Here is a 72,089-nt window from a genome sequence, read left to right on the forward strand (position 1 = left end):
CACATGGCAATATCCAACAGGAAGTTCTAAACAGTTTTCCAAAATGGTCTTAGTATATGAGTTGTGACCGTACAGGGAGCCAGTCATTGTAGCCTGGGAAGAAGAAGTCACAGTTCCGTTTGTTTTGTGCCCAGGGAAGAAGAAGTCACAGTTCCGTTTGTTTTGTGCCCATTTAAGATTCGTGAAATTTCAAAATCAAGGTAAGTAGAAAGCAAAACAAACAAAAAATGAAAAGCAAAATGAAAGAAGAAAACCACCAGCTTCCCAGAACACATGCAGCATGTGATTGCCCAGATGAAGGGAAACACTTGTGAACGAGGATGAAGACACAGTTTTCTATCTTCAGAAAAACACAAGAAGGGTCAGGCCCTATGAGAAGAGATGTCCCCATCGAGTTTTCCCTTTCTAGGGGCCCAGGGAGAAAGGGCTGGAGTCTAGATTTCTTAGGCTAACAAGAGATTGTGAAGGAGCAAAAGATACTACCAGTTCACTGCCCTGATCGGCCTCTGAGAGTAACATAATAGTTTTCAATCTTAACTGAATATCAGAATTATCTGAGAAGCATTTAAAAATCTTAATGTCAGGGCACACCCCAGACCAATTAAGTTAATGTTAAGAACCTCCCAACAAAGGCTTAAAAAAAACCCTGAGTGATTCCATGGGCTGCCAAGGCTGACAGTCCCTGATCTTGAATGTTCTTGTTGACTTCGAATGTCCTAGATTATTGGCAGATTTTGATAATCTGCTTGATGGTTGTCACCCTTTGCTGGTTGCTCAGTCAATAAAGAATCTACCTGCGATGCAGGAGACCACCTGCAGTTAAGGAGGCCTGGATTTGGTCCCTGGGTCAGGAAGATCCCTGGAAGAGGAACTGGCAGCCCACTCCAGTATTCTTGCCTGAGAAATCCCATGGACAGAGGAGCCTGGGGGCTACAGCCCATGGGCTTGCAAAGAGTCGGACACCACTTAGCAACTAAACCACTAAACCCCTCTCATTTTCTGTCTTTGATACTCTATATCCTTATTTACATGCAGTGATTTTAAACTGCAAGGCAACTGGAGGCAAGTAATTAACTTATACTTTAAAAAAAAGCATAAATAAAATTGTGAAAATATTTCCCAGGCCTCCCACATCCTAACTTAAGTCATAAATGCATTTGCAAAATAAAACTTTAGTCCTGAAAAATCCAGCAAGCCAAATGTTTCTTCTCCCATTCTCCCATTTTCAATCAGTTCCTTGATCTTATCTCTAGCCTTAAAAAAAAAAAAAAAGAAGAAGAAGAAGAAGAGAAACCTTTTTGCAACAGCTGCCATCTCTTAAAATTTTTTTTTGGTACATGTGATAATGTGGTAATTCTGATTTTTTTTTTTTAAGAAAAAATTACACCAGATAGGTCTTAGATAATTTTTCCCACTTCATCACCATTCCCTTGTTCTATTTTTTTTAAGTTTTTTTAGAAGTGCCTCTTCCAATCAAAGGAGGGCCATTTATTTCAAGATCTATAAATAGCTGTGGGTCTTTAAGATTCTTCTAGCACACTGTATTCCTCTGCTCTCTGCGATGTTCATTTTCTTCCCAGTTTTTTATACCTCCACAGCCTGAAAAATATTTTCCTGTGGGGAAAGTTACGACAAATACAGTAAAACAAAAGCAAGCATGCCATGTGCCCAGAGGGGACTTAATCATTAATGAGCGCGTGGAAGAACAGCAAAGGGCCTGTCTAGTCCAGGTATGGATTTCAGTACCAGGAGCCGCCTCACATTCCTAAACATATATGTCACAACTCTGGAGAAATACCTGGAAAACTGTGCTATTAGACACTTTGCCAGTGGCTACTATGATAAACCAATAGACAGACTGACTATCCAATCTCTGCTTTTATCTCTGCTCTGAATTTCTAATGAATCTTGGGGAGAACCTGCTTGGATTCAGAACCAAAGGAAAAGAACTGAGATTATTTGGTGACTTAGGGACTTTGTTTATTGCCACTTGAGACAATTATTTAAAAATGTTTTATCTCAGTGCATTCATCTTATTTCTGCATTCATGGTTTTGTCTTGCTCCTATCTTTCAAACCATGAATCCTTCAGTAGGATACACTTTATCCATGTTTCTAAGTTGTCAATCACCTCATCTTTTGTGTGTGTGTATTGAAAATTTCACAGAACATTTTCATCAATTTGTGAAAGATTGGCAAGTTTTATGATAATCTTCCTTTCTATTCATCCATAAATGTTGTATAACTCTGTTTATTTTGGTACTCTATACTGTCTTTCAACAAAGTCTTATCAGAAATTTTTACACAAAAATCATATTTTAGACATTATGTATTTTTAGACTTTAAATAGCAATTTCTAAAATTATAGTTTTGAATTATTTATTGCTGTACAATAAAAATATAATTTATTATGTATCTGATATATCTTGCAACTTTTCTAACTCTTCCTATTATTTTAATTTCCTGTAGTAGTTTTTCTTATGCATTCGAGACATTCTTAGAAGTTCAATGGCTATATAAAAGAGTATGCTCTTTTTAAAGTTTAATTTGTATACACAACAGTAATATTTGGGGCAACCACCTAACCTTTAGGAGTAGCTAATGAATGAGCAAAATGTTTTGTTTCAGGATTTAAATTGTGTGTCTAACAGAAAATGAACTTGCAGGAATCACACTCAAATCTTTAGCTAACCTAGCTGTCTCTCCTCATAAGTCCATGGTTTGATGGTCCATGGAAAAGGCCCTAGATTTTGGAGAGTCTTGTGTTTCAGTCTCTTCTCTGCTTTTTCTAAAGGTGTATTACTTTTTCAAAGAGGAGTGAGAGTGCATTGTTTAGAAATTGAATTCTCATTTTGGATAGCATGGTGAGGTTGGTTATGTATCTGATTGCACTCATTGTTGACCTGCCCCATGATGAGCATTCTTAAGGACACTAATTAGTTTGGAGAGAACACGGATAAGAACAGATGCAAGATTCATCAGGCACCTCTCAGCCAGACGGTTCCAATATGCTGCTCTGTCACGAACCCTGTGTTTCCATACCAGAATTCCTTAATGGCATTTCTCCTCCAGTTTTCTGAGTTCCCAATTCTGAGGAAAATGGATCAAGGAGTCAGGACAAAGGGAAATAAGTATTATAAATCTCCTTTGAGAGTTAAAGCTTAACAAGTGATAGAGACTTTGCTGGTTGGAAGGAATCCACTGATATTGAGTTAAAAGCTGGAGTAGGAGAAGTTGGCACAGGGAGTTAAAAGTTGAGGAGAACATTTCTGGGAGCCTAGTCATTGACAGTCTACTCTTTTCCCCTTGTAGCTCTTGCCATGCTTGTAAGTGGGTGACCCCGCACCTGTCTGCTACTAGTGGTGAGTCATTTTTGCAAATAAAATAAATATTAATCAACTTATGGTATGCTTTCTACAAATCCTATGAGTGATGTTCCAAGAAGTAATAAGTTTTGCAAACAAATGAAGTCCTTAAATTGGCAGTTTTGACATGTGATTCTGTGTTGTGTCATTAATCTTGTTGGGAGATCTGAATGCGACACTATTGGAATACTACCTTATAATGTTTGCTGGTATTTATATGGAATGTAAATATTGCCATAAGCCACAGTTCTTCAGAATGACATTAAACTTAAAATTTCTTATTTTTCTTGTTTATTTTTATAAATCAAACTTTCATATTACCATAATAATGATTAAGGAGTATAAAGAGGTTTAGAAGTATTATATTTTAAGGAAAACATAATGCAGGAGACCTGGGTTCGATCCCTGGGCTGGGAACATCCCCTAGAGAAGGAAAAGGCTACCCACTCCAGTATTCTGACCTGGAGAATTCCATGGACTGTATATTCCATGGGGTCACAAAGAATAGGACATGACTGAGCTACTTTCACTTATGATTTCAGAAATTCCAGAGAATTCCCTGAATTCTAATTTCTTGGTGCCTTCAACTTTATCTTATAAATTTCTCTAAGATTCTGGTGCCCTATCTATGCCCTGACATCCTCTTTGGATTGGACTGATGTACCAGCCTTGTGATGGCTTCTCTTCAGTTCAATCTCTATACTGAAGCCAGAGAGACCTCAGAGAAACACCAATGTGTTCATTCATCCCCTCACATAGGATGTTATAATGGCTGCCCACATTAAAAAGGTACTTATTAGTGATCTGAGAAATGAAAGTTGAAACCGTAATTAGAGATCAGTACATACCTCTCGTCATGGCACAAAATGATAATTCCTGGCTCCATGAGGCAAGGACAGTATTTATCTGTGCTCAACATCTTATTTATGAGTCTAGCTCAGTGCCACTCTGTAGATGGATGAATGGGTAGATGATAGATGAATGAGAATGAGACATACCAGAGCTTCATGCTGTGTATTACACAGTGTCACCCTGACACGTGGCCAAACAGAAGGTCCTTTGAGTATTGCCCAAAGTGGCTTTTTTTCTCCAAGGCTGACAGTCAAGGTCCCTTAATTTATCCACAATGCCTTCTCCTGTCAGAGCAGAGAAATGGATTCTTCTGAGCTCAAGTTTTCCCATCTTGACCACAGGGAGGATATACAATAGGCCTAGTATTTCCTAACTTCTGAAAATTTATCAAACTGTATCACATTATATAAAAATCCATTCAAATATAGCCTAACATTAGCAATGCCCTTCCTCCTGTTTTGCAGAATTACAGTGACAAATGAGATAGTACACGTAAAAGTGCTTCCTAAAGCACAAGGCATTGTGCAGAACTAGTATTCAGCATAATTAAGTCAATGTGCCTCCACTTTCCAGTCATAGCCATGTCCACCTGTGGGATTCACATACCACAGGGCCTGGGCTCAGCCTTGAGCCAAGTTGGAGAGATCCTCTCTCCGTCTGGAAACTCCTTCTTTTCCGATTCTCTCTAACCTGCGTTGCATACCTAATAGTCTAGAACCTAACGCCCTTAATCAACATCCTCATTTTCTCTGGGCAAAAATGGATTGTAGAATGAAACTCACCATGTTTTAAATTTTGGCTTTGGGGCTTAGAATTTCCTTAACCCTTGATCAGTTTCTTAACATTTCTGAACCTCAGTTTCTGCATCTGTAAAATGGGAATAATAATCTTTCCTAACAAGGGTGTTGTTGAGAATTGAATAAAGCTGTGGGTTCAAAATAACATTCTTACTCTTTGGTTCATAATGAGTGTAAGATGTATATTGTTCCACTCCATTTCCCTCTGAGTGATCCCAACTAATTGAAAAGCTTATCTTCACTAATGGGCTTCCCAGGTAGCTCAGGGGTAAAGAATCCGCCTGTCCTGTAGGAGGCATGGGTTCAATCCCTGGATTGGGAAGATCCCTTGCAGAAGGAAATGGCAACCCACTACAGTATTCTTGTCTGGGAAATCCCATAGACAGAGGAAACTGGTGGGCTACAGTCCATGGGGTCACAAAAGAATTGGGAACAACTTAGAGACTGAACAACAATAACAATCTTCGCTTAATAAAAGAGGGCAAAAATGCAGGGTTTGGTAAAACGAAAGGTGGAAATATCAGGTTGGGTAAGATAGTTTTCAATCTCTTAATAAAGTAAAGGGTGAGAGATCTGGTCACACAGAAGCCCTCCAGCCTCTCTCAGGGTCGCGGAGCCTTTTGGATAAGAGAAGGGTTGGAATATACAAAAGCTGACCTTGTGACCAAAGACTTTTGTCTGCAAGTATGTTCTAGAAGCAAGATGGTTTTCTAGATCACAAAATCATAGCCAGCTGAAACTTCCCCATCCTGAGTTTGAGTGGACCTCTTTAACACATTCTGGGAGCCATGCCAGCAACAACTGAATTCCAGTTGGCAACACCCAAAGCACGTTTTCCTTAAACCTGGACTTTAAGTCTAAGGAATTATTATTTTGGACCTAGACTTGCAATAAGATGGCCTTATCATTGGCTTGTTGTTGTTATTCAGTCACTCAGTCGTGTTTGACTCTTTGTGACCACATAAACTGCATCCCTGTCCTTTACTATCTCCCAGAGTTTGCTCAAGCTCATGTCCATTGAGTCAATGATGCCATCCAACCATCTCATCCTCTGTTGCTCCCTTGTCCTCCTTCCCTCAATCTTTCCCAGTATCTCGGTCTTCTAGTGAGTCAGCTCTTCACACCAGGTAGCTAAAGTAATGCAGCTTCAGCTTCAGCATCAGTCCTTCCAATGAATATTTAGGGTTGACTTTCTTTCAGATTGACTGGTTTGATCTCCTTGCTGTTCAAGGGACTCTCAAGAGTCTTTTCCAGCCCCACAGTTTTAAAGTATAATTTCTTTGGCACTCAGTTGTCTTTATGGGCCAACTCTCACATCCATAGATGACTACTGGAAAAACCATAGCTTTGACTGTGTGGACCTTTGTTGACGAAGTGATGTCTCCGATTCTTAATACACTGTCTAGGTTTGTCATAGCGTTTCTTCCGAGGAGCAAGTGTCTTTTAATTCCATGGCTGCAGTCACCATTGAAGTGGTTTTGGAGCCCAGGAAGACAGTCTGTTACTATTTCCATTGTTTCCCCACCTATTTGCCATGAAGTGATGGGATCAGATGCCATGATCTTAATTTTTTGAATGTTAAGTTTTAAGCCAGTTTTTTGCACACAATCATTGGCTTGTAGTGAGAGTTCATTTAAGACCACCCCTTATTGGACCTCCTCTATTTACCTACACACTGAGGCACCAAGTAGGTTGGGTCTGCACAGAGGACCCTCCCCAGTCTTGTACTCTGCTGATCGGTAGTGTAAACCATTGCTCCTGGCAACTTATACCTCAGGATCAGGGAATGTTTCCTTTGGTTTTGAATCAAAATAATTCCTGCTGCATTTCAAATATGTTTTCTGAGGTTTTTGTTTGGTTTTTTAAACAGAGAAGGAGCAGCTTTTCACTGGTGCAGCTCCCAGAACCACCCTTCCTCTGTTTCTGATTTCTTGCCGCCCACTCACACTGAGCTTCCCAGCCTCAGCTCTGTGACCACCAGAGTGCTGGCTATCAGCACAATGGATGTCATGTCATCCCTGAAATAATTTTATTCTGTGTTCTTGCTCTGCTACTTTCACACAAACAAAAGTTTGGTGCACAATATATGAATTTGCCTATTTCCACTCTGACTCAATACCTGAGTTGAACCTGAAGGGACTGTACTCAGACACAGAAGGCTCTTAGATAGAACAACCTCATGTCAGGGATTCCCTAGCATAGTACCAACTTCAGATATTAAATTCTACTTCCAAATCAGGAGTTGTAAATTTCTATTGTGAAAACAGTCACTTCAGGAGAGATTAAGAGCAGGAAAATGATTGTGAAATTGACCTGTCAGATATATAAGTGATGAGGAGAGTCCATGTGTAGTAGTCACGGCAAAAATCATTCAACGTAGGAAGAAAGCATGCATTTTAGCAAGTCTTTTTTCACTATGGGAAGCCACAGTATGTGCATTTTAAAATGAGTGTGGTTTTACTGCCCTCCAGTGTCTCAGAGTATTAAGAACTTACTGAACCTACTGAAAAATGCCTTCTCACCCCTGGCGATAGATTTTATAGTCAGAGAAAACAAAAAATATTAGAACTCAGTGGAAAAACCATTAGAGGTAATCCAGTGAACATCAGCAGGCTTTATATGGGTGGAAAACTGGAGGCAGAGAGGAAGGGCAGGCTCAACCTGCCAAAATCAAAGATAGCATATCAAGGACTACTCATCTCATTCATTCATTCACTTGTGTGAATGTGTTCACTTTCTCATATAATACTGGAAAAAATACATTACATCTTTGTTCCCTACATTTTATCATTTTCTCTGAGGTCCCTGAGGGCAGAACATTCCTTCTTTCTGACTCCAGAGCCAGAGTACTTAATTTAAACTTTGTCCCTCAACTCCTTTATATCCCTTAGGAGAGAAGAAAGACTGGGTCCATGTCACTCACAATTCTCTTCCAAGAACTTTACAGACTTTGGCACATGTAAGGTATTAAATTGGTATTCTATGAAGCAATCAGCCAGTTAGTGAATGGAAAGATAATTTGTTGCAACATTAATTATGGTCTTTTTATTGTTGCTCTCATCGCTATAGGTATGCAGACATTTTGTTGAAAGAGCAAAATTTAGCAGGGATACAATCACAAAACAATTCTCCCCTAATTACTACCTCCCTTGTATACTTGCTTGGTGGACTAGTTTGTTTGTTTGTTTTTTTTTCTCATACATTACTTAAATCTAGGGTGGGTCTTATGACTTTTGTGGTGAGTTTCAAATATAAAAACAACTTCTGGTCACTTAAATTTTTTTTTTATTTTGGTAAAAGTCACATAATATAAAACATACTATTTTAACCATATTTAACTGTACAGTTCAGTGGCACCAAGTACATTCACATTGATGTGCAATTCTCACCATCATCCATCTTCCTAATCTTTCACTTTCTGAAGCTGAAACTCTGTCCCCAAATCCCCGTTCTCCCTCCCTACTCCTCCACCCCCAGTCCTTGGCATCTATCAGTGTACTTTCTGACTGTATGAACTGACTATTCTAGCTACCTCATATAAGTGGAAGCAAACAGTATCTGTCTGTATCTACTGTATATTGGAGTGCATTTTTATGGTTAACTTAATATATGTCCTACCCCATAGACAAAGGAGCCAGGTGGGCTACAGTCCATGAGGTTGCAAAGAGTCGGACACGACCGAATGACTAAGCACACACACAAAAACAGATTGTACCTTTTCCCCTTTGTGCGATACAGTAGGGTCTCATTAGTTACCTGTTTTATGCATAGTAGTGTATATATGTCAATCCCAGTCTCCCAAATTATCCTTCCCCTTTTTTCTCATTGGTGTCCATACATTTGTTCTCTATATCTGTGTCTGTTTCTGTTTTGCAAATAGGTTCATCTGTACTATTTTTTCCTAGATTTCACATGTATGTGTTAATATACAGTATTCGTATTTCTCTTCTGACTTACTTCCTTCTGCATGACAGTGACTAAGTTCATACACATCTCTGCAAATGGCAATTTCATTCTTTTTTATGACTGAGTAGCATTCCATTTTATCTATGTACCACGTCTTCTTTATCTATTCATCTGCTGATGCACATTTGGGTTGCTTCCATGCCCTGGCTATTGTAAATAGTGTTGGGGTGAACACTGGAGTACATGTATCTTTTGGAAATACGGTTTTCTCTGGATATTTGCCCAGGAGTGGGATTGTTGGGTCACATGGTAGATCTACTCTTAGTGTTTTGTGTTTTTTTTTTTTTTTAAGGAACTTTTATACTGTTCTCCATAGTGGCTGTATTAATTTACATTTCTACCAATAATGTTAAAGGGTCCCCTTTTCTCTACAGTCTCTCCAGTGGTTATTGTTTGCAGATTTTTTGATGATGGCCATCCTGACCAGTATGAGTCTGTATCTCATGGTAGTTTTGATATACATTTCTCTAATAATTAGTGATGTTGATCATCTTTTCATGTGCCTCTTAGCCATCTGTATGTCCTCTTTGGAGAGATGTTTATTTAGATCTTTTGCCCATTTTTTGAATCAGGTTTTCTTTTTTTCCCTTCTGAGTGTTATCTTTTCATTTTGTTCATGGTTTACTTTGTTGTGCAAAAGCTTTTAAGTTTATTTAGTACCATTTGTTTATTTATTTATGTTTTATTCTAAACAATACCTCAAAACACAAAAGATCTTGCTTTCACTTTAAAACACAGTGATTTAATTTTCCAATCACTTGAAGATGGACTTTTGCACTGTTTTAGTCCTCACCTTAGACATGGGGAGAGAATAATGATGAGATGTCACTTATGCTATCCAACTGACAAAGATAAAGCAGATAGTAGTGAATTTCTGCTTCTCAAAATATCAGGCTAACATATTTCAGGCCAAGAAACTCTGGGAGATAGTGAAGGAGAGGGAAGCCTGGCATGCTGCAGTCCATGGGGTCGCAAAGAGTCAGACACGACTGAGTGACTGAACAAAAAGTTTTCCCACATTTAAAAAGCCTAAAAAAAATTATTTGAACAAAAATCTGCTGATGATATTAGAAAAGAGTTACAAAAACAAAACTTGAGAGATTGAAGATTTCTAAGAGATAGGAAGCCCAGAGCAATGAAGCTAACATTTGCAAAGGCTCCTTCCCTGAAACAATTAGAAATTGAAAAGCTGTGACAAAGACTGAAAATGCAGCAGTTGAGAATCTGAGCAGAGATTTTTATCTGTGTCATAGGATTAGGGAAAATTGGAATTCAGGACTTGCAGAAGAGAGTAATATCCCAGAATTTCAGTCTTTCTTCCTTCCCCCTAAGGACCTCATAATGGGTTAGGGTAACCTCCACAAAGAATAAAGCTCAATCTGTACCTGCATTAAGATGATTTGCCCCCAGGCTAGCTGCATGCCAGAAATAAGGGTAAATCCTCTCTGGAGAAGAGGACATTATCCACAGCCTCAAATGGTCTCTGCTGCTGCTGCTAAGTCACTTCAGTCGTGTCCAACTCTGTGTGATCCCATAGACGGCAGCCCACCAGGATACCCCGTTCCTGGGATTCTCCAGGCAAGAACACTGGAGTGGGTTGCCATTTCCTTCTCCAATGCATGAAAGTGAAAGTGAAAGTGAAGTCACTCAGTCGTGTCCGACTCTTAGCGACCCCATGGACTGCAGCCTACCAGGCTCCTCCGTGCATGGGATTTTCCAGGCAAGAGTACTGGAGTGGGGTGCCATTGCCTTCTCCACAAGTAGTCTCTACAGTTGTTTAAACACAAGCCTCATACTCAGTCAGAATTAACCAGACATAACAGAGTATATCTGGAGAAAGAAATGGCAACCCACTCCAGTGTTCTTGCCTGGAAAGTCCCAAGGACAGGGGAGCCTGGTTGGCTGCTGTCTATGGGGTTGCACAGAGTCAGACATGACTGAAGCAACTTAGCAGCAGCAGCAGCAGCAACAGAGTATATCACCCCATATAAAATCAGTTAGACAATAGAAACAGACTCATGGGAGATTCAGATATTAGAGTTATCAGACAGACTTAAATAGGACCATGATTCATGTGTTCAAAGAGTTAAAAAAAAAAAACAAAAAAACAAATGGAGTCTTAGAGTAGAAAACTATAAAACAGAAAGATTAAAATAAAAATTCAAGAACTAAAAAGTAATAATTGAAATAAAGCTTTGATATAGTTAAGGAGAGTTAATAAATCAGAACATAGATAAGAAGAACATACCAAGACTGAAGCACAGAGAGACAAAATAATACCAAATATAAAAAAGAGCATAGGAAACATACATATACTGCAAGTCCCAGAAATTGGGATGGTAAATAGTGGACCAGAAACAATATTTGAAGAGTTAATGGCTGAGAATTTTTGAAACTGATGAAAGAAATCAAGCCACACATTCCAGAAACTTTGCAAACCCAAATCAATATAGATTTATAGTGAATGAAATCAGAACAGAGATTAACTTTGGAGGGATAATAGTGATTGAAGAATGAGAGGTAAAACGTGGTTAAATATAAACAAAGTTTTCGTTAAACAGTCATCGTAATAGTGTCTTGTGAGATTTAAATATATAAGTATATAGATGTTTTCCTATATGTATATATATATATTAAAATATTTTAATATACAAAACATTATATAATTATAATACATGCATATTAAATAAAACAACAACAATATTCAATACATGTCCACGCATGCTAAATTGCTCAGTCATGTCTGACTCTCTGACCCCATAGACAGTAGCTCTCCAGGCTCCTCTGTCCATGGAATTCTCCAGGCAAGAACACTGGAGTGGCCATTTCCTACTCCAGTTCAACAGTCAGGACAGAGTTAAAGTATTGCAGTTAAACTAGAGGTTAAATATTCTAAGGTCTTTATATTGTCAAAGAAGTATAAAAAAACAAGTCTATATAAGAAAATACTAAGCTATGTTTCAATATTTAGGATGATATATGAAAGAATAACAAAAGAATGGCTAACAAGAAAATGTAGGAGAAAAATAAAATAGTAAAAAGAATTATCTGAAAGAGAAACTAAGACAAAAGAGAAAAAAAGATTGTATAATTGATGAAATAAATACAAAACACATAGATAGTAAATTTAAATCCAGATATGTCAACTGTCACATTAAATGTGAATGAAACTAATTATGTCAATTAAGGACAAAGATTGTCAGGCTAGGTAAAATTTTTTTCAGAAACTCTTTGTCACTTACATAAGACACACTTTAAGGATAAAGAAGAATTAAAAGTAAAAAGATGAAAAAAGACTATATAAAGAGTATTGTTATGGTCTGAGTGTTTAATTGGTAGGTTGAAATCCTAACTTCTTAAGGTGATGGTAAAAGGAGGAAGGAGACTTTGGAAGGTGACTAGCTCAGGAGAGTGGAGCCCTCATGAATGAGATTGTTAGTTGCTCAGTAGCTCAATCGTGTCGGACTCTTTGTGACTCCATGGTCTGTCCATGGAATTCTCCAGGTAAGAATACTGGAGGGTGTTGCCATTCCCATCTCCAGGGTATCTTCCCAACCCAGGGATTGAACCTGGGTCTCCTGCATTGCAGGTGGATTCTTTACCATCTGAGCCACCAGGGAAGCCCATAGGACAAAAAGCACTACTAAGGAAAGATTTATCATAGTGGTAAAAGTTTCGGTGAATGAGATTAATGTCCTCATAAGTGAGGCTCCAGAGAAATCCCTCACCCCTTCAACCATGTGAGGACACAGTGAGAAGTCAGTGACCTAGAAGAGGGCTCTTGTTCAATCCTGCTGGCACCCCAATCTCAAACTTCAACCTCCAGAACTGTGAGCAGTGAATTTCTACTGCTTTTAAGCCACCCATTCTATGATATTTTGTTATAGCACCTTGAAGGGACTAAGGCAAATGCACAAAAGAAATATTTCTATACTAATACCAGTCAAGTTAGATTTTAGGGCAAAAAGTACTACTAAAGATCAAGAGATTTATTATAGTGATAAAAGTTTCAATTAACTAGGAAGATTGTGATGGCTAATGTTATGTATCACCTTGACTAGGTACAGTACCCAAATATTCAAACATTATTATAGATGTTTCTGTGAAAGTATTTTTTAGATGAGAGTAACCATTAAATCAGTAGATTCTGAGTGAAGCAGATTACCCCTAATCATATGAGTGGGTGTTCTCCTGTCAACTGAGGACCTTAATAGAAGACTGACTTCAGAAAATCAGAAGATGCCAGCAGATAGCCTTTGATCTCTTCCTAGGTCTCCAACTGTCAGCCTACCCTGCAGATTTTGGAACTGCCAGCCTCTACAGTCATTACCTATCATATCTATAGATAGATGGATATAATAGATAGATGAGCAAATATAGATATGCATATAAAACTGCTTATTAAGTTTGTACCTTAATTAAGCCACAAGATATCCCTTTACAACCTTGTAAGACTGGCAGTTAGGATATTCCCATTCAGATCAGATCAGATCAGTCGCTCAGTCATGTCCGACTCTTTGCGACCCCATGAATCGCAGCACGCCAGGCCTCCCTGTCCATCACCAACTCCCAGAGTTCACTGAGACTCACATCCATCAAGTCAGTGATGCCATCCAGCCATCTCATCCTCTGTCGTCCCCTTCTCCTCTTGTCCCCAATCCCTTCCAGCATCACAGTCTTTTCCAATGAGTCAACTCTTTGTATGAGGTGGCCAAAGTACTGGAGTTTCAGCTTTAGCATCATTCCTTCCAAAGAAATCCCAGGGCTGATCTCCTTCAGAATGGACTGGTTGGATCTCCTTGCAGTCCAAGGGACTCTCAAGAGTCTTCTCCAATACCACAGTTCAAAAGCATCAATTCTTCGGCGCTCAGCTTTCTTCACAGTCCAACTCTCACATCCATACATGACCACTGGAAAAACCATAGCCTTGACTAGACAGACCTTTGTTGGCACAGTAATGTCTCTGCTTTTCAATATGCTATCTAGGTTGGTCATAACTTTCCTTCCAAGAAGTAAGTGTCTTTTAATTTCATGGCTGCAGTCACCATCTGCAGTGATTTTGGAGCCCCCAAAAATAAAGTCTGACACTGTTTCCACTGTTTCCCCATCTATTTACCATGAAGTGATGGGACCGGATGCCATGATCTTCGTTTTCTGAATGTTGAGCTTTAAGCCAACTTTTCACTCTCCTCTTTCACTTTCATCAAGAGGCTTTTGAGTTCCTCTTCACTTTCTGCCATAAGGGTGGTGTCATCTGCATATCTGAGCTTATTGATATTTCTCCTGGCAATCTTGATTCCAGTTTGTGTTTCTTCCAGCCCAGCATTTCTCATGATGTACTCTGCATATAAGTTAAATAAGCTGGGTGACAGTATACAGCCTTGACGTACTCCTTTTCCTATTTGGAACCAGTCTGTTGGTCCATGTCCAGTTCTAACTGTTGCTTCCTGACCTGCATACAAATTTCTCAAGAGGCAGATCAGGTGGTCTGATATTCCCATTCATAGGCCCCCAAACAGGACTAAATGGTTGCATAATTTGCTGAAGGACACACATCTACTGATTATTAGGATCAGATCAGAATCCACGTCTTTCTGACACCAAGCACATTTTCTCTTCCCATTGGTTTGTCCCCTCTTTTCAACAATCTTAGTAATTTAGTCTGGCATGTTCCTTCGTTTTGTAGATGGAGATGATGTACTTAATTTTCCAGCCTGATAGACTCATGGCACAGCATGTGTGGCAGGGCCAGAGCGGGGCTGTCTCTCCACACAGGCTGTCCTGCCAACTCCCTGCCCTTGCTCGCAGATCTCTTTGCCAAGTGCACATCTAATGCTTTCAGGGCACTATTGCTCTTCAAGTGACAGATCTTAATGCTCCTAATCGTCACCCATTATATCATCATTACTTTTTCTGTGGAATTAAAATTCTTTTCATAAAAGGGCAAAAAAGTTCATCTGCCTTACAGCATATCCCAGACTTCTCTGTTGGAATAGTTGGTTCTTTAAAATTTCCAGCTCTGGCTCCGGAGTGACTTTCATTATCTTTCCCTGTGGCAGTTTGTGGGAAGGAGTTACAGTCACACAGTAACTTCTGCTGTCAGTGTCTTCCTTTTAAAATGAAAATTGAGACTTCCCTGGAGATCCATTGGTTGACTCTGTGCTTCCAATGCAGGGGGTGAGGGTTTGAGACCCAGTCGGGGAACTAAGATCCCACATACCACTCAGGGGGGTTAAAAAAATATTAGTAAAAATTTTAAAAATAAAACTGCTAAACAGTGAGTCATAGAGGGCAAGGGCAATATCTTATTATCCTCTGTGTGCCTGGTACCCTGCCTGACACATCATAGGTGATCATTACATACTTGTCAAATAAGTTAGTGGGCCTTTGCCATTCCTTTTTTTGAAGCATATTTGAATTCTCTGCCTTCAGATCTATGGGGTGGCCATTAAGCTTAAGAAACTTATAGCACAATAGATTTTAAAAGACGTATATAGGAATTTTATGTCCCGTCTTACAGGTGAAGAAATTGTGGCATGAGGCACTGAGATGCTGAAGCCAAGAGCTACACAGCAGAACCACAACAAAGGCGATGCCCATCAGAGGTAATCCAATACCTTTCGTTTCTATCTCCTTCCACCTGGACACCTCCCTGGTTCCATGTCTTTTCATTTTTTCTGATGTTACGATTGCAGAAGTTCTTCCTCTCTTAAACCAGTGTAGAAGTTACTATCAGCACAAGGTCAGTGAGTTATAAGCCCTTCTTCATCAACATCAGAGCAGGGACCCAAGATGAGCCCTGTGAAATTCCTTCCTGTCTAAGCTTCCAAGGCAGCATCTTTGACCCACAGGCCAAAAAGAAGTGACTTGCGTCACATTCTGTGGCTGTTGTTTGCTGGCCTGTGAGTTTCTCCGTTAGGTGGCCAGAGGCTCCTGGAGAGGCAGTAAGCAGTCACCAGGGGGACAGTTCAGACTCTGGAGTCACAGCCCAGGGGGCCTTGGCTATATGCTCAGTTCAGTAAACACGGACTGCCAGGCACCGTGCTGCCACTGGGAGCTGTTACGGTAACAAGACAAGCATGGGCCCTGCTTCATGGAACTTTCAGGGTTACATCTAGAAGAAGACAGGCATTCAATGAATGAATAAAAACCTGGCTAGTATTTATGAGTGCTTATTACATGCCAGACACTGTACAGTTTCACACATTATTTGACGGTGAGTCAGTAGGTGGTAGAACTAAAGATTAGAGCCACACTCATTTCTGTCTGACTCTAAAGCCCAGATTGATGAAGAGAGAATATATACCAAGTAAAATGTCTAGCACTTAGTCAGCATCGTGGAAGAATGGAAGAAATCTGGACTTGAGTCAGGAGGCTCGAGTCCTGGATCTGACCCCTCTGTGACAATGGGCTGCGAAGGTGAGGCCACCGCAAGGGAGAGGAAGCTCCCAGAGGCGGGGCCAGGCAGGTTCACTACCTTGCCTTTAACATCTGGCGCAAAGAAGGTAGTGGAATTCAATTACACTGGCCTGATTGAAAACATCCTGGGATGCTGCCACATGGCTGACCCTTGAAAACATTCTGCTAACTAAAATAAAGCAGGCAATAAGGACAGATATCATATGATTCCATTCAGATGAGGTCCTTAGAACAGTCACATTCATCAAGAAAGTATGGGATTCTGTAAGACGTTATGGAAAGACCACAACCAACTTTTCAGCCAACCCAATAAAATAGTGATTACTGGGGAGTGAGGAGAGGGGAGAATAAGGAGTTATTCTTTAATGGTTGTGGAGTTTCTGTTTAGGTGATTAAAAAATTCTGGACATAGTGGTGATGGTAGCACATTGTGAATGTCATTAATGCCAGTGAGTCATTCCCTTTAAAAATGGTTTAACCTGGTAAGTTTTATGTTCTGTATGTTTGAGCAAACTCCGGGGGTTGGTGATGGACAGGGAAGCCTGGTGTGATACGGTCCATGGGGTCGCAAAGAGTCGGACACGACTGAGCGACTGAAATGAGTGAAACTGATATTTACCACAATAAAATGCAATATTTTTTAATTAAAAAAGTAGATATCCTTGGAAACCAAGCACTGTCACAAGACCTTAGAAACTGAAGAGGACAGACCTGAAGGATATAAATGGAGAAATCATTTGATGATATGCTTTGGCTGATTACTTATTGATACTGAATATCAGCACTAACATAATACTTTCCCAAGTACTCTGTGTACTTTACTACCACGAGAATGGAAGCTACTGTTTATCTTTTGCACAGAAGAGGAGAGCTTAGGTGCTGTCCTGTCAGCTCCACATGGGGAGAGTCTGGCCTTGAACTCAGGTCCCACAGGTAAACATCACAGCAGGCTCCTCCTCTCCAGGAAAGCAGCCTCCATCCAAGTAGACTTGATTGGGGTGGACTAATAGCTATCATTTAAAAGGAAAATATGTTTATATATATTTATTGAACTATAACTGCTTTACCATTTTATGTTAGTTTCTGCTGTATGATGAAGTAGAGTGAGTCAGCTGTGCCTGCTAAGTCGCTTCAGTCGTGTCTGACTCAGTGTGACCCTGTGGTCTGTAGCCCACCAGGCTCCTCTGTCCATGGGATTCTCCAGGCAAGAATGCTGGAGTGGGTTTCCATGCCCCCCTCCAGGGGGTCTCCCTGACCCAGGGATCGATCACCTATGTATATACACACATATATCCCCTCCCCCTGAACCTCCTGCAGCCCCCTCATCCAGCCATCTGGATCATCACAGAGCAGCAGGCTGAGCGTCCAGTTCTTTTAGCAGGTTCCCGCTAGCTCTCTATTTCTGACATGGTAGTGTATATATGTCAGTCCCGATCTCCCATTCGCCCTACCCTCCCCTTACCACCCTGTATCCACATGTTTGTTCTCTACATCTGCATTTCTGCCCTGGAAATATGTCCATCTGTACCATTTTTCTAGATTCCACATGTATATTAATTTATTAACTTATGACTTTTTTTTTTCTCTTTTTGACTTACTTTGCTCCGTGTGACAGACTCTGAGTCCATCCACATCTCTACAAATGACCCAACTCCCTTCCTTTTAGTGGTTGAGAAATATTCCACTGGGTATTTAGGTTCTTTCCATGTCTTGACTATTGTAAGTAGTATTGCAGTGGACATTGGGGTACATGTGTCCCTTTGAATTATGGTTTTCTCAGGGTATATGCTTAGTAATGGGATTGCTAGGTCATATGGCAGTTCTATTTTTAGTTTTTCTGGGAACTTCCATACTGTTCTCCGCAGTGGCTGTACCAATTTACTTTCATTCCCACCAATGGTGCAAGAGAGTTCCCTTTCTCCACACCCTCTCCAGTATTTACTGTTTGTAGATTTTTTGATGATGGTCACTCTGACCAGTGCAAAGTAATACCTCATTATAGTTTTGATTTTCATTTCTCTACTAATTAGTGATGTTGAGCATCTTTTCCATGTGTCCCTTGGCCATCTGTATGTCTTTTTTGGAGAAATGTCTATTTGATCTTCTGCCCATTTGAAGATGAACTTTGATGAGATTCTAAGTTCTCCTGGACCCAAAGACTGAAAAGGACAGAAAAGCTCTAACCAAATCCATATGATCTCCGGGCTAATCAGATCTTCTACTAACAAAAAACTCTGTACAAATAGTGGTGCACACAAAATGCGATTTCTTTTGTGCTAAGGAGGAAGTCTAGCTTTTCTCTGATGTTCTCCAGTGGTCTAGTCCTAAGCTGTATCTTCTCCATCCCAGGAGAATGGGTGAGCGTGTGAGGCTAGGCCCTGTCTTGGATAGCTGTCAGTCCTTATAATGCCCCTGGAGCTCTGACAAGGCTGAACAAGATCATCTGTTCATTGCCCCAAGACAGCGCTTCTCCAGATACTGCCATGTACCCCCATGGGGCAAATTTTCCCCTGGTTGGGAACCACCACCATAAGGAAGGACCTCTATGGGGGAGAGATTAATTCATTCAGGTGCTTAGCCCTCCTTGCTGTGCTGGTCTTTTCTCCTACCTCTGCTGGCCCAGTGTGCTGCTGATCCTGTAATTCAGAATTGGTTCATGCTGAATTAAAGAAGGGAACAATGCTGATCCCAGACTCCCACCACCTATCCCTTTACCCTGTGGGATCTGCAAGACTTTTGCAGTGTGTTATTCAGTGATATCGGAGAAGGCAATGGCACCCCACTCCAGTACTCTTGCCTGGAAAATCCCATGGACGGAGGAGCCTGGTAGGCTGCAGTCCATGGGGTCGCTGAGAGTCGGACATGACTGATTGACTTCACTTTCACTTTCCACTTTCATGCATTGGAGAAGGAAATGGCAACCCACTCCAGTGTTCTTGCCTGGAGAATCCCAGGGACGGAGAAGCCTGGTGGGCTGCAGTCCATGGGGTCGCACAGAGTCGGACACGACTGAAGCGACTTAGCAGCAGCAGCAGCATTCAGTGATATAAATGAATGAAGAAATTAAATGTTACAAGTGGTTGGTGAGGGCCCTGATCCCAGATCAGCCAATAAAGGGGATCTTGTGGTCCCTGCCCTTAGATAATCTACCAGTGGTGTCCCCCTGAGAAACATCTCAGGGAAGGGACTTGGCAGCTGTCTCTTGGTGCAGCTGGCCACACGCTGGAATGCCTCAGCTGCTGTAAATGGACTTTGCAAACTCCCACACCGGGGATATTCCAGTCTGTCCTTGGAGTGTGTATGAGAGTCACCTTAACTTGTCAAAAAGCCACCCTGCCTCCCTCCTTGAGGCCAAAACAGTGGAGCTATTAGCAGGGGATCACAACAAAGACACAAGCGGGAACAAGACCATGCACAGCCCATCGTGAGCTTTCAGTAAATGCTGGTTGGGACTTCTCTTCTGGCTGTTTCAAAGGAGGTAGCATGTTCTCTACCAGGTAAGAGAGGATTTACTCCTTGTTAGTCACAGTCTCATAAAATAAAGGTTAGCAATTTCTGAACAAATTCAATTTTAGAGTAACCTTTCCTCTCTACTAGTTTTGTTCATGTAAGAACATTTAGACTCTTACTTTTTAAATGAATGATAAATGTAATATTTATTATAGAAAAAGTAACTGCAAAGAAGTGCAATGGCACAGAAAATAATTCACAGTAGTCCTACTGCCAAAGAGAGTGCAGCAAACAATTTTGACATTTTTATCATACATTCTGTCAAGGTTTTTTTTCCTTTGCATGATTTTTATTTTTAGAAGTAACATGTTGTATTACAGCCCCATCAAAGAAGAAGTGATACATTTCCACTGAGAAAATTGAAGAGAGAGTTTAGTAAAGTTACTGTTAATAAGAGAGTTGCTGCTGCTAAGTCGCTTCAGTCGTGTCCGACTCTGTGCGACCCCACGGACTGCAGCCCACCAGGCTTCTCCGTCCCTGGGATTCTCCAGGCAAGAACACTGGAGTGGGTTGCCATTTCCTTCTCCAATGCATGAAAGTGGAAAGTGAAAGTGAAGTCAATCAGTCATGTCCGACTCTCAGCGACCCCATGGACTGCAGCCTACCAGGCTCCTCCGTCCATGGGATTTTCCGGGCAAGAGTACTGGAGTGGGGTGCCATTGCCTTCTCCCAATAAGAGAGTAGATGGGGTCAAAAAAGGAAAGGAAGGAACAAGGTAAGGAGACCTCAAGAGATGGTACAGCAACTTCCCTGGAGACTAACAACAGGGAAGCACCATTCCCACTCCCAGCCTTTAAAGGGGAGGAGGAGAATCGGTGGTCACTCCAAGACAGAGAGTGAGTTGGAAGGTTGCATGGGGGAGAACCCCTTGAGAAGAAGAGAGATGATGAGGCATCAGAGGAAGGGAGAAAATACCTTGTCCTCTAACCTCTGAGTCCCTGCCAGTGGCCCCAGACACCAGCCAGTATGGCTGCCCACTGGTGCAGTCAGCCTTCCCGAGTACAGGGCAGGGTGGGCAAGGATACTGGGCAGACAGCCATCCAGGCCAAACAGGAGCATGTTCCTGGAACTAATATTCACTCCACCAAGACATGACCATTGGTTTAAGTGTGGTCAGGATCCTTCAGACATTTTTCTAGGTAGTTACCTATATAACTTGTGTGTTCTCAGTCACGTCATTCATGTCCGACTCTTTGCAGCCCCATGGTCTGTAGCCTGCCAGGCTCCTCTGTCCATAGGATTCTCCAGGGAAGAATACTGGAGTGGATTGCCATGCCCTCCCAATGTGGTCCATAAGAAGCCTGTTTCCTAGTATCCAGCTTCTTGTTCTCAACTTCTGGGGCCATGGCAAGACTGTGGGTCCCTTTTCTATTAAGTTCAGGTGTGCCAGTGCAGTTTCCTTCAGGTAAGGTATACAAACTGAAATCCCATGTGTTACTTGCAGGGAAAAGCTTTAAGAACCAATGAAATCTTCCCCATTTCTCTCTTATCTTCTGCCACTGGGACTAGGAATGTTTTAGACAAGTGATGTCCAATAAAAATGTAATACAAGCTGCTCTGAAATTTGTTCTAAAATGTTCTAGAAGTCACATTAAAAAATTAATAGATAAAATTAATTTTGATAATATGTTATTTGTCAAATATATTCAAACTATTATCTTATGCAGTTGAGATTAAATATTGTTGAGATACTTTACATTTTTTATACAAAACCTTTGAAACCCAGTGTACATTTATATTCACAGCGTGTAACAGTACTGATCAGGTACATTCCAAAGGCTCAATAGCCACTCTTAATAGCCTTGCTGCTGCTGCTGCTGCTGCTAAGTCACTTCAGTCATGTCCGATTCTGTGTGACCCCATAGACGGCAGCCCACCAGGCTCCCCCGTCCCTGGGATTCTCCAGGCAAGAACACTGGAGTGGGTTGCCATTTCCTTCTCCAATGCATGAAAGTGAAAAGTGAAAGTGAAGTCGCTCAAGTCATGTCCGACCCTCAGCGACCGCATGGAGCCTACCAGGCTTCTCCATCCATGGGATTTTCCAGGCAGGAATACTGGGGTGGGGTGCCATTGCCTTCTCCCTTAATAGCCTTACTAGATAGCAGCTACCATATGGGATGGGCTCTCTTGGTGGTTCGCCAAGAGATGGGTGGTAGAGCACCCGCCTGCCAATGCAGGAGATAAGGGTTCCATCCCTGGGTCAGGAAGATCCCCTGGAGAAGGGAATGGCTACCCACTCCAGTATTCTTGCTTGGAGAATCCCCATGGGCAGAGGAGCCTGGTGGGCCACAGTCCACGGGCTTGCAAAAGAGTCGGACACGGCTGAGCAACTGAAAACAACAACATTCATATGGGACAGCACAGTCCTACCTGAATCTCAGGATGACACATAGCTGAGTCAGTAGCCAAAGTATGATAAGCATACAGTGTGACTGAGAAGTAAACCTTTTTTGTTTACTTAAGGCATCAGTATTTTTGTGTTGTTTGCCCGTAGAGCATCACCTGGTCTATCCAGACACACACACATATCCTATCAATAACTCAGGTAATCAGTTTCCTATGGATGGGCATACACGTGGTTTCCAGTTTTTCACTCCCATAAAAATGTGTTGATAAACATCCATATGTGTATTTCTGATGCTCATATGCAGGTTTTTCTCTGGAGTAATTACCTAAGAATAAAATCATATGTATACTTTTTGTTTTAACAAGTGTGTCTAAAAAGTTGTCTGGATGGACCATACAAATTTTCACTTTAATCAGTGGTATCTGAAAGTAACTGCTTTTCTGTATTCTTACTGGTATTTAATATCATCAAATTTTTCATTTAAAAGGTTTTTTTGTATTTACATTTTGATATTATACTTGACAAAACAGCCTGTTCTTTTAATATCATAAATATTTTAATCTAATTAAAGTTTGTATTAACCTTGATTTTAAATGACTGCATAAAAACACGATATGGATATGCCAGATTTATCTAACCATCTCCTGAGTCTTTTTGGCATTTGGATTATTTATAACTCAGATTATATATATACCATAATGAATATTTTTACACATTCAACTTTTTCCACAGTTCAATTATTTTTCCTTAGGATAAATTCTAAAAGTGTAAGTATTGGATCAAAGGCCCATAAATTTTGTGTTTTTCACGTCCCCTCTTTCCTTTTCTACTTACTTTACCATATTGTATTAGTTTCTGCTGTACAACACAGTGAATCAGCGATGTGTATTCTTTATCCCCTCCTTCCTGAATCTCCTTCCGACTCCCACATCCCGACCCTTCAGAGCGCCTTTCTGAAGACCCCGTGCTGTGCAGTGGCTTCCCACCAGCTATGTCACATGCAGTAGCGGATAACTGTCAGTCCCACTCTCCCAGTTCATCTCACTCTCCCTCTCCCCACCCATGCTCACATGTCCGTTCCCTATGTCTGCATCTCTGTTCTTGCAAATGGGTTCATCTGCACCGTTTTTCTAGATTTCATACATATGTGTTAGTATACAATATTTTTCTCTTTCTAATTTCACTCGGTATGACAGGCTCTAGGTCCATCCACATCACTATAAATGACCCAATTTCATTCCTTTAATTGTTTTAGCAGATTTTTTCCCCAGAAGAATTGTATCAGTTACACTCCTTTGGGAAATGTCAGATTTTCATAAACCATATACTGGGTATATATTTATATATGCAGATGCCTTCGAGTGCAGTATTGGACTTGGTGCTCACGAGGGTGAGCAAAGGCGAAATGACTTGTCCCAGGTCATGTGGTAGGTAAGGGGCAATGCTGACCCTTGAACCCAGCTTTGGACCACAAGTTTATGCTTTTTTTTTAAATATAATTTTATTTATTTCCTTATTTATTTTGGTTGTGCTGGGTCTTCATTGCTGCGCAGGCTTTTCTCTAGTTGCAGTGAGCAGGGGCTACTCTCTACTTGCATAACAAGGGCTTCTCATTGTGGTGGCTTCCCTTGTTTGGGCTTCCCTGGTGGCTCAGATGGTAAAGAATCTGCCTGCAAAATCTGCCTGCAACAAGGGAGACCCAGGTTCGAGCCTGGGTTGGGAAGATCCCCTGGAAAAGGGAATGGTTACCCACTCTGGTATTCTTGTCTGGAGAGTTCCATGGACAGAGGAGCCTGACGAGCTACAGTCAGTCCTTGGGATCACAAAGAGTTGGACATGACTGAGCAACTTTCACTTTTACTTTCTCTTGTTGCAAACCATGGGCTCTAGGGTGCACGAGCTTCAGTAGTTGGGGCCCGTGGGCTCGGTAGTTGCGGCTTCCAGGCTCAGTAGTTGTAGCGAATGATCTTAGTTGCTCCACAAGATGTGGGATCGTCCCAGACCAGGGATCAATCCCGTGTCTCTTGCATTGGCAGATGAATTCTTAACCACTGAGTCACCAGGGAAGCCCAAGTTTAGGCTTTTTGTTTGTTTTGTTTAATGCTTCATCTGTCTCCTTTATCCTGGTGTTGAAAATAGCCTTTTCTTTGATCACTACAGCCACAACTCTTGACCCCAATTAATTAATTAAGATCTTCAAGTAGAGCTGTGTAGTATTAACAATGGCTTCTTTCTGTAGGAAAAAATCTCTTCCATGTTTAAAAAAAGGCATGTCAAGCTATAACTTCAAGATGCCAGGAGAGGGCACTGCTGGCCCATAATCTGCTTCAGAAATAAACAGACCAGCTCTCCAGAGGAGACTGTTTTTGAGATGGTTTCCCTAGGAGAGAGAGAGACCTTCTGCTGGAGGAATATTAAGCTGTTGTTTGGCATACAGAGCTGTTTTCCAAGGAGACTCATCAGGGTTCTTTATTCAGGTGATTTAGCCACACAAACAAACCACCTTGTTTCAAAATGAAAGGGGAGTCATGAGAAGGCATTGAACTCTTTTAAAGTGGAAACCATCACAGATATTTCTTAGTATAGTTCTCACCACTGGAGACAACAATGAAATGCACACGGGGACATTCTCAGTCACTCGGTCATGTCTGACTCTTTGCAGTCCCATGGACTGTAGCCCACCAGGTTCCTCTGTCCATGGGATGATACATGAATACTGGAACAGGTTGCCGTTTCTTTCTCCAGGGGATCTTCCCGACCCAGGGATTGAGCCCTCGTCTTGTGTCTCCTACAGTTGGCGGGCAGATTCTTTACCAGCTGAACCATCCAGGAAGTGCATGCACATGGGGAAATAGGGCCGAATGCAAGTGTGTCAGAAAAGATCAGAAACCGTCTCTGGACATTTTCCCATTTTGTTTCTTGGACAACTGTTGGTGTTCTGTAAATGTTAGCTGAGAGCAGAAGGTTCCTGCTCTCTGAGGATACACAGAGATGTCCCTTCCCTGCTATGATCAGAGCTCCTTTCTTGCCTGGGCCATGGCCATAATATTCTTGATTGGTTTTCTTTCCCCCATTGCCACGTCCCCAGTTCCACTCTGGCCCCACAGTGCAGCCTGAACAGACTTTGTAACGAAGAGTTGGATACCATTACTCCTCTCTTGAAAACCCCCTTGACATTCCCCACCATCTCTCAAATCAGAGTCTTTGCATATCTTACCCTACTTTCAAAATCAAGCCTTTGCCCACTTTCCCAGCCCCGTTTCATGCCAGTCTTCCCGCTCCCCTCCTACTACTGTGTTCCACACACACAGAATTTCTTGCCTTCTCCCCAACGTGCTTTGCCTTTTAACTCTCCTTTCATTGAAATTACATGTCTGTTGAGGAGTTCATGCTGGTTTTGGTCCAAATTCTAACCTCCATGCTTTGCACCTTCTATTCCCTCTGACCTGGGAATTCTTCACCATTGTTTTCTCAGCCTATCAAATTCCTGCTCATTCTTCAAAATCCAGGTAACAAGTCACCTCTTCCTGATGACTTCTCCAAATCTCCAGATACAGTCACTATTCTGTTGGTACTCCCATGGGTCACTGTGGGTCTACCGTGTGCTGCTGTTTCTTATTTTGTCTGTTGGTACCTCTGTACAGAGAGCTCTTATAAGAAAGGGACCATATCTCGTTCTTCATTTTATCTAAGTTTAGCTAAGCTTATATAGCCTGGCATGTAATAGACTCTCAATCAACTATTATTATTTTCATTTGCATTTGGATAGATAGGCTTTCCAGAAACTTGGGTAATCTGGCAACATACCACATGTATCATTCTAAAATTTTTTGGAGGTTCTAAGCTCTCATATTCATAATTTTGCAGTTCACACTTGAGAATATTTGTTTATGCTTACTTTTATTTCTTTCTTCTGAATGATTTTATTTGGAAAGAGAATATCTGAGGTTAGATTTTGGACCAAGACCAGCATGAATTTCTTAACAGAGATGTAATTTCAATGAAAGGAGAGTTTCTAGTGGGTAAGAAGGGAAACTGGCTCCAAGTATTTGACAGAAGGAAACAGAAGAATTAAAGTGGAGAGGGAAGCAAGGATCCTGAGAGCTGGTTTGTCACACTGTAGGGAGGGAGAGACAGGTGATAACAGGAGTGAGTGAGGAAGGAGAGAGGGGTGAGTGTGAGCATTTATTTCTCCTCCTACAAGTTCTATTTCTGCTCCCAATGGCAGGAATTAACATTGGTGAAAGACAATTGCCAAGTTTCTACCAACTCCCCACATTCTTTCAGATGGTAATGAGTTCTGAATGATCATTACATCTTGAAATGTATAAAGTCACTAAAAGGAACATTATTCACTCAGAAATTTATGGAGCTTGTCACTTCACAATGTAGGTATTTTAATGAGTCTTGAAACTCTTCATACTGGTCCTGTACACACACAGAAAGTTTTAACAGCCTATATAAGCACATGTCTGCACGCGCACGCACACACAGACATGGAGCTTCAAACACCCACTCTCCCACGTGGGGCATGACTCCATTTTCCTATTGATGGATAGAACTTTAGGTTGAGATGAACCATCTGTCTACCAAATGGCATTTCTAGTGCTTCAATCACATCTCCAATAATCACTTCTCCTAAACACATTAGTGGGAAATGATGTAAAAAATAATTAAGTGTAACTATCCATTCCATTAGAAATTGATGATATCTATGTTTTATAAATTAGAGACATGTAGGAGAAAATGATTATTCTCACAACTCATTGCGACAGGAAGATCTCTTCATTGTTGCATAAAATTTATCCTAGTAGGAGGAATGAATATTTGAATACTTGGTGGTTCAAAGGAGAGAAGACGCTAAATGAAAGAGCTACTTGAAAAAATGGAGTGATAAGGGCAAGTAGGAAAAAAGGGTTTATGCCAGTAAAACTTGCTTCTCACCTTAGGAAAATTAAATACAGTGTAGAATTGATTAGCATAGTTTCTGTGACCCATGAAAATCAGGTAGATTTTTGGTTGTCAAAATGTAGCTTCTGGCTTAGCCAGACACAACATTACTCAAGTTTCCATTAACCCACCTATGAAAAGCCCCTCTCATCCTAAAGTAAGTAGATAGAATCTTTGTTCATCACTGTCCACATGGTTTAAAACACAACAAAGAAAAGCGAGTAATCTCTTTCAGTTGCCTGGATATTTCTTTTTGAGAAGAGAAAATATTGCTCCTTCATTTATTTAGTGCACTATTCATACAAACACACACAGTTTTCAGCAACTTTTATACTATTCATGGACATAAATTCTGAGAAAACAACTAAAGGAAATGTGTGGGATGAGGGGGAGTGTGTATGGTGTGTACAAGCATGTTTTCCTCAAGAGGTTTCTTTTTTTTGGCTTTTGTTTTTGTTTTCTTGATCATAAGTAAAATAATTCAGACATACATGAAAGAGATGTTCTGGTAATAAGGCATATTCAAAGAAGTAGCTTGTCACATTCTCTACTCATTCAGAATGTAAGAATGTTCTGAATTGAGTCAAGCCCATGACTCATAGGAAGGCTAGTAGATGCCTTCTTGGGCTAAATAAGGACACTGACTGAGTGCCTCATGGAAACAAGCAATTGGGCTGGTAGCTCTGCATATCATTTTGCTCTTTGGCTATAAAATAAAGAAAAGTTGACTAGTGTTCAAAGGGACCATAGTTGGATAACACATATAGCAACATTTAGCTCTGGAAGGAAAGTTATGACACACCTAGACAGCATATTAAAAAGCAGAGACATCACTTTGCTGACAAAGGTCCATCTAGTCAAAGCTATGGTTTTTTCAGGAGTCATGTACAGATGTGAGAGTTGGATCATAAAGAAGGCTGAGCACTGAAGAATTGTGGTGCTGGAGAAAACTCTTGAGAGTCCCTTGGACTGCCAGAAGATCAAGCCAGTCAGTCCCAAAGGAAATCAACCCCAATTATTCATTGGAAAGACGATGCTGAAGCTCCAATAGTTTGGCCATCTGATGGGAAGAGCTGACTTGCTGGAAAAGACACTGATTCTGGGAAAGATTGAAGGCAAAAGGAGAAGGGGGCAACTGAGGATGAGATGGTTAGATGGCATCACTGACTCAATGGACATGAGTTCGAGCAAACTCCAGGAGACAGTGAAGGACAGGAAAGCCTGACATGCTACAGTCCATGGTGTGGCAAAGAGTTGGACACAACTTAGTGACTGAACAGTAACGAAAGCTCACTATTCAAGCCCATGAAAGAAAAAAAAATACTATGGGGTTTATGAAAATAGTCTCTAGGATTGGTAAGAGGTATATTATTCTGAAGGGCTTCCCTGGTAGCTCAGCTGGTAAAGAATCCACCTGTGATGCAGGAGACCCCAGTTCAATTCTTGGGTCAGGAAGATACACTGGAGAAGTGATAGGCTACCCATTCCAGTATTCTTGGGCTTCCCTCTTGGTTCAGCTGGTAAAGAATCTGCCTGCAATGTGTGAGACCTGGGTTCAATCTCTTGGTTGGAAAGATCCCCTGGAGAAGGGAAAGGCTACCTACTCCAGTATTCTGGCCTGGAGAAATCCATGGATTATACAGTCCATGGGGTTGCAAAGAGTCAGACACAACTGAGTTTTGGGGCTTCCTTGGTGGCTCAGCTGGTAAAGAATCTGCCGGCAATAAAGGAGACCTAGAGTCAATCCCTGGTCATGAAGATCCTCTGGAGAAGGGAAGGGCTATCCACTCCAGTATTCTGGCCTGGAGAATTCCATGGACTGTATAGTCCAAGGGGTCGCAGAGTCGAACATGACTGAGCAACTTTCATTAGATATTATTCTGAAGATACAGAATAACAGCAAATCTTTGAAGGTAAGTTACTACAGGAATCAGACAAAAATGTTTAGAAAAAACATATTTGACTACCTAATAAGATGCCAGGAGATATGGCCTCTGTGAAACAGAAGCAGAAATCCTCAAGGATGGGAAAAGCTAAAATGAAAATATAGCATAAACAAAATAAGGATTTCAGGGAAGACAGAGAAAATAAAAGAGGCAAAGATTTCAAGTACACTAAAGATGCAGAATAAATCTACACTGGAGACAATAATAATCAGAAATTGCAAAAAATTAAATTTAGTGATGGAGAGAACAAACTTTAAAATATATTTGATAGAGGAATGGAAGATGGAAGAGGTAATATACAGAGAAAAAAGAAACTAGATACTCTACTTAACAATTACAAGAATTTCTGAGGAAAAACCCAGAATAATTGGTATTGAATTGATCAAGAACATAACTGAAGAAAATCAAGAATCAAGAAAATTAAAAAATCAAGAACATAATTGAAGAAAATTCTGCAGAGATTTTTTTAGGGAGGTATTTTTAATAGCAAGATATTGTTGGGGGTCAGGGGTCATATCTTACTACATTTCCACATAGAATCAATGAAAATGACATATACCTAAATATTATATAAATCTGAAATTAAGCACTCATTGTATTTATAAATAAAATGAAAATAATTCCATAAGCATCCTTTCAGATAATCCACATATGAGCTACAAAGAAACATACATCTGGCTGGCCCCAAACTATTCTTCTGTTTTTCTGATACTAAATAAAAAAGGATAAGAGAACAAAAATTTTGAGAGGAAAACAGTGAGCTCTGGTAATTCATATGTGAAAGCAATAGGAAAATACTCTCAGATACACCGATGCTAAGTGGCAGCAGTGGGTAAAGAATCTGGTTGCTCAGTGGGTAAAGAATCCACCTGTGATGCAGGAGACACAGAACACATGCGTTCAATCCCTGGGTCAGGAAGATCATCTGGAGAAGGAAATGGCAACCCATTCCAGTATCCTTGCCTGAAAAATCCCACGGACAAAGGAGCCTGGCAGGCTACAGTCCAAAGTGTGAGCTATCTCGTTTAAAAAAAAACAAGGTTGGAGACAGAGCTTCAGTTGGTGAAAAAGACTCTCATAAACCAAAAAATTAGGATGATATGTATAAAAGTACTGGAATTTCTGTTGTCATTTGAAGTTTCTTTTCTAAGGAAATATTTTTATATATACATTTTATTGTCCAAAGATATCAATTGAAGCATTATTTCTTTAAGCAAAAGTGGTAAACAGGCTAAATGTTTAACATCACTGAAATACCCAAATGATGGGTCATTATTCATTCATTAAAAGTGATATTTAGGAAGAATTTTAAGGATGTGAGAAAATATTTATGATATAAAGTTTAATGAAGAAAACGTGGTAGAATTTTGTACAGAACAACCTTTACGATCTAAAAAGCACCAAAGAAAATAGATTAGATAAAAATGTAATGAACAGCAGCTGTGGATTCCCCTCAGGAAGGGAATTAGGATTGAATGTTATACTCATGAGCAGTCTCTAAATTTTCTCGGAAAACCTCGAATGTCAGGATGGGAAAGACAGAATAACAAAATTTTAGAACTTGAAATGCCTTTAGTGATTGTCTACTGTTGTAATTCCCAACCATGAAACCAGTTTAGAACTCCTCAAGCAATTTTTAGTGCTTCAAATAATAACAAAATACATTTACTATACATTAGTTGGTGCCAGTCACAATTTCTTTACATAGACTCTCTCCAGCTTTAAAAAGTGTTATATATTTATTTACTCATCAGAAGGTCAAGAAACTTTATCTCAGGTCTTCTAACAGCTGGTCTAATAGCCTTTCTAATTCCCCAAACTTTGCATGAACTGGAATGTTCTCATAGGGCTCATAAGTGAGACACCTAGTTTTGCTGGAGTAGATCATAACGGTACCAGAGAGGAGACTATGTGGAATATTTTTGCAGGAGAGTTGTCATGCAAAGCATTTGGAGTCTAACAGCATTGGCTTTTACATATGACTCAACAACTTAAAAGCTGGATGGTTTTAGATAAGTCAATTAACCTTTCTGGATCTCTGTATCCTCATAGACATGTTTTAAGGATTTAATTAGAGGACACATATGGAGCACCAGGCACATTTCCTGGCATATAGACCTCGCTTATATCTATTGATTCTCTCCACCCCTTCACAGAATCTTCTCAACATCCATTCTGATGATCCATTTGACACGCTGACCTCTTCCTCTGAAATGGGAAGCACTCTATGTCCCATTTTCAAACATAATGGAACCATTTTCGTTCCCTGTAACTTGTTCCCAGTGCCCTCTTTTATTCCACTTTCTAATTGAACCCTGAGTACTGCAAGTTCCTCTCGGCAAGAGCTTAAAGTGGCTTCCTGCCTCCTTGCAAATCTGCGTCTGATTCGACCTGTTCTCTTTGCCTCTCCCAGTGGCAGTGCTAGCCCCCTTGGAGACCTCCAGCAAGGCTGGCTAAACCACGGGGAGCAGGCAGCACGCAGCTGCCTTAACTGCAGGACTGGCATCTTTATTCAGACCCCAGGGCACTGGCAAAGGAGGATGGTTGAGTTTGAGTCATACCTGGCCCCAGACTATTCCTTCACCCCGTCCTCCTCTCATTTTCTCTGTGACTGGCATAGACCACCCTGCCCTCCCTCCTGGAACATTCTTACATCCCTTTGTAGCTCTCCAGATGGTAGCCATCCATTAGCCTTCCATTTCAATCCCACTCCCCCAGGAACTGCATGCTCACTAGTCCAGCCTGCTTCATTCCCTACCTCCTGCCAACAGCTGGGGCTCTAGGTTACTCCTCCTACTCAGTTGTGTTTGGGAATGAAGACTCAAACACAGAATGGACCTGAATGGATTTGACAGAATGAATTTGAATCTTGGCTCTTTGTCTTATTAGCTGTGTGATCTTGAGAAAGTGGCCAATCTTTTCTAAGGAAGAGTTTCCTCATCTGTAACATGCATTCGTGTGTGTTAAGTCACTTCAGTCATGTCCAACTCTTTGCAACTCTTTGGACAATAGCTTAGCGGGCTCCTCTGCCCGTGAGATTCTCCAGGTAAGAATACTGGAGTGGCTTGTCATGCCCTCCTCCAGAGGATCTTCCTGACTCAGGGATGGAATCTGTCTCTTATGTTGAGTCTCTTACCTCTCCTGCATTAGTAGGCGGGTTCTTTACCACTAGCGCCACCTGATAAGCCCCATTTGTAACCCAGGGATACTAATAATACAAGCCTCATAGAAGTGCTATGTAGACTGCATTAAAAAACACTTAGAAAAGTGCCTTGCAGATAAATAAGGATTTAATAAACATTTTTTAAAGTAACATACGTTTTTCCAAGTAAGCTTCTATATGACAAGATTGATCATCTATCCATCCATTCATCCATCTATCCTATACTTGGGACCCAGGGGAAAAGCAGGCCCAATCTGTGTCCTCAAGGAGCTGGCAGTCTTACCAGGGAGAAAGAAATGTGAGCACGTTTATTATGATAATGATATATCTGAAAGCTTAGGACTTGGCAACTTGGAGCCTGTTGTCTTCCCCATTGATGTGACAGCTGAGACAGAGCATCCTCATTTGGCTGCAGTGTGCTGTCTGCCCATTGCTACTGGCTGCTCATTGAAGCCTCTTGGTCCCCGAGAAAAAGCTGGAGGGACCAGCTATTCTGATTTCAGCGCCACAGTAACCTCTTCTTTTGCTGTATGGGAAATGGAGGAACTTTCAAACACAGCCTGCTGGAGCTTCTAGGACCTTGGCCAGGATTTTAATCCTTCCAAACCAATTACTCCAAGCTGAGGGTCAGTGGGCCAACTCTGGATTTGATCCTAGAGTCAGACAGCAAAGGTTGCCAGTCACCTGATACCCTCTCAACACCTTCCACCCAGTAGATCAGTCAAAAACATCCCCAACAAGGAATAAGTCCTATCTTTAGAAGATTTTTAGGGGAGTCATTTCACAGATGCCCCTGCCAATATGAGATTATTCAGAAAACCTCTGAATCATCATACAAAGATGTGAGAGGACACAAATATAGAAATAGTGCCCAATTAGCTCAGAGGATTACAAGAGCCTGTGATCCGGGCCTTAGTCAGGGCTGTGATTTCCACATAAGCCAGCTGGCCTTGTGTCTGATGCCTGCAGACCTAACGCCGAGAGGACAACATGTGGTCTTCAGGGAGCAGGGGAGAGTGTGGGCTGCTCTGCAGAGTCCCCATGACCCAGAATCAAAGGTTATATCCAGAATTAACTCTGTGCCTTTGCCCAGAATGTTCTTTCCAGTTGGCACCCCACCCGGCAAGATCCCTGCCTTTCTGGAAAAACATAGCTTATGTGTCCTCTCTTCTGTAAGGTTTTCCCTAATTCACCATCCATCACCTGATGCTTCCAGTTCTTGTTCAACAGACATTTATGACATTCTCTTTTTATTACAGTGTGCATGTGTTGCTGCATTTTATGAGGTGTGTACAAGTCTGTTAGACTTGAACTTCCCCAAAGCAGTGTCATGTCCTCCCTATCCCAGCGCTCATCAGGGAGTTGGAATTAGATGTAAACAGACAGGACCAGATGAGTAGATAAGAGATTTGATTTCCAACCACACTAGCTGGGAAGTCAGAGTTACCATCAGCAAAGAGCTCAGAAGAATGGAGCCTCTGATGGTCTCCAGGTGAGAGGAGCTGAAATGGGTGATTTCTGAGCCGAGATGGTAGATATCAATTGAATCCCTTATTGACTGTTTTCCCACAATGCTTAGCAACTCTTACCTCCTGGCCACCTGGTTTTGCTTTTTTACTAATTATTTTACTTCTCTCTACCATTAATCTCTCAAGTTTACATACATCTACTGGATCTGTAGGTGAAAATACTACAGTGGTCCACCATAGAGAGCCAATAGATGTAAATAACCCTCAAAGCAAGGGTAACAGTAAAATGTAGCAAACCAACCAGTTTGGAAAATTCCTAAAAATGTAACAATCAGCACCTGTGAGCTGGACTGGGCCGGCTCCAGCCCCGTTGTCAGGACCAATAACCCTGATCCCTGACAGGACCACCCCTCCAGGACTCCGCCCACCAAAGGGAAGGCATGGCAAGAGAATCCACTTGCCCAGGCCTAGAGACTGCAATCAAAACAGAGAAAAAGCAAAGAAAGTCTGGCCATCCGGAGAACTGCCACTGCCATCCAAGAGGCTGGAGACCACAGAGGCTACAGACAGGTCCGTCCTTTTCTTCACTTGCTAGACGTTGCATTGCCGGGAGTCGGGATGGTTTTGAAACGGAGATTGGTATTTACTGGGGAGCACTGTGGGGAACAACACCCGGGAGGAAGCTGCGGGACCAGCGAAAAGTTGAACTGTGATCTCGATGCAGTTTGGGCTGGTCCCCTGGGGAGCCCCCGTCCTGGGAGGGCCCTTCCCGCTGTTTTGCTCAGAGGCGCAGAGCCAGGCCTTTGTGTGCGCACCGCTCTGGTCTTGGGATGCAGGCTGTCTCAGAGCTTAAGTGTAGTGCCTGACTGGCAGCTCCCTCCACCAGGGGCAATGCCTGTGGAGGGACTAGGTGCTAAGCGTCCAGCATTCAGCACTCGTGGCAGCTGGGGTGGGAAGGGAATGCCTCGGTCCCGCCGGGGTCTGGTCTGCACTCCGGCCATCCCTTACCCCAGAGTGGGCCCCACAGCAGTATCCACTGGGAACCTGTTAGAAATGCACTGGGTTTTGAGGTCCCACCACAGACCTCCTGAGTCAGAAATTCAGCAGGTGGGGCCTAGCAGTTTGTTTTAACAAGCTCCCCAGGTGATTCTGATGCAACCTGAAATCTGAGAGTTTAACTACCTCACACCAGCAGTTCTCAAACTCTGGTCTCAGAACCCCCTCATCCTCTTAAAATTTACCCAGAGAGCTGTTGTTGACATGGGGAATATCACCATACATTTACCACACTAGAAGCTAAAACTGGGAGATATTTTAAATGTCTTTTGGCTTGTTAAAACAAAAATAAAAGCCTAGAATTTTATGAAGAAAAACTGTAGATTTTCAACACTAGAAAAATAATTAGTAAGAAAAGCAGCATTGTTTCATATTTTTGTGAAATTTTTTGATGACTGGCTTAGTCGAAGGCAGCTGGGTTCTCATATCTACTTTTATGTTCAATCTTTGTTAACATCACATGTCATGTAGCTTCTAGAAAATTATACCATACACCTGTACACTAGAAAGAGAATGAGAAGTAAAAAAGGCACGTAACTGCATATTATAAAAATAGCTTTGACCCTGTAGGCCTTAAAAGGGTTCCAGGGACCCACACTTTGAGAACTACTTCCCCTCACTGTCTCTCCTGCAGCAGGTCAGGCCTCCAGGTCAAATACTGCTAGGTTTTCATGTGTGGAGTAGTTTAGGATTGAGTCTTGGACCTTGTAAATATCACATTGAGGAGACTCTAGGTTACGTTACATCCTAGGAAGAGTGGTCTTTGAATTCACTTGGTTGGGCTCAACAGGCCAGCTCTGTCTCTGGGACAGCAGCATAATGCATTCCTATGGTCTGTTCTCTGTGTGTGTGGATCAGGGCTTAACCAGAGAGTTGGACAGCACTGAAACAGTATTTTGGAGAAGGCAATGGCACCCCACTCCAGTACTCTTGCCTGCAGAATCCCATGGACGGAGGAGCCTGGTAGGCTGCAGTCCATGGGGTCACTAAGAGTCAGACACGACTGAGCGACTTCACTTTCACTTTTCACTTTCATGCATTGGAGAAGGAAATGGCAACCCACTCCAGTGTTCTTGCCTGGAGAATCCCAGGGACAGGGGAGCCTGGTGGGCTGCCGTCTATGGGGTCGCACAGAGTCAGACATGACTGAAGCGACTTGGCAGCAGCAGCAGAAACAGTATTTGAGTCTCTCTCCTTTCTGGGTACCCCCTCACTTGTCAGCAGCTGTGTTTGTCTTGTGCTCAGTTCTCTGCTTTCCACTAAAGTTTTCACCACTGCTGTGCCCCCAACCCCTAACACGGAGTGCAGATTCCTGCTGACCCTCAGGCCAAAAATCCCTTTAAAGATCTCAGCCTCACGATGCTGTTCCTTTATTCTGAGTGTCATCTCTCCTCCAGAATCTGCCTGATTTTGTTCACTCACCAGTGCCTTTGGATCATTGTTGTTTGGTATTTCGTTAGGACAAGTGTTTCCCTTGTGGCTCAGCTGGTAAAGAATCTGCCTGCAGTGTGGGAGACCTGGGTTCAATCCCTGGGCTGGGAATATCCCCTGGAGAAGGGAAAGGCTACCCACTCCAGTATTCTGGCCTGGAGAATTCCATGGACTGTATAGTCCATGGGGTCGCAAAGAGTCAGACTCAACTGAGCGACTTTCATTTTCAGTTGTTATTAGCAGGAAGATAGCGTCATCAGGTGGAGAAGGAAATGGCAACCCACTCCAGTGTTCTTGCCTGGAGAATCCCAGGGACGGCGGAGCCTGGTAGGCTGCCGTCTATGGGGTCGCACAGAGTCGGACACGACTGAAGCGACTTAGCAGCAGCAGCAGCAGCGTCATCAGGAGCTGTCCCGTTACAGAGGAAAAGGAGGGCCATGGGACAGTGGAGGGGGCATTCTCAAACCTCCTCTTTCCCATGTCTTCATTCCCCTCTGGGGTCCTACCAAGAAGGTAGAAATCTAAATTTAGTTTCCAGGACCCTGTGAGTAGAATTGCTGTAAGTTAACACTTGGTACTAGGGCATGATTCTCTTTTTAGCTAGTTTCCTTCCTGTGGCAAAGGTCCAGGTGGACACAGGTCCACTTCCTCCAGCTCAATCAGCCAGTATCTGTTTCTCCCAGGATGCTCTTCTTTCTCCCGCTTGGCAGTGGACCCAGGACATCTGCTTTGGCTGAGGACCAAGCTGGCTCAGTGCTGAGGACTGGGGTCCTTCCTTCTGCTCCCACTTCTTTCTGGTTGCATTCTTCTTGTTAATGGGTTTGTACTCAATCAACCTCTGGTCTGCAGTTCTTTAGACCTAACTGGTTTAGGAAAAAGTATCTATAAGATTACTAGAGTTCCTTGTTTTGGAGTTTGAGGCAAAACCTGCAGCTGATAATATATTGTTTTGTTATATTTGCTGCATTTTGTCAGGCATTTCCCCATATTTATCTCTCTCTTTCTCTGAGATCTCAAAGGGAGGGAGGTTGATTGGCAGAGCAGGATTAAGGAGTCCCCACGTGCTTAGCAAAAGCAGTATCTAACAGTACCCCAGAGTCACCCTTAGTACCACCTGGAGACACTATTGAAACTTGGCAGACATGTGCCTTCTCTCATGTCACACCCCAAAACCACAGATCTGAAGGCAGAGTCCAGAGTCTATAGACATGGGAGACCTTGATCTGGGACAGAAAGCACCCAGGACTTGAAGCTTACCCAATCCACACATCTTTCAGGGAGCAGAGCAGGCGGGGGGCCTGGCTGTTACAGTGTGTGACATACTGGGCTGTAGGTGTCTCCTTTCACACTTGTCTGCTCTGCTAGACTAGGAGGCTCTTGGCTTCCAGGAGCTCATCCCTTTTTCCTTTTACCCCTGGCAGCCTTGTGTTACACATTATTCTATTTCTGTTCCCAGACTTAGCATGCTTAGAAGATTCATTCAGAAGTCAGATTCATTCTGTTTCAGATTTCTTCCACAGAATCTTAAAGGGGCTGGAAGCAACATTCAGCATGACCCTTTCTCTGGTCCAGATGAGCCTTCCTTAACCCTGGCCCCACAGCCCGTCTCGACACCTTCTCTGCCTGCCACGGACCTCACTGCTGCCCTCAGCCCCCTTTCTAGGTAATGCCTACAGGCCTGCTTCCTCTCTGTCTAAAGCTTGCTGTGTTCTCTGCACCAGTCAGTGTCCCAACAAGGAAAAAAAAATGGCAAATACCAACTGGATTAGTTAGGAAGAATTTGATAAAAGGACGTTTTACAAAGATAGTCAGGATTTAAATAAAAATCAAGGTCCAGGACGAGGTGAATATTCCTGGCTCCTCGGGAGGAGGTGGGGGAGAGGTTCTATAGTTGAAGATAAGAATGGGCCTGTGATAAAGGAACACAGGCAGGGAAAGACACCCCAGCCTCGCTCTCCTGTTGTCTTCCAATCCCCTGCACTCGGCTTCCACCGTGAAAGGTCAGTGCAGTGATCTTCCACGGCTGTTGACTTCAGCTGGAGCTCAGCAGGCAATCTGTTGAAGCCACACACAGTGGTCAAACTCCCAGGCGCAGGGCAGAGTGGTGAAGAGGTTTGGGGGATGGGTCTGAAGGAGGAAAGAGAAGATGATCCCACAAGAGAGGGACTATTTTATCCCATGGAAGGTAGCACAGTATGGGCATTTTTGTTCTAATCTTACCTGCTGTATGATCTTGAGCAAACCACTTAATCTGTATGTGTTTCAGTTTTCACTTCTGCAAAATGATGATAATACAGGGATTTTATGAGGCTGCTGTGGTAGGTATAAAGCCCATAGGCTGAAGCCTACTACATAGGAAACCTCAACAAGTGGCAAATATCCTTACTAAGACAACCTTCCTGTGTGCCCTTAATCATACCAGTATTCCCTCTCACTTTTGCATCTTCGTTCTCTCCAAGGAATTCTTCCCCTTTGCCTGCAAATATGTCTCAGTAGCTGTTTTCCTCATTCAACTTTGGTTTGTGAAGATAAGTGCAGTGATGGGCATTCTCAGAGAGCTGGACACTTCAGCAGGGCCAGAAAGCTGGTCTGGTACACAGCCTTAGATCAGCAGAATGCCCTTCATTTGTGATCAACCCACGGGCTGTAGCCAGCAAATTATCTTAACTTTCTGATTGAGTCAGCTGAAGGGTGATGCTTGTTAGCAAAGGCAGTACCAAGATTGGTCAGCCAATCTGATCAGGAATGGTTGTGTTGAGAGTTGTATCAACATGAAAGACAAATCTGAAAAAGACTGCCTGTTTTGGGGTGTGATTTGTTATGAAATGTGGCTGTTTATGGTTCATTGGCCTTTTCTAGTTGTGTCCTGAGCATAAACAGTCTTCAGATTCTAAAAGCCAGAAGTCCCTTATTGGTGATGTGATAAAGTCACAGCTCTTAAGTGGATATCTAATTACCATTGGGGTTAGCAACAAGTAAATGATACAAACTGTCAATAAACTGTCAATACCCAAATGCTCTCTGCATTAGCTTTCTGGGGCTGCCATCAAGGAGCACTATAGATGAGGTAGCTTAAACAACAGGAATGTATTGTCTCACAGTTGTTCTTGAGCTCAAGGTCCAAAATGAGTGTGTTGGCAGAGTTGGTTCCTTCTGAGCCCTGTGAGGGAAGGGCCTAGTCCAGGCCTCTCCCCTTGGGATGTAGACGACCATCTTCTCCCTGTATCTCTTTACATCATCTTCCCTCTATGTGTGTCTGTGTCCAAATTTCCCCTTTTTTATGAGGACACAGGTTGTGACTAGAGTTCTCCGTAATGACCTTATGTAACTTGATCACTTCTGTAAAGACCCTTTCTCCAAATAAGGCTGCCTTCTCAGGTCCTAGGGTCTTGGCTTTCAACACAGGAATTTTGAGGGGACACAATTTGTTCCATAACACCCTCTGATTGCTCTTGAGTCAATAAAGGCTCATACAAGTAAATATATTTAGAAGACTCTCAAGTTGGTTACGTCTCCATAGTTAATTTTCTTAACAACTGTTTTCCTGCAAAGGGCAAACTCCTTTCTCATCCTCCTTTGTAATTTTTGGGGGCGTAGTGCCAGTGTATGCCAAATGGATTAAAGAATTCACTGAACACGCTTCAGGGATCTGACTACGTTGGCCTCTTCCTTTTGCACAAATCAGGTCAGGTCCCTGGGTATCCTCAGATGAACTAACTGACAGAGAAGTCGGACTTTCAGCCTGAACCTGTCTGCTTACTGAGTCTGCCTCTGCCGCATCCTTGGGTAATACTGTCTGAGAGCCGTTATTTGTCTTGTCAACACAGACCAGGAAAAGAACATTAAAAATGAACTCTATCAACCTTGTCTTTCCCACATCTTGTCCTCTACATGATGTCTAGAATCCCAGGGTGTGCCTGGCACCTAACCCTCAGGGCAAAATGAAGAAAAGGCTTGCTTTCTTTAGGGCTTTAACTGTTCAGGCCCATCCTTCTGGCTCCAGGCTGCTGCAGAAAGCTAATGTTTGTCCAGGGCTCAGAGTCAGTGAAGAGGCAGTGGGCTTTTGGTTCCCACAACCAGTGTCTGCAGAGAATTGTGCTCTGGGAGCTGGGCAAAGCACATAGGATAGGGGAGCTCTGCCCTCAAGGGTCTTAGAAAGACTCCGAGAGACCTAGGTGGGCAGGGAGGAGATTCAAGCTGAGGGGAGTTGGCTGGAAATGTGCTGACCTGGGTTTAGGGTTCTGCCTGGATTGGACTGTTGGTGTCTCACCTGAGGGTTGCATCTCACAGGTCTGTCTTGAGACTGAATGAACCAAACTCTGGGGTATTCTGATGTTGGTCTCTTGTATGGCTTCCAGCTTAGGTCCTTAGGGTCAGACTGGTGATGGAGGGAATTCCAGAGAGGTGGAAAACATGCACTACTCATCCTCCAGGGTAGGGGGCGATAGGGAAGGCAGGCTGCTGACTGACCGGGACAGGTCTTTCCCTGCTCCCAGGGTCCATCTGACCCGACTCTGAGGCATAGAGGGTTCCTGATTTAGGGATGGGTAAAGGAGAGATGAACTTAACATGCCAAAAGGAAGCTGCTCACTTGAGTAAAGGAGGCTACAGGATGAGAAGCCCCAAGGCTGGAGCTTTCTGCCCTGCAGTTGAATGATCTTCCTCTGTATTAGGGGCTTCCCAGGTGGCTCAGAAAGTGAAGAATCTGCCTGCAGTGCAGGAGTGAAAGTGAAAGTGTTAGTCACTCAGTCGTGTCCGACTCTTCTGTGACCCCATGGACTATAGCCCACCAGGCTCCTCTGACCATGGGATTCTGCAGGCAAGAATCCTGGAGTGGGTTGCCATTTCCTTATCCAGAGGATCTTCCTGATCCAGGGATCAAACCCTTGTCTCCTGCAGGAGATCCTGCATTGGTAGGAAGGTTCTTTACCACTGAACCACTTGGGAAGCCCTTCAGTGCAGGAGACCTAGGTTCAATCCCTGGGTCCGGAAGAGCCCATGGAGAAAGGAATGGCAACCCACTCCAGTATTCTTGTCCAGAGAATTCTGTGGACAGAGGAGCTACAGTCCATGGGGTCCTAAACAATAGGATGCAACTGAGCAACTAACACTTTGACTTTCTTTCCTCTGTGTTGAGCCTCTCTCTCATCATTCTGGAAGCTTGGGTAAAATTTCAAAGTTCCACTTGGCCCATGCCCTGTTGTAGGTAGTGAAGGGAAGGGCAGGTCCCCTCTCGGGGTAAAGCAGACAAGACTGGGGCAGAGAGTTCTCTGAAGTGAAGTGGTGACAGAAGCATGGATACGAGGCATAAAAGCTCCATGTGCTCAGAGATGAGTTCCTCTGAGGGGGTTCCTGGGGACATCAGCCAGCTGACAGGTGGAATGGGGCATTTCCTGATAGAAGAGCTGGTGGAATACATGTCCCTGTGATTCAAGTTATACAAGCAATCAATTGAAATTCACCCTGATAAATCCTGGGTGACAGGTCAGCACAGATGTGAGGAGAAACCCAAAGCAGTGTGGACAGTGGCTCAGAGCCTAGGAGTTTAGCTGCATAGTGAGAGGACCTCAGAGGGTGGGTTCTCGAATCAGACATGAATGAATGAATGAAATCAAGCTCATAGACACAGAGAACAGATTGGTAGTTGCCAGAGGCAGGACTGGCAGAAATGGATGAACTTTTTAAAGTTTAAATAAATTGAATAATAAGAAAAAATATAAACCAAGACAATAAACGACCAAATAAAATGTCTTTCTACATTACAAATACATCAGGGAAGGAAAAAAAAAGTCAAAAAATGTCTGTATACCTTCTATTTAAGTGTTAATCATTCATTCGTGTCTGACTCTCTTTCTGACCCCATGGACTGTAGCCTGTCAGGCTCCCCTGCCCATGGGATTCCCTAGGCAAAATACTGAAGTGGGTTGCATTTCCTTCTCTAGGGGATCTTCCCAACCCAGGGATCGAACCCGGTTCTTCTGCATTGCAGCCAAATTCTTTACCTCTGAGCCACCAGGGAAGGTATAATTCCAGGGAAGGTATTACTACCTTAAGTTAGTAAATAATAACACTGAAATATTGCTATGTTATAATGTTAAAAATTCAGTTCAATATTCAGTGATTTTTTAAATTCTTATTCATCAATAAACAATACAAAATATAAGATGAAAGTAAATTGGAAAATTAGGAAGGAAATCGAGGGGGGGGCACTTGTGATTCTGCTTAAATGTCATTGGCTAGTTCATGAACAGATATAGAGTGATAAAGTGAAATGGTTGTAGTATAAGTTATAGAAAATGGGCACTTCTGTGAAAAATAAACAAAAGCAAAGTCTGTTATCAGGGAAGCTAAGTAGCTATGAATAAAATGGTAAGAGAGAAAGAAGTTTTACATCTTGGGCAAGTAATCAAGATTAAAATCTCCAATTTTCATAGTCCTAGAGAAATAATCCAATTATTCAACAGTCTAAATGTATCACTTGTGATTAAACTACTAAATAGATAAGTATGATTTCCTTACAGTTTTGAATATGTACCAAGGTGGAAAGATGGGGATGTTTTAAGGTGTTTCAGTAGTCTCTTCCAGCTGTGAACCATCATTAGACTCTAAAGATGTCAGTTAGAATCAACTTTTCAGAAGGTGATTGTGCAGTTAATCTACTTCCATGTCCTTTTTCTCAATATTTGTCTTTTCTTTTTCATTGTTAGCAAAAAGAGACAAATGGCCTTGGAAGCAAAATTAGTTGATTTTGTGTAAAATGCTAACCTGAATTTTAGGCATGTTCTACGCTATGCTTAGTCTCTCAGTTAGTGTCTGACTCTTTGTGACCTCATGGACTATAGCCCGCCAGGCTCCTCTGTCCACAGGGATTCTGCAGACAAGAATACTGGAGTGAGTTTCCATGCCCTCCTCCAGGGAATCGTCCCAACCCAGAAATCAAACTGGGGTCTCCCGCATCACAGGTGGATTCTTTACCAGCTGAGCTATCAGGGAAGCCCAAATTTTAGGTATAGTTGGGGATTAAGAAAAACTTTTAGTTTAATTTAGGATTGGGTATTCCTTTAAGGTTTTACTTATTCATGTATTTTATTCCTGAACAAAGTACTTTAAATCTGTTTGTGTATTAATACCTTGCAATAAGATGCTGTCAAATAGTACGAGAAATGCACTGAAAAAATAGATTTTCTTTTCAATAAATATGTGAGTATGTAATGATGGAAAAATGTATTTATGACATTTTACACATTAAATTCTTGATTATTTCTACTGTTAAATGGTAAAGTCTTTCCAATTCAAATCAACAAACTGTTACCTAATAATACACTTTGGGTTTGTTTTTTTCTCTCAGAGATATTTATTTTGTATAATCCACACCATAGCCACCTAATTTTCTTGCTCTTATCTGACTATGGATAGGTTAACACTATTTGAACAGGGATTAAAATGTTCTCCCTGATTTGCTCCCTAATTTTCCAATTCACAGTGTAGGTAAAATTTCACTGGGCTTCCCAGGTGTCTAGTGGTAAAGAGTCCGCCTGCCAATGAAGGAGATACGGGTTCAATCCCTGGGTCAGAAAGATCCCCTAAATTAGGAATGGCAACACACTCCAGTATTCTTGCCTGGAAAATTACATGTACAGAAGACCCTGGTGGGACGAAGTCTGTGGAGTCACAAAGAATCAGACACGACTGAGTGACTGAGCATGCATCACAAAATTTCATTATATTTTATAGTATTTTTATGTTGATAAGAATTTGATAGTAGTCCCATCAATAAAAGATACCTTTGAAACTAATGGAAAAATTAAAATAATTATTCCTCAGGTAGCATTTGAGAAAGAAAGAAAAGGGTGAGTGAGAAAATTGGAAAGCAGAAGGGAGGTAAGGTAAAGATATTCCAGTTGCACCATCAGCACAAGCAAACATGGAGGTGACAGAAGGTTCATAGAAATTGGGATTTCAGTGGCCACTGGCCACTTTACCCCTCTATACTCTTCCCTGTGACCAGCTGTGTCAAGGAAGCCCTCTGAGTTGGAAAGCATTTTACCAGCTTTGTAGCTGAGAAACCCATGTTCGAACCCAGGAATTGTTATAACTCACCTGAGTGCACTTTCAAATGGCCCCCACTACACAGCTTGGCTGAACTGAATTCCACAATGTAAGAATCTTGCCTCACTTTTCAAATTCCCTAACACCATGGCAACCTTCCAATTATTTTACAGGGTCGAACGAAAAGAGCAATTAGAGAATGAGAAAATTATATAGGACTTGAGGCTGAGAGAGCTTAGAAATTAGCAATTCATTATTGGAATGGAAAATGTGACAAAGGAATTTTGAGAGTGATGATAACCTAGCTGAATCAGCCAGTCGGTAGAAGATTCTGGAAACGCTGTAATAAACCATCTCCTAGTTCAACTGAACTAAAGGCTCCCACTGCTTAGAAAATTGTACAGTATTCTTTCCCTCTCCTTGCAGGCCCCCCTGCCATTCTGAGCAAGCAAGTGTGCGTGTGATATGTTTGCAGGGCTCATTCGCAGAGAATCTCCATTTGTTTCTGGTTTAATCAGTTCTCCACGTGCCATAAACCAATTACCACCTGTGATCTGTGTGAGCCCTTCACAGTGTGTGCTATACAGGAACTTTTAACAGGATCCTAACTCTTGTCTGGTTCACAGTGCAGCCTCAACAAAAGAGCGAGGCATAGGATGTGAGCATTGGCATCCTTATGTTCTGGGAGCCCAACCTGAGGCTTGTGACCTGCCCAGAAGTGATAATTATGGAAGAAGAATAGCTGATGTTAGTTATAGAATAATAATCACTAACCTGAGTACTTACTATGAATAAGGTAGTACCATTCTAAGCATTCTACATGTATTATGTTAATCTTCACAAAATCTCTTTTAGTTAGGTATGATTATTTTTAAATTTATTTTATTGAAGTATAGTTGATTTGTAGTATTGTGATAGTTTTTGGTGCACAGCAAAGCGATGCAATTACACACACACACACATACACACACACATATATATATATAGCAAATAATAAAATAAAAGCAAATAGCTTGCATTTGCTAATCTCAAATTCCCAACCCATCCCACCCTCCGTGCCGCCAACCTTGGCAACCACAAGTCTGCTCTCTGTGATTCTGTTTCTGTTTTATACATGAGTTCATTTATGTCACATTTTAGATTCCATATGATGTGGCACCATATGGTATTTATTTTTCTCTGACTTCATTTAGTACGATACTCTGTCTATCCATGTTGCTGCAGATGGTGTTACTTCATTCTTTGTGTCTGAGTGATACTCCATTCTGAATGTATCTGTATGTATGTATACGTGTGCATACATATATACACACACACAGAAACATCACATCTTTCTTATCCATTCCTCTGTTAATGGACATTTAGGTTGTTTCCATGTCTTGGCTATTGTAAATAGTGCTGCAGTGTGTATTGGGTTGCATGTATCTTTTTGAATTATGGTTTTGTCTGGATACATGCCCTAGAAGTGGGATTGCTGGATCATATGGTAGCTCTATTTTTAGCTTCTAAGGACCCTCCATACTGTTTTTCACAGTGGCTGCACTGGTTTATATTTCCACCAACAGGGTCAGAAAGAAGGTTCTCTTTTTTCATGTACCTTGTCCAGAATTTGTTATCTGAAGACTTTTTAATGACAGCCACTCTGACCAGTGTGAGGTGGCACTTCGTTGGAGTTTTGGATTGCATTTCTCTAATACTTAGCAACATTGAGTATCTTGCTCATGTGCCTTTTGGTCATCTGTATATCTTCTGCCCATGGGTTTTCTGCCCATTTTTTAAAATTTTTGTTTTTGAGTTATATGAACCGTTTTTATATTTTGAAAATTTAGCCCTTGTCAGTTGCATCATTTACAAATCCATTCTCCCGGTTCATAGGTTCTCTTTTTGTCTTGTTTATGGTTTCCTTTTCTGTGCAAAAGCTTATGAGTTTGATTAGTTCCCATGGAACTAATAGAAGGACTGATGTTGAAGCTGAAACTCCACTTCTTTGGCTATCTGATGCAAAGAATTGACTCATTGGAAAAGATCCTGATTCTGGGAAAGATTGAAGGCAGGAGGAGAAGGGGGCGACAGAGGATGAGATTGTTGGATGGCATCACCGACTCAATGAACATGAGTTTGAGCAAGCTCCAGGAATTGGTGATGGACAGGGAAGCCTGGTGTGCTGCATTCCGTGGGGTTGCAAAGAGTCAGACACAACTGAGTGACTGAACTGAACTGAGTTCCCATTTGTTTACTTTTTGTTTTATTTCTATTGCCTTGGAAGAGTGAAAGATAGGTATAATTATTAACTCCATTTTGCAGATGGGGAAATTGAGACCACAGGAGTTTAATTATTAATAACTTGCCCATAGGCACCCAGCTAGTAAAGGGTAGAGCCAGGTTTTGAACTCAGGCAGTCCACCTCAGGGTCCTTATTCCTAACTACAGTGAACATCATCTAGTTTCTCTTGTAGATGACAGGTAATGATTGACTGGTCTTATTACTTGTCCTAGCTTATGTGATTTTATTACCCACTTCTTGAAATACATTTGGGATGGTATGGAGAGCACTCAAACTTACTGTTCAACTGTTTAAACTGAACCTTTTATCTGGAATCTTTGCATTGACTTTTACATGAGTCAATCTAATGACCTGGGGAAATCTGAGTGAGAATATTGCTCAATAAATCAGGATCCCTTTCCCTCTGGCTATGGTGATTTTATCTCCTTTATTTTACTTGTAGATAAGTTGTTATGCTTTGTGTTGCTAAAGTTCAGCTAGGCAACACTGCCTTATTATAGAAAAATTGTAAATCTCTGTTCTTGGTTGTATTATTCTCCATACTCTTCTGAAATTTAGACAGTTAAAAATTATATATGTATAACACACACATTTGTTTTGTTGCAGCATTAGGTTGCTGTAGACAGAGTTAGGGTATTTTTTATATATATATATATACATATATATATATATATATATATTGTTGTTGTTTATATATTTATATTGTTGTTGTTCAGTGGCTAAGTTGGAAGTGGCAATCCATTCCAGTATTCTTGTCTGGAAAATCCCATGGACAGAGGAGCCTGGCTACAGTCCATGAGGTCGCAAAGAGTTGGGCACAACTAAGCGATTAAACAGCAACAACTACTATATCAGTTCAGTTCAGTCGCTCAGTCATGTCTGACTGTTTGCAACCCCGTGAATCGCAGCATGCCAGGCCTCCCTGTCCATCACCAACTCCTGGAGTTCACTCAAACTCACGTCCATCAAGTCCGTGATGCCATCCAGCCATCTCATCCTCTGTTGTCCCCTTCTCCTCCTGCCCCCAATCCTGCCCAGCATCAGAGTCTTTTCCAGTGAGTCAACCCTTCACATGAGGTGGCCAAAGTACTAGAGTTTCAGCTTTAGCATCATTCTTTCCAAAGAAATCCCAGGGCTGATCTCCTTCACAATGGACTGGTTGGATCTCCTTGCAGTCCAAGGGACTCTCAAGAGTCTTCTCCAACACCACAGTTCAAAAGCATCAATTCTTCGGTGCTCAGCCTTCTTCACAGTCCAACTCTCACATCCATACATGACCACAGGAAAAACCGTAGCCTTGACTAGACGAACCTTTGTTGGCAAAGTAATGTCTCTGCTTTTCAATATGCTATCTAGGTTGGTCATAACTTTCCTTCCAAGGAGTAAGCGTCTTTTAATTTCATGGCTGCAGTCACCATCTGCAGTGATTTTAATTGTTGTTATTTAGTCATGTATGTGTGTATGTACACACACACATACATGACTAAATAACAACAATGTGTGCATGTATGTGTATATATATATATATAGCAGAAGGATATATAAGACCTGAGAAGAGAATAGGATAATGAAAGAAATGATATGAGCACTTCAGAAAGTACCAGAGAACAGATTATGGGAGAGGGCAGATTCTTATAAATTCCTTCATACGCCTTTCTCATAAACAAACACATAACAAAGAAACTAGGCCAAGAGCAAGTTGGCAGGTGGGGAGGGAAGTGGCAAGAATTTTCCTACAAATTGAGCTAAGCATCAGCATGGTAACACTCTCCCTTGTGAATCTGCGAAGCAGAGGTCACCTTTCAAGTTATTGGGCATGGAGAGACCAAAGGGCAGTGTCTCCAGCAGCCCCTGTTGGCTTGGACAAGCTCCAGAGACCTGCACAGGGGTTGTCATGGCATCTTGGCTTCAGTCTAATGGGGTAGTGCTTTCCTGTCTCTTCCCCAGGGGGATGGGATGCTTTCTATCAGATTGGGAGATGTTTCCTTTCCTTTAAGCTAGAGAGCAGAGGCTGCTGGGCCCCTGGGGACAAGGCAGTCATCCACAATGCAGACCCAGCATGTTCCCCTTAGAGAACCAGAGCTGCCTCCTTCTCAAGGATAGACAAAACTAAGATGCACCGTGTCCCTGGAAACAGAGATCCAGTGTTGTTAGGATGTCAGCACTCCTTAAAAAAATGTCAACATTCCTTGACTTCAGCTAAAAAGCTGATGTATTCCAAATCAAAATCCCAACAGAATATTTCATAGAAACTGCCAAACTGATTATAAAGTTTGTATGAAAGAGAGGCTTTTTAAAAAGAGAACAATTGAAAAAGAATGGTGAAGGATGTACTTGACTTAACATGTATCAAAGTATACAAGAAAGAGTAACTAAGATAGGAGAAATGAATGAGTACATCATTGGAATAAAACAAAATACAGAAATGGTTCTGTGTATGTACAGGGATTTAGAGTGTGAGAAAGATGGAGTTTCACATGGGTAAAAAGACAATGAAGTATTTCCCCTGAAATTCAGAGCTGGTTATCCGAATATCATTGCTTCAGTGAAGTTAGACACGCCCCAAGTCACCACCCCCAGTGCCAGAATATAGCTGAGGTAGACTAAAGAGATCTTTATTAAAAACAATATTTAGGTGAAAATGAAGACGATTTTGATAACTTTAGAGTAAGTTAGATCTTTGGTAGGATGCAAGATGCCAGAAGTTAAAAAAAAAAACAAAAAACTGTTAACAGACTATGAAATAAATATAAACTCTGTACACAAAAACACCGTAAGGGAAGTTTAAAAAAATTCAGCAACATTGTTTCAATTTGCTAAATATTTGAAAATTTTCATAATAAAATTTTGGGGAAAATATAAGCAGCAGATGAGAAAATGTTTGTGACACAAATTACAAGCAGGATTAATATTCAGAATATAAAAAAGTACCAATAAATACCAAAACTGAAAAACTGACGAAGAATAGAGATGGGCAATTAAGAAATGCCAACAGATTATAAACATAGGAAAAGTAATTCAAATTACTAGTAATCAGGGAAATGAAAATTAAATCAACAGTTAGCTAACATTTCTTATGCATTAGATTGGAAATAATTAAATGTATTGATCATATCCTGTGTTGTTAAGGAAATAAGACACTCTCATCCTCTGTTGTTTGGAGTGTTCATATCAAAGCCTTTGGGAGAGCATCCTGGCAGTATTATTAACATTTTAAATTTGCACACTCCTTAATCCAGAAATTCTGTATCTCAATTTATGCTAAAGAAAGACATATTTTTTTAAGATTCATGTAAAAACATTGGGAAAAGTGCCCATTATTAGAGGGATAAACTGTTGATACACATAAACTATAGTTATTAGAAAGAATATGGTAAATATATATACTATATATACAAAATTTTTTCCAATGCAATTTTTTTGTCAGTGACAAAGGCCAGTCAGTAAACAATTCATAGAACATGATTTGCATTATATAAAGGGAAAACAGAAAGACTTGATTTTCACAGAACCATGCCTGGAAGGATGGCCATCACAATGTCCCTTTCTTTCTCTCTCAGTTCAGTCGCTCAGTTGTGTCTGACTCTTTGTGAACCCGTGGCCTGCAGCATGACAGGCCTCCTTGTCCATTATCAGAGTTTACTCAAACTCGTCCATCGAGTCAGTGATGCCATCCAACCATCTCATCCTCTGTCATCCCCTTCTCCTCCTGCCCTCAATCTTTCCCAGCAGCAGGGTCTTTTCAGACGAGTCAGTTCTTCACATCAGGTGGCAAAAGTACTGGAGTTTCAGCTTCAGCATCAGTCTTTCTAGTGAATATTCAGGACTGATCTCCTTTAGGATGGACTGATTGGATCTCCTTGCAGTCCAAGGGACTCTCAAGAGTCTTCTCCAACACCACAGTTCAAAAGCATCAATTCTTCGGCACTCAGCTTTCTTTATAGGCCAACTCTCACATCCATACATGACCACTGGAGAAACCATAGCCTTGACTAGATGGACCTTTGTTGCCTGTCTCAAAGCTTGCAATTCCCTCTTCTCTCCCTCAACTCTTGACACAAATGAAAGCGCACCTGTATCCACATACACACACACATACATGCATGTGCACACACCACCTGCAGCATTACATCCTAAGTAGGTTCTGAGCTCTTTTCCCTATTCTGCGTTCTCATAGCATCCTGAACTCCCACTTCCCTCATCTAGATCATAACTGTTGATTCAAACTCTCTTTTTTATTCTAACTTCCAGAAGAGAGGGACAGTGTGTCATATGCTGTTGTATTATATTTGGAACTAATTATATGCTAGCCCCAAGGCCCAGCACTGTGTTTGGCACACGGCAGAAACTAATTTGTTGAGTGATAAATAACTCCTTTGTAATAGTCAGCATTGAAATACATCAGTACATTGCTAGTTAATAAATAAAATGACCTATAAATTTACATCTCCTCTATCAAATGACTGACTTAGAGGAGAATAAGAAATTTGCAAGTGACAGAGTGGGAGACTATTCGTAAGCACTCCTTCCTCCAAGGATCCCTGTAGCACCATTTTCTCTAGTTTGCAATGAGAAGAGGTCAGCTGCTTGCCCTCACTTTGTATGGACATGAGCCTAGACCTCACCTGACATCCTCTCTATTCATTCGATATGTAAAATCGTCTTTTGGACTCTGTGGGAGAGGGAGAGGGTGGGATGATTTGGGAGAATGGCACTGAAATACATATAATATCATATATGAAATGAGTTGCCAGTCCAGGTTCGATGCACGATACTGGATGCTTGGGGCTGGTGCACTGGGACGACCCAGAGGGATAGTACGGGGAGGGAGGAGGGAGGAGGGTTCAGGATGGGGAACACATGTATACCTGTGGCAGATTCATTTCGATATTTGGCAAAACCAATACAATATTGTAAAGTTTAAAAATAAAATAAAAAAAAATCTCAAAGGAGAAGTGACAGAACAGTGGATAAGAGAAGCTTTTTTTTTTTTTTTTAACAGTTAATCAAAGGTAATACTGGCACTTCAATTTTTATTAAAGGAAAAAAAAGCTAAGATAACATGGAATTTGGGTTCCAAAAGATAGATAAAAGATGGAAGAAATGCAGTTCTCCTGTAAACACAGATAATGTTTTAGGACCAGAGAAACCCCGTATCTCAGGGGTGGAATGGATCTGCGAGGTTATCCAGTCCAGTGAAATTATATTTGTTATAACATATAAGTCTTCAGTAGATAAGTTATCACTATGGTTAAGTTTTCAGACAAGGATAAAGCTAAACGTGGGTGTTGGGAGGAAGTGTGCCATGTGGTAAGAACAGATGGAATTTGTAAAGAAAACTGGGTAAGATAAACCCTCTTGTCTTTGTCTTAATCTTCAAGCCTGCCTCAAGTTTGAATGTATTTCCAGCAGGCAGTGTATCCACGGGCTTTGTGAAAGCCCTGCAAGAGAAATGAGGCAAATGTATAATATCATGATCACTGCTTGAGCTGGAATTCCCTGTGCACCTATCTGTCTCACCAATCCCTGGGAATCTGTTAATTGTCTGGTTCTGCTGTCCAGGCATTGCCAGCAAGTAGTAGGCAATCAAAAGAAGTTTAATTAATAGTATTAGATGCTTTTTTAATCACATGGAAAGAATGAAGTGGTTCTTTGAAAATGATACATGGCTTCAGAAGATGGGAAAAAAGACAAAATACTTTTTATCTCTGAAATATTCTTTGGGATTTGGTATATGATTTTTTCCCCTTACTTGATAAGATTGGAGACCTAGAGACTCAATAGAAAGTAAGTCTTAGGCTCATGATCGGGCTTCCCTGCTGTCTCAGTGGTAAAGGATATGCCTACCAATGCAGGAGACACAAGAGAAGTGAGTTTGATCCCTGGGTCAGAAAGATCCCCTGGAGAAGGAAATGGCAACCCACTCCAGGATTCTTGCCTGGGAAATTCCATGGAGAGGGGAGCCTGGTGGGCTACAGTCCGTGGAATCACAAACAGTCTGACACAACTGAGTGCACACAAGCACACGCAGGCTCATGATTATTTCACTCTTAGAGGATTATTGTCTATCAGTAGGTTCTCTTTGACTGAGGATGGGTAGACCAGAAAGCAAGAGAGCAAAAAAAGAGATTCCAAGCTTTTCTGTTGTGCACAATGTATTTCTCTCAATAAACTTTCTTGAATTTTGTGGCTCTACTTGTAGCCCTATTCTCTGGGAAGTCCCTCCATCCATAGATACCCTGTGGAAAGGACAGGCCTGGACAGGGAGCAGAGGCAGCTAGGTTGGGCAAGAGTCCATGGTGGATTAGGAAGGAAGGAAAAAAATCCAGGTATTCAAACACAGACTCCAAAGCTATGAATAGTGTCCTGCCGGTGGGCAAGTGGGAGATTGCCTTCTGAGGACGAATGTCCTTAAAGGGGTCCTCATTCAGGTGAATGTCTATCCTTACTATCAGTAATCTCTAAGAAATTTTTGTTTGATGACAGTAAGCTACCTTTTGAATAATACTTGCTGCTGTGGGTGTCCGTGTATATGTGCATGTGTGTGTGTGTGTGTGTGTGTGTGTGTGTACGTACACCCTCTTGCCTCCGTCTCCTGCCTGTAAGAGTTCTGCCCATAGTCTAACCAGGCGTCTGTGTATTCTCCACCAGAAAAGAGACACACCCATTACCAGATGGTAACAATTTAAAATGAAAGAATTGGTCTCTAGAAACAGCTCCCTAAGTATATTTAATATATTTAATAGTGTTATTAATATCCAAAGAGCTTCCCAGGTGGTGCTAGTGGTAAAGAACCCACCTGCCAATGCAAGAGACATAAAGAGATGTGGGTTCAATCCCTGGGTTGGAAAGATCCCCTGGAGGAGGGCATGGCAACCCACTCCAGTATTCTTGCCTGGAGAATCCCTTGGACAGAGAAGCCTGGAGGGCTATAGTCCATAGGGTCAGAAAGAACTGGACATGACTGAAGTGACTTAGCTTACATGCATTAATACAGAAAACTTTAGGAATGTTCTATCTAAAACAAAGTCATGTTGAATACAAGTCCCATTCTCACCTGTCTTTGGCCAACAGGATCATTGACTGCCCTGCAGCATGTTTGTACTGTAAGGGATCTAGACTGGTATGTACAGCCCTCCCCTTTACAGATGAAGAAACTGAGGCCCAAAGAGATCAAGTGACCTACTTACCCAGGGCCACAAAGTGATGCAGGACAAGCTAGACTGGACCCCAGGCGTTGAGGAATGTCAAGCCCCATGTCACTTTACTTTCCTCGAGTCATCTCCTTATCTTGCCAGTGCTTACTCCATCCCTGGCTGCAACAGGTCCCTCTTGGCTGGCTGGATCTAAACTTAGGCATTTTCTTTCTTTTCCAGTGACGTTTTCCCATATGGTTCATTATATAATTGGTCCTCAGCTAGAAAAGAAAATGTATGCTGGTGTCAGGAGGTAAACTCTCTAACAGTTCTACAGTTACCTTTCTGCCCGCTACACTTTTCAGCTGCAGAGCCAAGTAAATCTAGGACAAATGCTCTCATGAATCACTGATGGGGCCTGTAAAAAAGGATGTTTCCAGGCCCTCAGAGACCCAGCTTAAGAAATGCAAGTAGTTTCAGAAAAAGAGAAAGGCTGCCACTTTTCAAACCACTACTTTGTCCACCCTCTGAGTCTCTGACCTGCCAGCACAATATTAGCTCAAGCAGACATGATCCCCTCGGCTTCCCCGGGCTTGTCATCTCAAATCCCCAACTGCATTTGAGGAGCAGCACTGTTTGGAGGCAGAAGACTGCAAAAGAACCAGAATAATAAGCCCAGGAGAAGCCAGAGAGTCAAGAGGGAGAGATACTTGGCAATGGCCAGAAGTCCTGGAGCTACTGGGCAAGAAGTTCAAGAGCATCAAGAAATCTCATTTCCCTGCCATGTTCCTGCTCAGGGCACAGCATTTGCTGTTGCCAGTGTGTGTAGATGGAACGGGCCAAGAGGAAGGAACTAAAGGCACTGCATGCAGCTTGTAAATCCTTGGGATGAAGGAAGCAAGGCTTCAGAAAGAGAAACTAATCAGCCATGCGGGGAACACAGGACCAGCCTTTAAGCCTGAGCTTTGAGCCTGTGCTGTTCCTTCTAAGGGAAGCAGTTACTTCTAGGGTGGTGGGGAAGGGCGTCCAAAACCTTCCTGCTCTGCCACACGCTGCTTGGTACAAATAGTAACAAACACTTGGCATTTCCCCTAGTGCTATCCTGGGCACTCTTTCCAAGTATTAGGCATTCATTTAACCTTTTCCCAAAGGCTGTTATTATCCCTATTTTCCAAATGAAGAAGTCAGACTCTGCAAAGTGAAAAACCGTCCCCAGTTTGCACATTTGTAATGGAGAAAAGCCATGATTGAAACCAAAGTCTCTGTGACCCCCAGAATCCACAGTCTAAATCATTAGGCTCATTATCTCTGGCAGTGCAGTTGCTATACAAGAGCTTGCTGACCCTCTTGGTAACCATGCTGAGATGCTGCCCAGGTCATTTGAAGGGCCCAGGGTTTCTGATCAGCTTCAAAGGCATTTATAATGCTCTGGGATGCCCTGCTTCCTCCCTCTTTTTCTCTTTCTCTTCTCATCCTTTTTTCCTTTCCTTCTACATCGATTGAAGCTCTCCTTGCCTCAAACAGAATAATATTGAAGCCAATATTTGGTTCCATGTATCAAAAGGTTTTTTATTTGGGGCCAAAGGTCACACCTTTTCTTTTCCTTTTGTAATTTCCAGCTCTTTGCTTATCAGAACTTACTTTCAAGGATCTAACATATACAGTAAAGTATAAGTGATTGATGAGTCTCATAAAGGAGGTGCCAATACCTCCTTATAAAGGAATATCCAAAGGCCAAGAACCACAGAAGAAATATTAAAATGGAGATTGTCACCAAAGGAAGGAATCAGTCACCAGGAAAAACAGAAGGTGTCATCAAGGCCAGGAGGAGGGTGTGGGAAGAAGATGTGGCCAGTAGATTGAGTGTATGAACCTTCTTAGTTGACTTTTGTACCAACTGCTGGCAATGCTCCCCCTTCTCCCAGGGCTACCTCCCTGCAGCCCATCCATTCAGGAAGTGGCCAAGTTGTCTTTTTTCCAACCCACTCTTGCCATCCTTCTTTAGCTAACCCAGAATCCTAATGTAAGTCCTGCCCCCATGCCTCTCAAGGCAGCCCAGTTCTTCCTGTCCTATAGCATGGCTGATTTATCCAGGTCCTAGATAAGAGTTTTCAGGGATACACTCCCTCCCTCCACCTTACTCCCCACAAGAAAGTGCACGCACATGGGGATCACACCTAGAAAAGAACATTCCCAGAGATGTATTCTCAGAATTTGCAACTTCTTACTGCTGGGTGAATGGAGAGGCTAAGGGAACTGCTGTTCCAAGCTAGGGGATTTACAAAAACAGCCTTCATCACTGAGGACCAGCTCTTCCCATTCCTGTGTTTCATTAGCTCAGCATCAACTGACTTAGCTAGAACAGACAAACGCTCATTAAAATATCATGTTGGATAAGATGTAATTCTCAGAATAATGTTAACATCAAACAAGCAATTGGGAGGCAGCATCACTCTGGCCCTGCAAGGGAGTGGGTATTCTGCAAGGTAAGCACTCTTCTTGCCAATGGGATTGGGATGCTGGGTGGAGGGAAAATGATTATAGATGAAGAGGCTGTTGCTGTGAGAGTAGAAGTTCCTCACTGACTAAACCAAGCCCTATTCTCTGAATATTTGGCTTCTCAAAACATAATTCATTGTCAAACCTAAACTCAGTAATTACATCTTCTCCAAATCGACTATTCAGCATTTCCTCTTTACAGATAAACCACCCATCCACTTGTAAGAGAAGCTGCCAAATTAACTTTCGAGTTTGCCAGAGTCATCTTCCTGTCAGAGAGGATTAGTGAGGTGTGAGGCATTGTGGGGAGTATCGCCAAGACAAAGGAATCTTAGAGGTAGCTAGTTTGATGTAGTATGAAGAACACTGCCTGAAGTTAGGTCTCACTTTAAGTACTAGCTGTCACTGTAGTGGATTGAAAGTGTGCCTCTCCCAAACTTATGTCTACCCAGAGCCTCTAAATGTGACCTTACTTGGAACCAGGGTCACACTGGACTAGAGTGGGCCACAGTAATGACTCATACCCTTATAAGAAGAGGAAAGGCACACAGAGGGAAGAAGGCCATGTGAAGACTGGGACAGAAATTGGAGTGGTGAGGCTATTAATACAAACCAAGGAATGCCACAGACTGCCAGAGCCACCAAAAGGAAGAAGCGAGAAGGATTCAGAGTGAATGCGGCCCTGCTAACACCTTGTTTTAGGACTTGCAGTGTCTGGAGCTGTGAGAGAATAAGTTTCTGTTGTTTTAAGCCACCCAGGTTGTGGTAATGTGTTGTGCAGTTTTAGGAAGTGAATACAGCCACTGAAAGACTGAGCAAACTTGACCTAGTTATTTTCTCTGAGCCTCAGTTTCTTTGTCTAGACCAGAGATTAGATCTATGACTTTGGTTAAGTTTTATAATCAATTTTCTCATCTTAAAATGGGGTACTATAACTTTTTTTGATAAAATTACAGTTAACATGTGTTCAGCATTTACTACATCATGAGCATTAATAGACATCTCACTAAATATTTATTCAGTTCAGTCGCTCAGTCATGTCTGACTCTCTGCGACCCCATGAATCGCAGCACGCCAGGCCTCCCTGTCCATCACCAACTCCTGGAGTTCACTCAAACTTACATCCATCGAGTCAGTGATGCCATCCAGCCATCTCATCCTCTGTCGTCCCCTTTTCCTCCTGCCCCCAATCCTTTCCAGCATCAGAGTCTTTTCCAATGAATCAACTCTTTGCATGAGGTGGCTAAAGTACTGGAGTTTCAGCTTTAGCATCATTCCTTCCAAAGAACATCCAGAGCTGATCTCCTTTAGAATGGACTGGTTGGATCTCCTTGTAGTTACTTCTTCCTAAATTCCACTTTGATCTGAAAAGAAGCTGAGATACTAGCTTAAATTCTTGTCATAAACATGAATCACTTCCACAGAATTTAATGTCAAACTTTCCAAAATCCAGTGTAAAAAAAGGAAAAATAACATTTTAAATAACTCATACAATCACAGAACAATTATTTTTTAAGGGTTTTATTTCTTTTTAAATTTTTTAAATTTATTTTAATTGGAGGCTAATTACTTTACAACATTGTAGTGGTTTTTGCCATACATTCACATGAATCAGCCATGGGTGTACATGTGTTCCCCATCCTGACCCTCCCTCCCACCTCCCTCCCCATCCCATCCCTCAGGGTCATCCCAGTGCACCAGCCCTGAGCACCCTGTCTCATGCATCGAACCTGGACTGCGATCTATTTCACATATGACAGTATACATGTTTTAATGCTATTCTCTCAAATCATCCCTCACATTCTCCCATAGAGTCCAAAAGTCTGTTCTTTACATCTATGTCTCTTTTGCTGTCTCACATATAGGGTCATCATTACCATCTTTCTAAATTCCATATATATGTGTTAATATACTGTATTGGTGTTTTTCTTTCTGGCTTACTTCATTCAGTCTAATAGGCTCCAGTTTCATCCACCTCATTAGAACTGATTCAAATGCATTCTTTTTAACAGCTGAGTCATATCCCATTGTGTATATGTACTGCAGCTTTCTTATGCATTTGTCTGCTGATGGACATCTAGGTTGCTTCCATGTCCTGACTGTTGTAAACAGTGCTGTGATGAACATTGGGGTACACATGTCTCTCTTAATTCTGGTTTCCTCAGTGTGTATGCCCAGCAGTGGGATTGCTCAGTCATATGGCAGTTCTATTTCCAGTTTTTTAAGGAATCGCCACACTGTTCTCCATAGTGGCTGTACTAGTTTGCATTCCCACCAACAGTTCCCTGTTGAACTGTTCAACAGGGTTGAACAGAACTAAGAGGGTCCCCTTTTCTCCACACCCTCTCCAGCATTTATTGTTTGTAGACTTTTTGATAAGAGCCATTCTGACCGGCATGAGATGGTACCTTATTGTGTTTTTGATTTGCATTTCTCTGATAATGAGTGATGATGAGCATCTTTTCATGTGTTTGTTAGCCATCTGTGTGATTTCTTTGGAGAAATGTCTGTTTTTTGATTGGGTCTTTTATTTTTCTGGAATTGAGCTGCAGGAGTTGCTTGTATATTTTGAGATTAATTCTTTGTCAGTTGCTTCATTTGCTATTATTTTCTCCCATTCTGAAGGCTGTCTTGTCCCCTTGCTTATAGTTTCCTTCGTTGTGCAAAAGTTTTTAAGTTTAATTAGGTCCCATTTGTTTATTTTTACCTTTAATTCCATTACTCTGGGAGGTGGGGCATAGAGGATCCTGCTATGATTTACATCAGAGAGTGTTTTGCCTATGTTTTCCTCTAGAAGTTTTATAGTCTCTGGTCTTCCATTTAGATCTGTAATCCATTTTGAGTTTATTTTTGTGTATGGTGTTAGAAAGTGTTCTAGTTTCATTCTTTTACAAGTGGTTGACCAGTTTTCCCAGCACCACTTGTTAAAGAGATTGTCCTGTCTTCATTGTATATTCTTGCCTCCTTTGTCAAAGATAAGGTGTCCATAGGTGCATGGATTTATCTCTGGGCTTTCTATTTTGTTCCATTGATCTATATTTCTGTCTTTGTGCCAGTATCATACTGTCTTGATGACTGTAGCTTTGTAGTATAGCCCAAAGTCAGGCAGGTTGATTCCTCCAGTTCCATTCATTTTTCTCAAGATTGCTTTGGCTACTCTAGATTTTTTGTATTTCCACAGAAATTGTAAAATTATTTGTTATAGTTCTCTGAAAAATACCATTGGTAGCTTGATAGGAATTGCATTGAATCTATAGATTGCCTTGTGTAGTATACTCATTTTCACTATATTGATTCTTCTGAACCATGAACATGGTATATTTGTCCTCTTTGATTTCTTTCACCAGTGTTTTACAGTTTTCTATATATAGGTCTTTTGTTTCTTATTCTTTTCATTGCAATGTTGAATGGAATTGTTTCCTTAATTTCTCTTCTGTTTTCTCATTGTTAGTGTATAGGAATGCAAGGGATTTCTTTGTGTTGATTTTATATTCTGCAACTTTACTATATTCATTGATTAGCTCTAGTAATTTTCTGGTGGAGTCTTTAGGGTTTCTATGTAGAGGATCATGTCATCTGCAAACAGTGAGAGTTTTACTACTTCTTTTCCAATCTGGATTCCTTTTATTTCTTTTCCTTCTCTGACTGCTGAACCACAGGGCGATTAAAAAAAATTTTTTTTATATTGGAGTACAGTTGATTTACAATGTTGTGTTAGTTTCAGGTGTACAGCACAGTGGTTCAGTTATCCTTATGCAAATCTCCATTCTTTTTCAGATTCTTTTCCCATGTAGGTTATCAAAGAATATTGAATAGAGTTCCCTGTGCTATTCAGTAGGTCCTTGTTGATCATCTGTTCTCTATATAGTTGTGTGTATATGTTAATCCCAAACTCATTTATCCTTCCCCAACCTTTACCCTTGGAGAAGGAAATGGCAGCCCACTCCAGTGTTCTTTCTGGAGAATCCCAGGGATGGGGGAGCCTGGTGGGCTGCCGTCTATGGGGTCGCACAGAGTCGGACACGACTAAAGTGACTTAGCAGCAACCTTTACCCTTTGGTAACTGTAAATTTGTTTTTGAAGTCTGTGAGTCTCTTTCTGTTCTGTAAATAAGTTCATTTGTATCATGTTTTTAGATTCCATGTGTAAGTGATAACATATGATATTTCTGTGTCTGACTTAGTATGATAATCTCTAGGTCCATCCATGTTGCTGAAAATAGCATTATTTCATTGTTTTCATAAATGAGTAACATTCTATTGTGTGTGTGTATATATATATATGCCACATCTTCTTTATCCATTCATCTTTCCATAGACTAGGTTGCTTGCATGTCTTGGCTGTTGTAAACAGTGCGGCAATGAAAACTGGGGTATATGTATCCTTTTAGGTTGATTTTCTTTGGATATGTGCCCAGGAGTGGGATTTATGGATCATATGGTAGCTCTATTTTTAGTTTTTTAAGGAACCTCTGTGCTGTTTTCCATGGGCTTCCCTGGTGGCTCAGTCAGTAAAGAATTCACCTGCCATGCAGCAGACATGGCTTTGATCCCTGGGTTGGGAAGGTCCCTTGGAGAAAGGAATGGCTAACCCATTCCAGGATTCTTGCTTGGAGAATTCCATGGACAGGAGAGAGTCCATGGAGTTGCAAAGAGCTGGACACAACTGAGCAAATAACACTTTTACTACTATTTTCATACTGTTCTCCATAGTGGCTGTGCCAACTTACACTGTAGGAAGGTCCTCCTTTCTCCACAGGCTCTCTAGCATTTATTGTTTGTAGACTTTTTGATGATGGCCATTCCTTGTGTGGAGTGATATCTTGTTGTAGTTTTGATTTGCATTTCTCTAAAAATTAGTGATGTTGAGCAACTTTCATGTGCTTTTTGGCCATCTGTGTATCAGATGATCACAATTTTATCCTGGCAATCTTAGGAGAGATACTGGTGGGCCAAACTATATACTCCTGTGGACCCAGAGTTTTCCTGTAAATGTTTCCAGACTTGATTTAGTCTCATGTGTTACTAAATTTCTTCTGTGTGTAGGACTCACAGTAGCAGAAATAAAGAAAGACCCAACTTCTGTCCATAAAGAACTTCTAGGCCAGTAGTAGGATAGTGATTGGAGGGAAGTTAGATAAGCCTACCAGAAACTGATGTGAGGAGCCATAGGATCCTGTCCTTATTCTTTGAGGGTTGACCAGATAGATAAATCAGTAACATTCTGAAACAGCACAGACCATCTTTTAACTTGCAGCCAGGGAACACATTTCTTACTAAGCAGTGGTAATATCATTTTACCTTCTGTTCCCAGCCTAGTGCCCACACAGGGCAGTTTAGAAGATAAAAGACTTCATTTTCCTAAAAAACCTACTCTTAAGAATTTCTACTTCCAAGAAAATTAAGTCTAGAAATTGAAGCAAAAGATGTGTGCTGAGTCCTGGGAATATACAAGTGAGAAAAACCAACAGACCCTTGCTCTAATGGAGGTTTTATTCCAACAAGGGAGACAGATGTCAACTAATAATTCTCATTAGGGAGGTCAGGGAGGTTGTCCTGAAGTGACGTCTGAGCGGAGACCTGAGTTTATCCAGGTGAATGGGGAGAAAACAGCATCCCAGGCAGAAGGGGCAGGACATGCAAAGGCCCTGAGGTGAGCAGGGCTTGACTAGTAGAAAGGATGGAGTAGAGCCTAATGCTGGTGCTCTTGGGAGGGCAAGGCAAGGTATAGTGGGAAGAGGGCACTGCTGAGTGACACACAGAAAGACCATGCAGGGCCTTGTCAGCCATGATAGCTTTCATCCTTATCCTCAGAAGAGTGTGAAGGTATTTGTGAGTTGAGAAGTGTGCAGCACAGTGTGGTTCATGGATCAGCTGCATGGATGTCACTGGGGAGCCTATTAGAAACACAGAACTCAGGCCCAATTCACACCTGCTACTGAAACAGAATCTCTTCCCCATGTGGTTGGCATGAATATTAAAGTTTGAGAAACACTGGATTAGAACATTTTCAGGTAGTATAGGAACTGCACAGTATGGACCTTTGTCATTTAGTATGCATGCATGCATGCGTGTGTGTATGTGTGAATTAAAAGAGGGACCATAATAAATCCCATCATAGACACCTGTTGAATGGTAGGACATGTCCTGTTATTCTGTGAGCACTCTGTTTGAGAGTATTTCCTCCTGTGTTAGACCTCCTCTGTGACTTGGGACAGGGCTGAGTATGTTTACTATGCTCCTCAATCATTGCATGGCCCAAGGAAGCCTCTCTCTGTGGTGGCACATTAATCAGGTACTTTGGTGGCCAGTTCCTGCCCCTGGCAGCCATCTCTAATTGATAAGGCTCCTGAGTTTAGACATGGCTTGAGACTCTCCATATAGTTTACCAGGGCATACCAATTGATCTGAATCACAAGGTTAGATCAATTTCCCACCCTCTGTTTCTTTGGGCAAGGCATGAAAACAAATTTCAGCAACAATCAACATTTCTGAAGCATCATCTGTATCTTCCCAGGATCCGTTAGGCTTGCAAGTCTAATTGCTGAAAGTACGTTTCCAGGAGGGTAGCAGAATCACAGACCCTTGGAGCTTAGCCACAAGGGACAGGGAGGGTTACACAGCAGGCCTCCCAGCCAGAAGAGCAGGAAGAGACAGTAGCTTAGGGAGCCTGCCTCTAACAAAGGCACTGACAGTTCAGGAAGGAATGGCAGAGACTTCTTCAAGAAAGCGTTTGTCTTTTTGAACTATCAGAGCTGCCTCTGGGTCTGCAAAGAAGGATGACTGGAAGTTGTTCAGAAAGACAACTTAGCAGCTAGGCAGCCTCAGCTCCCACAAGCTTAGACAGAGATGGATAGTCTGTCAAACACCACAAAAATTCATCCTGTGTCTTGGAACCAACTAAGGTTTCCAGCAGCATAAGTATCCAGCTTCATTTCCCCCTCAAATTATTTATAAAAGAAGAAACTAATCTTTCTGTCTCCCCAACACATGCTTAGAGGTGAATGATAAAACTGGATATGCCACCAACTGTCCCAAATCCAATACTTGGTCAGTTGTTTCAAGACAAGCATTTTTCTGCACACTCAGATACATGGCTGTGATCAAATGAGATTAATTATGTGTCTGAATGCATCAACTTTATTATTCTGGAGTTTTGTGGGCTTGACCTAGGTCAGCATTTAGTTGGTATCCACTTGGTAGCTTCAGAAAGACTGCTGGACACTCTATTTGAGTCTCCTTTGAGTCCTAGTGGAAAGAGGAACAAACAAGAGATTCAGGACACAGCTCCAAAGGGCAACAATATTGCTATCTTTAAGTGATATTTTATTTATCCCTATGACATCAGCAGAGGCAAATGTATGGTTGACTAATAAACAGTTAAAACTACCAGCCAAAGAGAAGGATGTGGGTAGGTAAGGAAGAACCAGAAAAACATAGGTATTAACAACAATGCAGTGGCTCAGATGGTAAAGAATCCACCTGCAATGCAGGAGACCCAGGTTCGATCCCTGGGTTGGAAAGACCCTCAGGAGAAGGGAATGGCAACCCACTCCAGTATTCTTGCCTGGAGAACTCCATGGACAGAGGATCCTGGTGGGCCATAGTCCATGGGGTCGCAAAGAGTCAGATACAACTGAGTGACTAACACTTTCAATTTTCGCATAACACTGCAGTACAGTGGGACATAAGAATAACAGTATCATGGCATTGTTGACCAAGGCTGCAGACTTAGAGGAAGAGGGGGAGATGTAAGCTGAATGCTAGGAGTTGGAAAGGAAAAAAAAGTCGAGCCATTGAGCAGGTCATTCAGTGGCTTCCTTGAGCGTGTGCAGAGGTTCTAAGTTGACCCTGTATACCATACACCTAGAATAGTCTTCCCAAGAAGACAGTAAAGGATGCTTCAGATTGGCAGATCTTGAAGGAATGATCAAACAGGTAAAGACATCTTTTCAAACACCAGTTATTTCTCTGCTGTGTTCAGAAAGGTTTACTCGGAAACACAAAATGCAAGCAACTAATTTCAGCTTTTGTATCTGAGTACTATAATTTCTATATTCCCCTGGGAGTTATTCCATTATGTTTTCTTTTATTACTGTGTTCAGTTCTATGCATGGCATGAAAAGCTAACTTTGAGCCACCAGATTCCATAATGCTGATTCAATATTATTTTATACTTTAGCTAACTCTTCCAGGGAAAGTAATATCGAGATGTATTTCTGTTTGAGAGAGCTGTGATTGTGCTCATGTGCCCAAAGCTGAGCCAAAGACATGGGTCCAAGTGTGTTCATGGTGCATCCCTGGCACGAGTTTAAGGCTCTCTATACAGTGAGAAAAGTGTCCATTTATTCATTATTTATTAAAATAGCTTCCAATCTACTCTTTCCAGCTTTATTGACACATAATTGACATATAACATTGTCTACGTTTAAGGTACTCCAAAACTGTGTTGATTTGCTACACTTATACATTTCAAAATCATTATTACAGTAGGGTTAGTTAAAACCTACATCCCCTCACATAATTGCCACTTCTGTTTTGGATGAAGTGAGAGAGAAACCGGTATCTTTGGCATGTCCTGCATAACTGAGGAGGCTGGGTACTCTCTCACATTCTTTTACTTTGCCTTAAGGAGAAGTCATACTCTGAGAAAATCTCTCTTGGCTCCAAGCTGTAATGCCTTTGGGGAGGGATAATGCATAAAAAGTTTCCAATATGTCCAAATTCCTCTTTTTTTTTTTTCCTTCTGTTGCTCTATTGGTATGTTAGGACTTCTCTGTTGGAACCTTGACTTCCGCAAATGCTTTCTTGTCTGTGGGTGATTGACTAAGCCAGTGTGTTGCAGGGTCTCCTGGACCAAACCTGAAAGGGGCTAGGACTGATTCATGAACCACTGTAGGGTCCACTGCTGGGGCCAGAGGCCTGTATGCCTAACACCTATTGTATGGGTGGGCGAGACTGCTCTCCGTTTCCTTAGCATATGGTGCCAGATCCCCAAATTCTCACAATGGCACTTTCGTTTGAGGATGGATGACAAATGGTTGGAGATGGACATGACAGGGGATGTCTTATTCAGTCGTGTTGCTGATGTAAGCTGTCAGTTCATTTAGAAAGTTGGCCAAAGCAGTTGTTGATTTCAAACCAGAGAACATCTGGATGAGGTATGTAATTTAAAAGAATTGTTTGAGATTCATCAGTGCAGTGGTATTAATGAGAAGTGGGAGAATGTATAAAGGAGCCTTATTATTATTTAACTCACTGCTTGAAATGGAGATCTAAAACCAGAGTGACATAGTATATATTTTATGTGATAGATAAAAACAAATACAATCCAAGAAATAATATTGTGCTCAATTCTGAATGGACTACAATAGAAAAAATGCATTTAGATCTGGGCTTCTCTTCCTAACAAACATGAATGTTCATGGAAAAGTGCCCAGTTCAGTTCAGTCGCTCAGTCATGTCTGACTCTGTGACCCCATGAATCGCAGCACACCAGGCCTCCCTGTCCATCACCAACACCCAGAGTTCACTCAGACTCACATCCATCGAGTCAGTGATGCCAGCCAGCCATCTCATCCTCTGTCGTCCCCTTCTCCTCCTGCCCCCAATCCCTCCCAGCATCAGAGTCTTTTCCAATGAGTCAAGTCTTCGCATGAGGTGGCCAAAGTACTGGAGTTTCAGCTTTAGCATCATTCCTTCCAAAGAAATCCCAGGGCTATCTCCTTCAGAATGGACTGGTTGGATCTCCTTGCAGTCCAAGGGACTCGCAAGAGTCTTCTCCAACACCACAGTTCAAAAGCATCAATTCTTCGGCACTCAGCTTTCTTCACAGTCCAACTCTCACATCCATACATGACCACTGGAAAAACCATAGCCTTGACTAGACGAACCTTTGTTGGCAAAGTAATGTCTCTGCTTTTGAATATGCTATCTAGATTGGTCATAACTTTCCTTCCAAGGAGTAAGCGTCTTTTAATTTCATGGCTGCAGTCACCATCTGCAGTGATTTTGGAGCCCAGAAAAATAAAGTCAGCCACTGTTTCCACTGTTTCCCCATCTATTTCCCATGAAGTGATGGGACCGGATGCCATGATCTTCATTTTCTGAATGTTGAGCTTTAAGCCAACTTTTCACTCTCCACTTTCATTTTCATCAAGAGGCTTTTTAGTTCCTCTTCACTTTCTGCCATAAGGGTAGTGTCATCTGCATATCTGAGGTTATGGATATTTCTTCCGGCAATCTTGATTCCAGTTTGTGCTTCTTCCAGTCCAGCGTTTCTCATGATGTACTTGCATAGAAGTTAAATAAGCAGGGTGATAGTATACAGCCTTGACGTACTCCTTTTCCTATTTGGAACCAGTCTGTTGTTCCATGTCCAGTTCTAACTGTTGCTTCCTGACCTGCATATAGGTTTCTCAAGAGGCAGGTCAGGTGGTCTGGTATTCCCATCTCTTCTAGAATTTTCCACAGTTTATTGTGATCCACACAGTTAAAGGCTTTGGCAAAGTCAATAAAGCAGAAATAGATGTTTTTCTGGAACTCTCTTGCTTTTTCCATGATCCAGCAGATGTTGGCAATTTGATCTCTGGTTCCTCTGCCTTTTCTAAAACCAGCTTGAACATCTGGAAGTTCACAGTTCACATATTGCTGAAGCCTGGCTTGGAGAATTTTGAGCATTACTTTACTAGCGTGTGAGATGAGTGCAATTGTGCAGTAGTTTGAGCATTCTTTGGTATTGCCTTTGTTTGGAATTGAAATGAAAACTGACCTTTTCCAGTCCTGTGGCCACTGCTGAGTTTTTCAAATTTGCTGGCATATTGAGTGCAGCACTTTCACAGCATCATCTTTCAGGATTTGAAAGAGCTCAACTGGAATTCCATCACCTCCACTAGCTTTGTTTGTAGTGATGCATTCTAAGGCCCACTTGACTTCACATTCCAGGATGTCTGGCTCTTGGTGAGTGATCACATTGTGGCCATCTTGGTTGTGAAGATCTTTTTTGTACAGTTCTTCTGTGTATTGTTGCCACCTCTTAATATCTTCTGCTTCTGTTAGGTCCATACCGTTTCTGTCCTTTATCAAGCCCATCTTTGCATGAAATGTTCCCTTGTATCTCTGATTTTCTTGAAGAGATCTCTAGTCTTTCCCATTCTGTTGTTTTCTTCTATTTCTTTGCATTGATCGTTGAGGAAGGCTTTCTTATCTCTTCTTGCTATTCTTTTGGTGAGATAAGGTACTGATAAATTCTTTTTCATTGGAGAGTGGGTCTTTGTTATAGAAAATGCTCACAGTGCATTTCAAAGTGTTTACTTTTACCGTCTTTTTGCCTGAACTATGAGGTGATTTTTTTTTTGGGGGGGGGGCCTCCATCATGAAAATCTAATGGGGACCTGAAGTTAAACCCACAAAAGTTTAACCCACCCAAGAATGCAGCCCCCTGGGGTTTCTTACTCTCAAGTTATCCACATTCCACCTTCAGCAATTCATCAAAATTGCCATTTAAACATTTCTACCAGTGTATGACCCCAGGGGCTTCCACACTAGGTAAGCAGAATCCCCTGGATTCCTGAAGAATTCTCTGGCCGTGATTCTCTGTGTTTTGGGGTGGTGACTTGTCCTGCAACCTCAATTATCTGTTAAGTTCTGATCTTATCAGATACATTGATAAGATCAGATAAGATCAGAATTTACCTAATCAGAGAAGATCAGAACTTATCTGAAATGTTGTTGATTTTCAGTTTGTTCAGCTTTTTTTGGTCATTGTTATAAATATTGGAGTGATGATTCCCAGGGTTTTTACATGATGTAAGTGAAACCAAAAAACTTTGGGAGAATGAGGCAAGAAAATGAATTACAAGAGAGATGCAGATTTATGATTTTCATTTTTAGTCTCAAAAAGGATTTTCAGCTGTGTTCTATTTTTCCTTTCATCAAATAAGGAGTCTGTGAACATACAGCATAAGATGTTGATGTTCAGCTATAGAGATGGTGAGACAGGCATTCACCTAATTTGAGGTAACTAAAACTCAGAGAAGGCAGATTTTTCAGGTTTTCCTCTTGTGTGGAATGGAGGGAGGGCATGAGTTGATCATGATATATATGTCTGGATGCTCCAGCAGATGACTGGAAAACATACTGTTCTCATTTGTTAGTATTTTTATTTTTTTTTCTTTTATTATGACAGAAATTTATTAACTGATTGCTTAATCATCCACCATATACAGGCTGATCCTTTTTTGTCTGAACTATCTGAGAGTTAATTGCAGACTTCTTGAAGCTTCTATATTTGTTGTTGTTCAGTCACTCAGTCATGTCCAACTCTTTCTGACCCCATGGACTGCAGCACGCCAAACTTCCCTGTCCTTCACCATCTCCCCGAGTTTGCTCAAATTCATATATATTGAGTCAGTGATGCCATCCAACCATCTCATCCTCTGTCACCCCTTCTCTTCCTGCCTTCTATCTTTCCCAGCATCAGGGTCTTTTCAGATGTCAGTTCTTCACATCAGGTGGCTAAAGTATTGGAACTTCAGCTTCAGCATCAGTCCTTCCAATGAATATTCAGGGTTGATTTCCCTTAGGATTGACTGGTTTGCTCTCCTTGCTGTTCAGGGATTCTCAAGAGTCTTCTCCAGCACCACAGATCAAAGGTATCAGTTCTTCGGCCCTCAGCCTTTTTATTGTCCAGTTCTCACGTCTGTACATTACTACTGAAAAAACCATAGCTTTGACTATATGGACGTTTGTAGGCAAAGTAATGTCTCCTTTTAATACTCCTTTTAGGTTTGTCATTGCTTTTCCTCCAAGAAGCAAGTGTCTTAATTTCATGGCTGCAGTCACCCTCCACAGTGATTTTGGACCCCAAGAACATAAAGTATGTCACTGTTTCCATTGTTTTCCCATCTATTTGCCATGAAGTGATGGGACTGTCATCAAAGATCATGTCATCAAAGATGACATGATCTTTGTTTTTTGAATGTTGAGTTTTAAGCCAGGTTTTTCACACTACTGTTTCACCTTCATCAAGAGGCTTTTTAATTCCTCTTCACTTTCTGCCATAAAGGTGGTGTCATCTGCATATCTGAGGTTATTGATATTTCTCCCGGCAGTGCTGACTCCAGCTTGTGATTCATCCAGTCCAGCATTTTGCATGATGTGTTCTGCATATAAGTTAAATAAGCAGAGTGACAATATACAGATTTGACATACTTTTTTCCCAATTTTAAATGAATCAGTTATTGCATTCCCACCAACAATGCAAGAGTGTTCCCTTTTCTCCATACCGTCTCCAGCATTTATTGTTTGTAGGCTTTTTGATGATGGCCATTCTGACTGGTATGAGGTGATATCTCATTGCAGTTTTGATTTTCATTTCTCTAATAATGAGCAGTGTTAAGAATCTTTTCATGTGTTTGTTAGCCATCTGTATGTCTTTCTATTTAGGTCTTTTTCCCACTTTTTGATTCGGTTGTTTGTTCTTCTGGCATTGTGTTGTATGAGCTGCTTGTTTATTTTGGAAAATAATCCTTTGTCAGTTGTTTCATTTGCTATTATTTTCTCCCATTCTGAGGGCTGTCTTTTCACCTTGCTTATAGTTTCCTTTGCTGTGCAAAAGCTTTTAAGTTTAATCAGGTCCCATTTGCTTTTGTTTTTATTTCCATTACTCTGGGAGGTGGGTCGTAGAGGATCTTGCTTTGATTTATCCCATTGAGTGTTCTGCCTATGTTTTCCTCTAAGCGTTTTATAGTTTCTGGTCTTACATGTAGGTCTTTAATCCATTTTATCTTTGTGTATAGTGTTAGGAAGTATTCTAATTTCATTCTTTTACATGGGGCTGTCCAGTTTTCCCAGCACCATTTATCGAAGAGGCTGTCTTAGCCCCATTGTATATTCTTGTCTCCTTTCTCAAAATTAATGTACCCATAGGTGCATGGGTTTATTTCTGGGCTTTCTATCTTGTTCCATTGGTCTATATTTCTGTTTTTGTGCAAGTATCATACTGTCTTGATAACTGTAGCTTTGTAGTATAACCTGAAGTCAGGAAGGTTGATTCCTCCAGCTTCATTCTTCTTTCTCAAGACTGCTTTGGCTATTTGGGGTCTTTTGTGTTTCCATATGAATTGTGAAATTTTTTGTTCTAGTTCTGTGAAAAATGTCATTGGTAATTTGATAGGGATCACATTGAATCTGTAGATTGCATTTGGTAGTATAGTCATTTTCACAATATTGATTCTTCCTACCCAGGAACATGGAATATCTCTCCATTTGTTTATGTTGTCTTTGATTTCTTTCATCAGTGTCTTATAATTTTCTGTGTACAGTTCTTTTGTCTCCTTAGGTAAGTTTATTGCTAGATAGTTAATTATTTTTGTTGAAATGGTGAATAGGATTGATTCCTTAATTTCGCTTTCTGACTTTTCATTGTTAGTATATAGAAATGCAAGTGATATCTGTGTATTGATTTTGTATCCTGCAACTTTGCTAAATCCACTGATTAGCTCTAGTGATTTTCTGATACTCTCTTTAGGGTTTTCTGTGTACAGTATGTCATCTGCAAACAGTGAGAGCTTTACTTCTTTTTTGATCTGGAGTCCTTTTATTTCTTTTTCTTCTCTGATTGCTGTATCTAGGACTTCCAGAACTATGTTGAATAATAGTGGTGAAAGTGGACACCCTTGTGTTGTTCCTGATCTTAGGGGGAATGCTTTCAGTTTTTCACCATTGAGAATAATGTTTGCTGTAGGCTTATCATATATGGCCTTTACTATGTTGAGGTAGGTTCCTTCTATTCCCACTTTTTGAAGAGTTTTAATCATAAATGGGTGATGAATTTTGTCAAAGGCTTTTTCTGCATCTATTGAGATAATATGGTTGTGATCTTTAAATTTGTTAATATGGTGTATCACATTGACTTACATATATTGAAGAATCCTTGCATTCCTGGAATCAGTTCAGTTCAGTCTCTCAGTCATGTCTGACTCTCTGTGACCCCATGGACTGCGGCACCCCAGGCCTCCCTGTTTATCACCAACTCCCGGAGTTTTCTCAGACTCATATCCATTGAGTCAGTGATGCCATCCAACTGTCTCAGCCTCTGTCGTCCCCTTCTCCTCCCGCCTTCAATCTTTCCCAGAATAATGGTCTTTTCAAATGAGTCAGTTCTTCGCATCAGGTGGCCAAAGTATTAAGCCCAACTTGATCATGGTGTGTGAGCTTTTTGATGTGTTCCTGAATTCTGTTTGCTAAAATTTTGTTGAGGATTTTTGCATCTATGTTCATCAGTGATATTGGCCTGCAGTTTTCTTTTTTTGTGTTATCTTTGTCTGGTTTTGGTATCAGGGTGATGGTAGCCTTGTAGAATGAGTTTGGAAGTGTTCCTTCCTCTGGAATTTTTTGAAAGAGTTTTAGAAGGATAGGCATTAGCTCTTCTCTAAATGTTTGATAGAATTCTCCTGCGAAGCCATCTGGTTCTGGGCTTTTGTTTTTTGGGAGATTTTTGATCACAGCTTCAGTTTCAGTGCTTGTAATTGGGTTGCTCATAATTTCCATTTCTTCCAGGTTCAGTCTTAAAGATTGATCTTTTCTAAGAATCTGTCCATTTCTTCCAGGTGATCTTTGCTTTCTTAAAGCTGACTTTCAAGCCAGCTTTTTCACTCTCCTCTTTTACCCTCATCCAGAGACTCTAATTCCTCTTCACTTTCTGCCTTTAGAGTGATATCATCTGCATATCTGAGGTTGTTGATATTTCTCCTGGCAATCTTAATTCTGGCTTGTGCCCAGCACAAGCACAAATGATATATTTACTCATTTGTTCAAATCTACAAAACATAAAAATAAATAGTCTCAGAG

Source organism: Bos javanicus, chromosome 7 (genome assembly GCF_032452875.1).
Source record: "Bos javanicus breed banteng chromosome 7, ARS-OSU_banteng_1.0, whole genome shotgun sequence".
Lineage (NCBI taxonomy): Eukaryota > Metazoa > Chordata > Mammalia > Artiodactyla > Bovidae > Bos > Bos javanicus.